Raw genomic sequence first — 72089 nt, 5'->3', positions numbered from 1 at the left:
CAAGAAGAAATATTTCATCTTTTCATCTGCATACTTCAAGATTAAATTTCTAGATTGTAAAGTTAAATCCAATCCACTAGAAATCTTTATCTTGCTCTTGTGTAACAATCTAGCGGATTAAAATCCCTAGAACTTAATCTCAAATCGCGTTTAGCATTTGATTCTTATTATTGCAAAAATAGAAAAAGTTCATGTCGAATTTATTCTAGATTTGTGATAATTGATTTGAGATTAATACCTTGTAATCGATACAGTTGTTGTAACACCTTTCAAGTTTAATAATATTTTTATTTAACTTGAATTTTGTTTCACATTTTTTATTCCGCATTTATTCGATTATTCGGTACTGTTTGTATTCAACCCCCCCTTCTACAAACACATTGGGACCTAACACCATGGGAGTGGATGCACTTGAACAATCTTGCATTCCAAATTTCTTCAGCAAATTTCTGGTGTACTTGGTTTGACAAATAAAAGTGCCTTCTTCATTCTGCTTAACTTGAAGGCCCAGAAAATAGCTAAGTTCCCCCATCATGCTCATTTGATATCTTGACTGCATTAGTTTGGAAAACTTCTTGCAAAGTCTGTCATTTGTAGAACCAAAGATGATATCATCAACATATATCTGAACCAAAAGTAAGTCCTTTCCATGGTTGAGGTAGAACGGAGTTTTGTCAATAGTTCCTCTGTTAAATCCACTTTCCAGAAGAAACTGAGCTAAAGTCTCATACAATGCTCTTGGAGCTTGCTTAAGGCCATAAAGTGCTTTATCAAGCCTATAGACATGATTTGGAAATTTGGAATCTACAAAGCCTGGAGGTTGTTCAACATATACTTCCTCTTCCAACTCTCCATTGAGAAAAACACTTTTCACATCCATTTGAAAGACAATAAACTTTTTGTGAGCAGCATAAGCCAAAAATATCCTCATGGCTTCCAATCTAGCAACTGGTGCAAATGTTTCATCATAATCAATTCCCTCCTGTTGAGAATATCCTTTTGCAACCAACCTTGCTTTATTCCTTGTAATTATGCCATCACTGTCAGTTTTGTTTCTGAACACCCATTTTGTACCAACAACAGATCTGTTATTTGGTCTTGGCACTAGGGTCCAGACTTTGTTTCTTTCAAATTTATTTAACTCTTCCTGCATTGCTTGCACCCAATCAACATCTTGAAGAGCTTCTTCCACTTTCTTTGGTTCAGTCTGAGAAAGAAAAGAATTATAGAGATATTCACTTGAAGTAGCTGTTCTAGTTCTGACACCTGCATCAGGATTTCCAATAATTAAGTCATATGTATGTGATTTAGTCCACTTCCTTGCAGATGGAAGGTTTTCTCTAGAACTGGATGCTCCCCCATGATCCATGCTATCTTCATCAACATTTTTAATGCTCCCCCTGAAACTATGCTCTCTGAGTTGGATTCTTCAGATTTTGAGTTTTCAGAATTATCAGAACTTGGCTTATCGAAACTTGATGAATCAGAACTTGAAGAGCCAGTTGTATGTTCTGATACTTCTTGAGATGTGATTGTATCTTCAGTATGCTCCCCCTGCACAGGTGCATCTTCCTTTGACGTAGTCACCACAGTTTCAATAGCATTAGAGTTTAATCCATCAAGTTTGCAGTATCAGGATTTAAACTATCAGGATTTTCAGTATCAGAATTTAAGTCTTCATTTTCAAATCTCAGCTGATCATGATCATTGAAATCTTCAAGTCCAGTAATATTCTTATCATCAAAGGAGACATTGATAGATTCCATGAAAACCCTTGTTCTTAAATTGTAGACTCTGAAGGCTTTTGGGGAAAGTGGATATCCAACAAAAATTCCTTCATCAGCTTTTAAATCAAATTTGGATAGATGTTCAGGGTGAGTCTTAAGAACAAAACACTTGAATCCAAATACATGAAAATACTTCAGATTTGGCTTCTTTTTCTTAACCATCTCATATGATGTCTTTCCATGCTTGTTGATGAGTGTTGCATTCTGAGTAAAACAAGCAGTCTGCACAGCTTCAGCCCAAAAATAGGTTGGTAGCTTTGCTTCATCAAGCATAGTTCGTGCAGCTTCAATAAGAGTTCTATTCTTTCTTTCAACAACTCTATTTTGCTGTGGAGTTCTAGGAGCAGAAAATTCCTGCTTGATTCCATGGTCTTTGCAGAACTCTTCCATAATCAAATTCTTGAACTCAGTGCCATTATCACTTCTTATTATCTTCACATAATCTTTGACCATTTTATCCAGTTGCTTGACATGATCAATCAAGATAGATGCAGTTTCACTTTTTGTGTGCAAGAAATACACCCATGTGTATCTGGTGAACTCATCCACTATGACCATAGAATATTTTTTCTTTGCAATAGACATGACATTCACTGGACCAAATAGATCAACATGTAGTAGGTGATAAGGCTCAAGAATTGATGATTCAGTCTTGCTCTTGAATGAAGATTTTCTTTGTTTAGCCTTCTGACATGAATCACAAAGGCCATCAGAAGCAAATACTGATTTTGGCAGTCCTCTCACAAGATCTTTCTTGACTAGTTCATATATATTGTTGAAATTTAAATAAGAGAGTTTCTTGTGCCAATCCCAGCTTTCTTCAATTGATGCTCTACTCACCAGACAGATTGCAGAACCATCAGTACTTATTGAAAGCTTGGCTTCATAAATGTTACCATGCCTGTATCCTTTCAGAATAACTTTACCTGTAGATTTGTTTAGAACTTCACAGTGTTCTTAAAGAAATCCATATGATAACCTCTGTCACAGATTTGACTAACACTCAGCAGATTGTGTTTAAGTCTTGAGACCAGAGCTACTTCTTTAATGATGACATTCCCAAGATTGATATTGCCATATCCCAATGTTTTTCCAATGTTGCCATCTCCATAAGAAACACTTGGGCCAGCTTTCTCCACAAAGTCTGATATCAGGGCTTTATTTCCAGTCATATGTCCTGAGCATCCACTGTCCAGAACTAGGATATTTTTCCTGTTGCCCTGCAATCACAAAGACCACTAATGATTAGTTTTAACGACCCAGACTTGCTTGGATCCTTTGGACTTATTAGGTTTATTAACATTTACAGCGGATTTAGCATCAGAGTTTATGTTAACATTTTTCTTATCAGCATTTACACTATTAGACTTTGTATCAGAACTTACACTAGAAGGAACAATGCTAACTTTCTTTAAAGAAGGTTTTATTTGATAATAATCATAGTACAAACTATGATATTCCTTACAAGTATAAATGGAATGCCATAAACTACCACAATGAAAACAAGGATTTTGTGGCCTATATGTAACAGACTGACTCTTAACTCCTGACTTTGAAGGTAAGGAGTTTATATTCTTATTCTTCCTGCAAAAAGAAGCCAGATGGTTAGAACTTCCACAGTTATGACATGTTTTTCTAGGAGCATTAGGAACAGGCTTATAATCATTGCTTTTATTTACACCTTCCTTTCCATTCCTATTTTTCCTTGGTGACTTTACCTTGTTTACATTCTTAACTTCTTTCAGCTTATACTTAAGCATACATTTACTTCAGTTGTCTTTTCCTGTTTTAGTTTGTCAGAAGTTAATTCCTCTTTAACTTCTGATTTCTCAGTTTCAGACTTTACAGCTACAAACTTAACAGGTTTTAACTTTGGCTTTTGTTTAACAACTATAGGCTTAATTTCTACAGTTCCTTTATCATTCTTATCATCTCCATAACCTAAGCCCTCTTTCCAGTTTCCACTACTTAACAAATTCTGAGTTGTTCTGCCAGAGTTAATCCAAGTCCTGATAATCTCTCTTTCCTTTTCTAACTCAGTTTTTAGAGATTCATTTATTTTAATTACTTCATCCCTAACATAGAAAGCATCATCTGTATCTTTCTGAGTTTGATGGAACATGATTAACTCTTTTTCTAAATAATCATTCCTCTTTTTACAAGCAAGATTTTCAGAAGTTAATCTTTCACATGTTAAAGTTTGATCTCTATAACTAATGAACATGGTTTTAAGATATCTTCTCAACTCATTAATATCATCAGTATGAAAAGCATAAGTAGTTTGAGGTACCTTTAACTCAGCAGCTTCAGAACTGCTATCAGCATTTGCCATATCAATATTTGCCATCAAGGCATAGTTCTCCTCACTTTCAGAATCTGAAGTGTCTGTCCAGCTTTTCTTCTTTGTGACAAGAGCCTTGCCTTTGTCACTCTTCACTTTCTTGCAATCAGGAGATATGTGGCCTTTCTCACCACAGTTGTAGCATTTGACATTTATGTAATCTCCTCTGTCAGACTTCCCTCCTTTGCTTTCAGATTTTCTGAAATTCTTCTTATCAGAACTTGCACCTTTCCCGGAAAACTTCTTTCCCTTCCTGAAATTTAGGTATGCAATCCTTCAGATTCCTTTCACCATAATACCATACAGCTTCATCATCTCTTCATCAGCATCCATCTCAGGCAAGCTTTCAGTTTCTGAGTCATCATCACTATCAGAATTTGATGACTCAGTATCAGACTTTGTGATGAGCGCTTTTCCTTTGCATTTCCTTGAGGTAGCTGCCTTGGGGGATTCTTCTTCAGCCTTAAGAGCAACTGTCCTTGACTTTCCTCTTTTCCTCTTGCTTCTTTATTCCATCTCAAGTTCATGAGTCTTGAGCATCCCATAAATTTCATCAAGAGTTGTTTCATCAAGATTATAGTTGTCTCTTATAATTGTTGCCTTCAAATCCCAACTTTCAGGAAGAGCTAACAGGAATTTAAGGTTTGAATCTTCGATATCATACTCCTTATCAACTAGTGACAAATCATTCAAGAGTTTGACAAATCTGTCGTATAAATCAGTTAATGACTCATTAGGCTTTGAGTCAAAGTGTTCATACTCTTGAGTGAGTATTGTCTTCCTGTTCTTCTTAATCGAATCAGTTCCCTGGCACCTTGTCTCCAAGGCATCCCATATCTCCTTTGCAGTCTTGCAGTTAATTACCCTGTTTGACATTACATTATCAATGGCACTATGCAGCAAGTGTCGTACCTTAGCATCCTTAGCAATTGATGCGATATCTTCAGCAGTGTAATCACTCTTCTCCTTTGGCACAGACTTTGCTGCTTCACCTGCAACTACAACATCGAGCTTTATTGGCTTGTGAGGTCCTTCATTGATTCTGTCAAGATATTCTGGATCTGTAGCTTCCAGAAACATAGTCATCCTCACCTTCCATATGGAATATTCAGATGGTTTTAGTATGGGAACTCTAATAGCCTCATATCGACTATGGATTTGAGTCTTTGGGGGTTCTTCAGTTTTGGTGGGCTTGGTAGGAGTTTCTGCTTCAGACATGATTGTTTTTGGATCTTAAGCTATTTATGTGTTAACAGATGGGCTCTGATACCACTTGCTTGGTCACACACACTGTAGAAGGGGGTTGAATACAGTGTTTATCACAATAAAATCGAATTAAAGAACTCAAGTAACAGAAAACAGACTTTATTTAATATAATAAACTCTGTTACAATATGGAACTGTCCTCTCTCAGTGATGGACAAATATCACTAGAGCTTCTAGGGTTACAATGAATAATATTCTCGATAATGATAACACATATAGTGTAAACCCTATGTCTGTGTTTATATATCACACAGTACAAGATAATCGCTAATTGATATGGAATATAATTCTGCTTCCTAAAATATATCAATCAGTTATCTTTTCTTCCAAGTATTCCATTCTTCACATAATTCCTTCTTCATGCATATCTCTTCTTACGTTTGTCTTGATCTTCTTTCCTTTTAATCAGCCGCCTTACTTATCTGAAAGTTTCCTTTAAGTCCTGATATTATCTCCTGATAAATATCTCCAGAATCTTAAGTACTGATAACTTAAGTTCTGACTTCAGTATAAGTGCTGATTTCAGTTAAATACTGATTTGTCCTGTTTAAGTAAGATCTGAAAACTAAACATAAATCATATTAGACATGACATTATCAAATATATCTAACATCAAATCCAAACCTTTTCTCAAAATTATACTCACAAAAATTGAATTAATATAAATAATAATAATATCTAAATTATACTCACAAAAATTGAATTAATATAAATAATAATAATATCTACATTTTCCTTCATTTATGCAAATCCGACATCTCAATATATTACAAACCCTGATACAAACCTCAACCAATATTGCTATATCAACTCTACATCATTCAACATATTTTCACCCAAGATACTTATTCCCGAGTTCATCATATTCTAGAAATATCGTTTAAGATTTAGTGATGTAACGTCTGAGAAATATTATGTAATTATTTTTTTATCCATAAATAATTATTATGTGATTATTATGTGAATTTTGGTGAATTATTTGATGATTGATATTAATATTTGGGTGTTGATATTTGATAAAATTAGGATATTTTAATTTCTAATTATCCAGAATTAAATATAGACAATTTTGGTATTTTATAGTAATTTTTGGATTATTATATAATTTTATAAGGATTTATCAAATTAATAATGATTATTTTTACATAATTATGAAATTACTTTTTAGAATCAGAAATCGTCCCACTTCAACTACAACCTAATCTGATAATTCTGAACACTTTTCTTTTTTTGACTTTTTCGATCCGGGGTACGGTTTGACCCGTACGAGTCCCGGCGTGAAATTTTCGATACGCTAATCATTTTATAGATTGATAAAAATCCGTATTCTCAAAAAGAGAGATATTATTACCTTATTTCCCTATAAAGTGTTTTATAGGAAGCTCTGTTTTGATAATTATCCAGATCTGATATTAAAATTGTATCGTCATATAGTTACTTAGCGGCTAAATAACCTATTTTCGGATCCGATATGTAAATGTAATTATCAAATTATTAAATAAATAAAATATGTGATGAGTTTGTTAGATGCGTGTCATCTTATTGTTAATTTTGGGTAATTGTTAAATACAAACCTTATTTATGTAATTAATTATTAAACTGTATAGCATTATTTTGTTTTAAAGTGATTTTATTGAATATTTATTCTTATAAATGCTACAATTTTTTCTAAAATTATTTTTATTGCTTCATAATTTTATTTATTATTTTTAAGGAGTTTTTAAAATTTTGAAATCAATATTTTATTGATTATTTATCTTTAAATGATTTTCTGATTTCATTTAATTGTAAAATCAATATTTAATTCCAAAATGCTTCAAAAATCATGAAAATTTTATTTTATTCAGTTTGGAATATTTCAAGAATTTTAAATTATTTCAGAAATTTTCTGACTTTTATTTAACCGCACGTTGGTTCGTTAAAATTGTAAAATACGGGTCTGAATGCGCGTTCCAAAAATGATTTTAAAATTATTAAATATTTATAAAAATTAGTTTTAATTATCTCGGGAATTTTAAATAAGTTATGATAAAATTCTGGATGAATGTTACCGTAAACTATTTATTAAAGACGTTAGTTGCAGTAGGAAACAGGAAATATCGGGGATAAAATGAAATACAGAAAACGAAGAAATTTTTATTATTATTAACAAACCCCCACTCCCCCCCCCCCCGTTGTCACGGCCGCCTCTTTCACCCCTTTTAATCTCTTTCTCCCTCAATCTCTCTCTACAGTCTCTCTTCCTCTCATCTTCGATTCTCTCTCTATTTCTTCCTTCCCTCTTTCTCCTCTAATTTCCTCCCTGTTTTGGGTCCAAGACAGAAAACCCGAGTATCGACATCGGACTAGGAATGATCTAGTGATTAGATGTCGAGATCAACGAAGTTCCAATCGAAGGGCCTGAGTGTGGGATCATATCCAAGATAGGGTAGTGGTTGGACGATAAAGCCGAACATTCAAGGCAATCCAAAAGTCAACCGATAATAGTAGTTAAAGCTTTTCAAGGCAAGTATTCCTGAACTTTATTTTAAAATACGGTAATTATTTCTTCGTTCATATTCTAAGTTCAGAATAGTTAAATGTTTTATATTTCGCTGCAATTACTCTTGTTATGCATGTTCCATTCATTATTGTTCCTATGTTATCGATTGCTCTCTCGAGCAAATACCCATTTTTTCGGGTTATTTGCAAACCCTAAATTGGGATGTTTTGAAATCAAAATGATTTGACATCAAAATACTCCACGGGCTGGATAGTGATGTGTGGGATTAAGTGCTTTTAATCTTAAGGACCGGGATATAACCGGATCCTTGAGATGGGCCATAGAGCTTGGGTACCCGAATGGATCTATATAGGGAGATATAGATCTACACTATATCTTGACTTATCATCAGGGTATGAGTGTGAACTAGTGTCCAGTCTAATTTGTTGTTGATCACCATTAACGTCATTCTCTCTCGAAAGTTTTATGATTCCAAAAACCGGACAAAACCCTGATTCAGGAGATGAATCTGGTAATCGCTTGTCACTTTTGGATTTACAATTAAAGGCTAGTAACAGCCAATGTTTATTCGCTCAACTCCTTCAAATAAATAGAATTATTTTAAAAAATTATTTAAAGATTTTTTCCAGAAATTTTCCTTTGATATTAATGCTTGAAACTCGAATTATATACTTGCTGGGCATTTTTGGCTCACTCTTGCTTTGTAAATTCTTATTTCTTCCAGAAACATAAAGGATAAAAGTAAATAGCTTTGATAGACAGCAAAAGTTAGAGAAATCTCCACTGCGTGAGGTCGAAAATGTTAGAACAATATGACAAGAGCATTAGTACTGAGGTATTTAAACTTGTATTCTAGTTGTTGTGAGTTGTAGAAGATTAGATTCTTGTTTCATACCATAACATGTAAACGATCCGGATTCAAAGGGGTTAATGTAATATTATTTTATTTTATGTAGAGATTGTTCAGTGACACCAAATCTTGACCTCGGATTTGGGTTGTTACATGTTGGCATCAGAGCTACTGGTTATTGGTCACTGAAATAAGAATAGGTGAGGGTAAAATATGAGTGGTAGGCTGTACAAGATAGGAAAGACCCTAGGTATACTTATATTAAGTTGAGTTGAGTGTGAATTAGGGTTAGCAGATCCGATATGGAAGTGGTAAGATAGGATTGTTGAGAAAGTGTAAGGCGAATATCACAACGCTATAGGTATATTGAGTTCTCAGATCTTACAGTAATGAGGAATCGCAGATCGATGGAGACTGGGTATGTTACCCTACTTTTCATGTGGTTTTGAAGATAATGCGATTCATTCTTGTGAGAACTTGTGTAAGGGAAGCTAGGTGAGTATTAGTACGATTTAACTTAGAATTAGGTATTAGGACGAGCTTCACGCTGGAGGCAATGAGTTGATGGAAGCTGATGAAGGACCAAAGTTGCAAGCTGTAAATGCACCACCGTTGCGAGAAGATTTTTATCACTTATCGGGAGTTGCGCGAGGAATGATATTTACCTTATTAGATATAGGTAAGATTAGCAAGAAGATGCGACCTTCGTTACAAGCAGAACGTCGAATTACATGTGTGGTTGTAAGTATAACATCCAGGACGACAACGAGAATATCAAAGACAGTACCAGATGTCAGCATTGTGGTAGAATGGCGAATAAAATGATATACAACGGTACCTCAAAGTTTCGTCGACTAATAAATATGAACAGAATTCAAGGATAAATAGAGGATATTCCAAAGTGGAGAGACTCGTACATGGGCATTCCTTTAATTAGATATCTCATTATTGAATCATAAAAATAGCAAGTAACTTATATAGTAATGACAACCAAATATTTGATTTCCAAAACTTTAAAATGAGAATTCGAAAAAGATTTCCTTAATCAACTTCTAGAAGATTTTTGCATAAAATGAGTTTCACAATTTGGTTGTCGAATTACTACTTAAGTTCTTGTTATTATAAACAGAAAGTGATCTAAAACGAGGAATGGATTTGGACTCAGTATTGCTAATTTGGAGGACTAAGTAGAACCACTAGTAAGAAGAAAGTTTAAAGTTTTCCGTGAAAGACGAACATAAATTTTGTTTAAGCATATCAATAATAGAATCAACATGTTAAAATATTGTTTACCCAATTTATAAAATTATTAAAATTTAACAAGATTCGTGATTTGAATGGGCGGAGGATGATTGAAGGAAATGAAAGGATCTTCCAGATGATTGGAGAAGAATCGTCTTCCTATCGATAAAGTTGAGGCGTTGCGTGATCAATAATTATTCTATGTGGCATAGATGAAATTGGAAGCAGTTGTTATAAATTTCGCAAGGACGCAATTATGATCAAATCATTAAAGCATTTAATGTGGAGGCATTTCCAGACGACATTCTGAAGTTATAATGTGACCTAAATTGTGAATCTTTCATTTGAATAATTCCGGAAGGCATACGTAGGTGAAGCGTGGAAGGTGATCAACACTGACATTCTTTCCTCTAATATGATGACATATGTTCTTCTTGATTCTTGAATACGTATGAGCTTCTTCTGTTGATAAATCATATGAGGCGAAAACAATTTTTTTTTATTATATTCCTTCTGAATTGTTTCTCTTCTCAAATTATTGATTCCTGATTGAGACAAACAGTGTTGTGGTATGACGCTTTGTCGAAATGATGAAGAGTTGGGTGGGACGCCACATAATCATGTGTTGTATGCCATATAGTATGAAAGACTGGCCATCTTAAGTACAAATATGGTTGTCTCATTCACATATAAATCTTCACTCATTCTTCTTCCTTCAATTTACTGATTTATAGATTCTCCCAATCGTTTTTTACATTGTTATTCCTTATTCAAGTTTTCAATCAAAATCATATTCACAAACTCTCCTCTTACATAGAGTCTGTTCTTTGATGATTACAAAAGAAATGGAATAGTCCCGTGTGACAGATAGAATTACGTGTCGAAGGTGGATATAATTTCAAGGCGATAAATGATGGACATTTGCAAGAAAGGAAGAATGGATACACCGACAACGCGGTTGTGGCAAAGACATCAAATCAGACAGTTGTTCGTGTTACGAGGATCTCATCAGTATGGTAGATTATGTTAACGAGCACTTCAAATCAGAGGATTTCGATGTGTAATGAATGTTTAGCGAACCGTAACAAATAAATTAGTTATAAAATAAGAAAGTAAAAATGTGTGCGTCAGACAAAGCGAACGAGTGTTGGGACGAAAATTGAAGATCAAAGGAATTCTGAACAATGACTCAGACAGGCAATTAATTCGTGAAGCATCCCTTCGTCGCAGGAAGATATTTGTCGTGAAGATTTAAGATAGAAGAAATCTTAATTGCAACCAAATTTCGAAAGTGTTCTTCAAGAAATTGTAAGGTTCTCTAACTTGCGTATATAAGTAATGGTGATTCGAATGCGAGACCTTTTAAGAAATAACGAACTAATGATGGAGTTTTCACCCGATTGTGATGATGATAATTAAGACCATGCGTGGTTATTAAAAGATAAATAAGCTCACTAATGAAATTGAGTGTGTATCGTCAAAGAAGGAGGATTGGTGTGGTTCGTTGAAGGATGCGGCATAATTTTTAAAAGTAACTACACACAACTAGTAATGGCAAGAAATAAGTTAAAGAGAATCGCGAAATAAAGTCCTTAAAAAATGACAGGATACGGGAACATAAGTGGAGATGAAGCAATGGTGACTCGACTGTGAAACCTTTTAAGAAATAATGATATAATGATTGAGTTTCCACCAAGTTGTGACGATAATAATAAAGACCATGCGCAGTTATTAAAAGATAAACCGATTAATAATGGTCAGAAATAAATTAAAAGAATCACGAAATCAAATTTTTGAGGAAACAACGAGATAAATTTTAAGTTCATTAATAACAATTTGTAATATTCTGAAAGAACTGAGAAAGGTATGGTTATATTAATCATTGTTGGTTTAAGACCCAATTCCAATTTAAAAGATATATGTTATGCCAGTCAGATGCTGATCAAAATGATATAATGTGAATTGTGGTGAATTGATGATTTTGGTTAATGAAAGTGGGTGCATATGATTGTGGATGCGTTGGTTAATTCATGGTGTCGGCTTGAGCCCGACTGGTAGTTGATGGTATAGGGGAAGTGCTGCCCAAATTTTCAGAAATTACCCTACTTTTAAGAATGAAGAGGTATACTTTCATATGTTATTCAGATTCTCGATGGTACTCCAAATGATTGCGATTTCGTTTTTTTTAAAAGGTTGTTATAACCAAACCGAATTTATGTAATTGGTCTTTGATTTCTTTTAGCTAGCCATCACTTAGTTTAATTGCTCAGTTAAAAGAGTTAATTGATTAACTTTACCAACTAATGGTTAGTTAAATGGAGATCGATTCCAATTAGGTTAAGTCAAATTCTAACATGATTTTCATAACCGAAATCAAAGCAATTAGGAATGTAGAGGAAGTGATGGTATTAGCAGAAATCGAAAGTTTAGTAGAATTAGCATGATGTTACTGTAGACATGTGCGGGATTTTATCTAGATAAATGGGCCTTTGCAATAAACAAGAAGAGTATTTTCAAGAACTCAAGAGGTAAGACAAAACAAGGAGATTTTCATCATCTGTAATAGTGTTCCAGGAAGGACTTGGATGTATACCCATATCGAATGACGATTTAATGGAAGCTACTATAAATTAGTGGAGAGAACGTTTGCAAGAACTGAAGATCCAAGATAGAGCAAAAAAATGTTACCATCTGTAATAATACTCCATGAAGGACGTGAATGTACATCCATATCGAATTACGATTTAAGGGAAGATGCTGTGAAATACTGGGAAACTCGCAAATCCAAGTATTCGATGTAAGATAGAGACTAATGAAGTCTGCATGTGAACTCAGGAAAAAGGAATGTTGATCAAATGGGGAAAAGCCAAATATGCGATCAATGATGATTTAAGCCAAGCTAAGAAAAATAGATACCGATCAATTTTAATAAGTCTGTTAGTAAGAATTTAAATATTATAAATAAAAGCCTTTATTCCAGTGTTAACTCCAGAACTGACCTATCTAATAATGAACAAATTAGTATTATCAAGAAAAAGAAATTCCTTATGTTTAAAAGAGATAATGAATAATGGAAATGGAGAAATAAATAAGAAAAGAAGTGGAATCAAAAGAATGATAAAGAAATTTTATAAAATAATCCAGGATAAATGCAAGTTGTGAACGTCAGTTGTGCTAGAACTGATAGGAGAATGAAGTGAAGCACCGATAATGGGAGATAGGAATTCGTTCCAAGAATGCGTGTAAACAGGAAAGATTAAACAAAGGTATTAGTGGCGAACTACTAGAGAAGAACGTTACAATGAATCTCATGTCGGAATTCTTTAAAATTAAAGTGAAGTCCCGGAGGTTCGAACGAATGATTTACCAAGGTTAGCTCAGGGAATGAGGTAAGAATTTCTCGACGGTTACTGCACAGAGTCGAGATGGTGTCAAAAGCCCCATATCATATGACCCAGTAGGGATGAAGTAATGAGTGAAGGAAAATTCAAGAGTGTGGAATGAAAGAATAATGAAATAAAGAGTGTTTCGCGCTTAGCACAAAAAAGGTCAAGGGGAAAAAGAGAATGGAGGTATGACGTTATGCATCGATTAACAGAAGTTCTAAGTCTGAGGATTAAAAGAACATAATGTGTCAGGAGTATTTGGATAGTGTAATTGTATTTATTGATAAAATCCTCGCCCATTCATGGACTAAGGAAGACCAAGCTGAACACCTAGAGATATTCCTGCAAAGGGTGAAAGGTAGCAACTTCGTTTTAAGCTTCGAAGAGATGAATTCTAGTTATAATTGATTATGAGCTACGGTTGTTTGGTTAACTACCAATCAGACCAGGTCCATTTAGGGACAGATATCTTAAATAAGAAGGAAAGAGTGAATACCATTAAGATTGTTGGGAAGTGGTTAAAGGAATTGGAAAAGTTAGAAACTAAAGATCAGGTTTTGACTCAGTTTCTGGTTTATACTTACTTTGTTATTAGATATAAAAGGTGGTATTAATATGAATGATTGATGTTGACTTCAGTATGGAATGTTGTGAGCATCAAAGTTCATATTAATATCTAATTTGATATGACAACAAAATGAGTATTAGTACCAAGAGACCGGGTTTTGAATAAAGTTATGATTCATTCCGTTTCAAATTAATATATTTCCTTTCAGATAGTATGAAATTCTCGCTCGATGAATATACTTGATAGTGATTGAAAAGAAATTGGAGTATACTACAAAGTGGTGAGTTAAATGCAATTGCCGAGAGATTTTCGAAGCATCAGACGCCATGAGCTCAGTATATCGGATGCAGACAGATGGGAAGTACAAAAGATCGATTAAAGATTCTCGAATATGATTGAAAACGATCATAGGCCAGGCTAACCGAACATAAAAAGACATGGAAAGTAAGGTAGAACAACCATTTAAAATGGGAGGCATTCATGAGTACAAATTATTAGAATTAGAGAGAAAAGCAGATTAGTATAAATTAAGTTAGTCCTTTGAGACAATAAGATAGATAGAACGATTGCGAATGAGTTGGCCTTGTTGTCAAAGGTATAAAATAGAGGTTTGAGTCAAGTTGCATGGACAACAGATAGAATTGATATCGATAGGAAACTGTTGAGTAATGGTTAAACTGACGAGTTCTGAGAAATTTTTAAGTAAGATACTCGAGAAATAGCGTGGTCTGTTCCTTAGCATGATTCTGAGGACAGAATACTTTTAAGGGGGGAAGGATGTAACATCTGAGAAATATTATGTAATTATTTTTTTATCCATAAATAATTACTATGTGATTATTCTGTGAATTTTGGTGAATTATTTGATGATTGATATTAATATTTGGGTGTTGGTATTTGATAAAATTATGATATTTTAATTTCTAATTATCCAGAATTAAATAGAGACAATTTTGGTATTTTTCAGGTAATTTTTGGATTATTATATAATTTTATAAGGATTTATCGAATTAATAATGATTATTTTTACGTAATTATAAATTTACTTTTTAAAATCAGAAATCGTCCCACTTCAACCGTTTTTGCGTTTTTACGACCCGAAACTCTTCCGAAAAATCCTTACTAACCTAATCTGATAATTCTGAACACTTTTCATGTTTTGAATTTTTCGATCTGGTGTACGGTTTGACCTGTACGAGTCCCGACGTGAAATTTTCGATACGCTAATCATTTTATAGGTCGATAAAAATCCGTATTCTAAAAAAGCGAGATATTATTACCTTATTTTCGTATAAAGTGTTTTATAGGAAGCTCTGTTTTGATAATTATCCAGATCTGGTATTACAATTTTATCCTCATATAGTTACTTAGCGGCTAAGTAACCTATTTTCGGATCCAATATGTAAATGTAATTATCAAATTATTAAATAAATAATTTATGTGATGATTTTGTAAGATGTGTGTCATCTTATTGTTAATTTTGGGATATTGTTGAATACGAACCTTATTTATGTAATTAATTATTAAACTGTATGGCATTATTTTGTTTTTAAAGTGATTTTATTGAATATTTATTCTTATAAATGCCAAAATTGTTTCTAAAATTATTTTTGTTGCTTTATAATTGTATTTATTATTTTCAGGAGTTTATAAAATTTTGAAATCAATGTTTTATTGATTACTTACCTTTAAATGATTTTTTGATTTTATTTAATTGTAAAATCAGTATTTAATTCCAAAATGTTTCAAAAATCATGAAAATTTTATTTTATTTAGTTTGGAATATTTCAAGAATTTTACATTATTTCGGAAATTTTCTGACTTTTATTTAACCGCACGTTGGTTCATTAAAATTGTAAAATACGGGTCTGAATGCGCGTTCCAAAAATGATTTTAAAATTACAAAATTTTTATAAAAATTAGTTTTAATTATCTCGGGAATTTTAAATAAGTTCTGATCAATTTCTGGACGGGTGTTACCGTAAACTATTTATTAAAGACGTTAGTTGCGGTACGAAACATGAAATATCGGGGATAAAATGAAATAAAGAAAACGAAGAATTTTTTTTTATTATTAACAAACCCCCACCCCAACCCCAACCCCCGTTGTCACGACCGCCTCTTTCACCCCTGTTAATCTCTTTCTCCCTCAATCTCTCTCTGCAATCTCTCTTCCTCTCATCTTGGATTCTCTCTCTATTTCTTCCTTCCCTCTTCCTCCTCTAATTTCCTCCCCGTTTTGGGTCCTAGACGAAAAACCTGAGTATCGACATCGGACTAGGAATGATCTAGTGATTAGATGTCGAGATCAACGAAGTTCCAATCGAAGGACCTGAGTGTGGGATCGTATCCAAGATAGGGTAGTGGTTGGATGATAAAGCCGAACGTTCAAGGCAATCCAAAAGTCAACCGATAATAGTAGTTAAAGCTTATCAAGGCAAGTATTCCTGAACTTTCTTTTAAAAGACGACAATTATTTCTTCGTTCCTATTCTAAGTTCAGAATAGTTAAATGTTTTATATTTCGCTGCAATTACTCTTGTTATGCATGTTCCTTTCATTATTGTTCCTATGTTATCGATTGCTCTCTCGAGCAAATACCCATTCTTTCGGGTTATTTGTGAACCCTGAATTGGGATGTTTTGAAATCAAAATGATTTGACATCAAAATACTCCACGGGCTGGATAGTGATGTGTGGGATTAAGTGTTTTTAATCCTAAGGACCAGGATATAACCGGATCCTTGAGATGGGCCGTAGAGCCTGAGTACCCGAATGGATCTATATAGGGAGATATAGATCTACACTATATCCTGACTGATCAGCAGGGTATGAGTGTGAACTAGTGTTCAGTCTAATTTGTTGTTGATCACCATTAACGGCATTCTCTCTCGAAAGTTTTATGATTCCAAAAACCGGACAAAACCCTAATTCAGGAGATAAATCTGTGAATCGCTTGTCACTTTTGGATTTACTATTAAAGCCTGGTAACAGCCAATGTTTATTCACTCAACTTCTTCAAATAAATAGAATAGTTTAAAAATTTATTTAAAGATTTTGTCCAGAAATTTTCCTTTGATATTAATGCTTGAAACTCGAATTATATACTTGCTGGGCATTTTTGGCTCACTCTTGATTTGTAAATTCTTATTTCTTCTAGAAACAGATAAGGATAAAAGTGAATAGCTTTGATAGACAGCAGAAGTTAGAGAAATCTCCGCTGCGTGAGGTCGAAGATGTTAGAAGAATATGACAATAGCATTAGTACCGAGGTATTTAAACTTGTATTCTAGTTGTTGTGAGTTGTAGAAGATTAGATTCTTTTTTCATACCATACACTGTAAACGATCCGGAATCAAAGGGGTTAATGTAATATTATTTTATTTTATGTAGAGATTATTTAGTGACACCAAATCTTGACCCCAGATTTGGGTTGTTACAAGTAAAATATAGGGGTGAGCTACACAACTCAGTTAGCATATACTGTACAATTTAACCGAGGCTTATTTAATAAAACAAAGTTCTTCGGTTCACCAGAAATACCAAAATTTTGAGAAAAATTAATAACTCATCAAGAGTCACGTATGCATCATCACAAGATATCAAAATCATCAAGAATTCATCAAAATAGTTCTCACAAGATTGAAACGGAGTATTCAAGCGCGATAGGTTCATCAATTCATCAAGTTCGGATCCCGGCCAGCTAAACAATTGGTTTAGCTTACTTCCGACAAGGAAGCATCATCATCAGTTCATAGCTTAATGAGAGAGAGGAAGTGATGTGATAAGGTTGTTCTTGGCTAGCTTATTTGAGAAGCTTTGGGGGGGGTTTTTCCTTCATATTTATCTCCTCCCTTTTTTTTCTTTTTTCTTTTCTTTCCTCATGATTATCCACTAATGAACGAAAGAAAGATCTAGAGATCCTTATAGATGATTATAATGATTTCTATAAATTGGGCTTGATTATAAAGGCTTGAATTTGGGCTTTCTCAATTTGAAAATTAACCAAAAAGTTTCATAAATCTCATGGGCTTTCTTGATAGTACTTTTGGCCCACTACCTATTTAAATTCTTAAATATATTTTACACCTTAAAACCCCAAAATTATATGATCAAATTTTTTTCTTCTAATGATTCACAATATATACACCAATTCAGAAATCTTTCACTCCGCTTGAAATGTTACGCTATTTACCCGATTTACGTGTCGCCTCTAAAATTCCCATAACTAATCTTATAAAATTTATTAAATCTTTATATCATCTCTAATCATCCAACAAATATTTTTACTCAAATATAAATTTTCTCTAAGGTCTCCAAGGCCTCTAAATGTTTTTCTTTCATTTCCCAATCCATACATATAATCCTTCTCCTTAAAGTATATTAAGATTATATTAAAATAATTTTTCCTCCAACACAATCCCGTAGAGTATTAAATTAATAATTTTCCAGATAGTCTTTACTTGAAATAATATATTATATTTAAACATTATGTAAGTTGGGGTATTACATTCCCCCTTTTGATCTTGGCTTGACTCCTACTCCCCAGCCTTGTACTGAGTAGCCTCCTACCAAGGAGCCTTCCACTAAGCCGCGTCTTACTTATTCAGCATTCCACTGAGCATCCTCCTCCTCTGCTTCTTCTCACCGGCCTATTGAGCGGCTAGTGTTGAGAATTAGCTAAGTCGAGAATCAGAATCTGTCTAACAAATAGGATATGATCAACTGTTGTGATATGATTATCTGTTGGAAGCTTCATTATCATCCGTTGACAATCTTTAGTCATCCGTTGATATATACAAATGATTATCCGTTAAAACTACAGCATATATCCGTTGATCAGGTTATCCGTTGATAATTACTTGGAGGATAAGTTAGGACTGTGAGATAAATCAGAAGGTGCTGATTTATTGGATCGTAGTTGATTTACATATGTTTAGAAAGTGTTAGAATTATATTATAACATATCTTGTAATTGATAGAGGACTGATTGTAGCTGTGTAGTATATAAACACAGAATAGGTTATTAATTTGTAAGAGCTGAACTCGAGTATTCGCATAACCTAGAACCTCTTAAAAATATTGTTCTTGGGAGAATTTTGTAACAGTTTATTAAAAGATCAATATAAACTGTTATTTGATTCATCTGTTCTTGCTGTACTTTTATAATACATCATTTTGTTTAGTAATTGTATCCAACCCCCCCCCCCTAAACAATTACTTTACTGGAAAATAAGTGGTATCAGAGCAGTCAAATTAACTATTAATTTACAAAGGTCAAGATGTCTGGAAGTAAGTATGAAAATATGAAAATTCTTATCCTGAAGAAAGCGGATTACTCTACATAGAGAGTAAAGATGTTGATATTCCTTAAAGCTATTGATGATACATATATTAATATCATCAAAACAGGACCTCCATACCCTATGGAAACTGTAGCTATGACTACAGATGCTTCTGAACACTATGTTAGGAAGGAAAGATCAAAGTGGTCAAATCCTAAAAAAGCTGTAATGCTTAAGGATGCTAAAGTCAGGAATATTCTGCATAATAGTTTGGACAATGTGATGTCAAACAGAGTGAATTCCTGCAAGACTGCAAAGGATTCATAGGATGCCTTGGAGACATAGTGCCAAGGTATAATGGCAATAAAGAAGAACAGAAGAACTGTTCTTGTGCAAGAATATGAGCAATTTGATGCCAAGGTTGATGAGTCAATTACTGATATATATGATAAATTTCTGATAATGTTGAATGATCTATCATTGGTTGGAAAAGAATATGAAAGAGAAGACTCAAACACGAAATTTCTGAGAGCTCTTCCAGAAGATTGAGATAATCAGGCGTTAATAATCAGGAATCAAAATGATCTTGATTCTTTGAATCTAGATGAAGTGTTTAGGATGCTAAAAACTCATGACTTGGAGATCCAGCAAAAAAAATAGAAAAGGCCAGAGGATGAAAACTGTGGCTCTTAATGCTAAGACTAATAAGGGCAAGGAAATGATGAGTGAGAGGTCTAGGAGAAGGAACATTCTGAAAGAGTCAGATACTGATGATGTATCAGATCCTGACACAGATACTGACGAGGATTCTGAGATTGATCTGCATGATCCTCAAGTTGTTGAAATGGCTGCAATGCTTGTGAAAGGCTTTAGAAGGATGAGGTTTGCAAAACCACAGAGAAAAGGTAATTTCAACAGAAGGTTCTATGGTGATGGTAAAGGCAGGTTCAGAAAGAGTGATGGTCAGTACACCAAGGGAAGGAAGTTTGACAAGACCAAGGTGACATGTTACAACTGTAATGAAAGGGGAAAATCTGGCTACTGAGTGCCCCAAGACAACTGGAAAGGATTTGGTCACAACAAACTCCAATATAGACTGGATGAACTCATCAGGAACTGACAATGATGATGAATGCTATGCACTCATGGAAACTCATGGAGAGGATGCCTCAAGAACTGATAATGTACCTTCAATTATATTTCCTGTTGATACTGATAATTTATCTGAACTGAAAACTTTCTTATACTCTATGCATGTTACTTTTAAAAGTAAGACTATTGAATGTGATAGTTTGATTGCTGATAATAAGAGGCTTAGAGAAAGAAATGATTTTTTAGAAGCTGAGTTAGTTTGTATGCATGAGAATGAAAAAGCATGTAAGAAGGCACAACATAAAGAAACTCAGATAAACATCAAATATATGCCAGACTAGAGAATGTTCTAGAAAAAGAAAGAGAGGTGCTTAAAACATGGATGACTTCAGGAATGAAATTTCATAACTTCATCAGTGATAAAATCTGGAAAGAATGTCTAGGTTATAATAAATTTACAGATAGGAATATGAATAAAGCCATTAATAACACTACTCCAGTTAAGTTTGTTAGAACTGATGAAAGAGGAGTAGAGTCTGTCTATGAAGTTGGTTCTACCTCTAAGAATTTTGTTAAAGAGAAAGCTGAACCTAGAGTCCCTGCTAAAAATAAAGAAGATCCTAAAATGCATGAAAAGAAAAGCAAAAATATAGGATTTCTCTCTAAGAGTCAGCTAAACAAGAAAATTTATGAGGTAATTGCTAAGACTCCCAAACCTAGGTTGAAGAGAGGTAGAAATGGAAAACAAGGCATAAACAAGGCAAACAACTATAAGTACATTCTTGATGCTCCTAGGAAAGCTTGTTTTAACTGTGGTAATACTAATCATATTGCTATTGATTAAAGGAATCCTAAAAAGAAAGTGTCTAAGATTCCTGAGTCTGATATTAGTGGTAGATCAGTACTATACAAACCACAAAATCCTTGTTCTAATTGTAGTAGCATTTGGCATTTTATTTACACTTGTAAAGATTATCATAGTTTGTATCACAATAATTATGGCCCTTTACCAAAATTCAATAAAATTGTTATTTTAAATAGAACTGCTAAACTGAATGTGCATACATCTTATAGAGTCAAAAATGTCAAGACAAGTCCTGATGGAGTAATTCCTGATGGATCAAATCCTGACAAGAAGTCTTTTAATATAAAAATACATAATATGTCTAAAAGGACCCAACAAGTGTGGGTTCTTAAAAATTCTGACTGATTTCCATATTTCTGATTACAGGGAAATAAGAAGAATGTGCTTGTCTTGGATAGTGGTTGTTCAACACATATGACTGGAACTAAATCCATGTTATCAGAATATGAGGAGAAGGTTGGCCCAATAGTTTCCTATGGAGATGGTAATGTAGGAAAACTAGTGAAATATGGCGATATAATCATTGGAAATGTCATCATCTCAAACGTAGCTCTGGTAGATGGACTGAAGCATAACTTGTTGAGCATTAGTCAAATTACTGACAGAGGTTTCTATGTCATGTTCTATGTCACAAAGAAAATTGTCTTCAAAGCTTATAGACATGGGAACATTTACGAAGCCAAACTTTATGCAAATACAGATGGTCCTGAAACTTTTCTGGTAACCAAGGCATCAGTAGAAGAAAGTTGGAATTAGCACAAGAAGCTTTCTCATCTCAAATTCAATAATCTCAATGACTTGGTGAGAGAAGAATAAAATCATGAAAATGTTGCACTTGTGGATAAAAATCTTAAATCAATATAATGCACAAGTTGAGGGAAAGAAACGTAAAACTATCAGGAACTGACAACACAATTACAGGGGGAGCTTCGCATGGAACTAATCCTGTAATTCACATTACTAATGATTTGTCAATTTCTGACAGATTGGTCAGTGGAGAAGAGATTCTTGATTTTGCTAATAAATTCATTAATGCAAATGTTGAGGGGGAGAAATCATGATTAAATTCTTGATTTTGGATTACAAATTTTATCTCAGTAAGTGATGGACAAGACATGATTCTTCTTTAAAAGGATGGTAACATTATTTCTTTCGTGATTTTTAATTGTTACAAATTTATTTTATTCTATTTGAGTAATCATGATAAACTTGTCATCACTATTTATTTTATATTGGGAATATGAGCATGTAAAGAGACTTTGCTTTATTTTCCTAGATACGCGTAAAATCATTCATGCAATATTCATTATTACATGGTTAATCAAAGGTGTCTCTTTAGATTTCCAGTAGGATTTAGCTATAAAATCAATCTTCCTATCTCTTAGAAATCTAACATGTTAGGAGCAATTGATGATATCAAACAGAAACTATCAGAAGTTCACTTCAGAACTTATATATCAACGGATGCTGATGACATCAACGGATGATGAGATATCAGCGGATGATAAGATATCAACGGATGATCATTTCGACGGATGATGAAGTCAACGGATAATGAAATCAGTATTTGTCACATCAGTTGATCTTCGAGGAGGAAAAGGAAACATGAACCCAAGGCGGTGAAGGACTTTATCTCAGAAGCAATTGTATAGGTTTCCTTGTTGTTAATAGAATAGGATTCCTTATACATTGGTAGTTGTGCTCTATATAAAGTGTTGTGCAAGACATGCATGTACTTCAACAAGATTATGCCAAATTGACAACCCTAAGTAAGTTGTATTGTAATCTTAGTTTGCATTTTGTATTATAACATTTAAAGTCTGTAGAAATGTCAAAGAGCATACTAGAGTCTTTTTGTTTAAACAGTATCAAGCCTAAGAATTCTATCTGGAATAAGATCAAGAAGATCATGCCTCAAAAGAATTATGAAAAAGCTTGGAGTTGAATAAATCTGTTTTGATAAAAATATTCTAAATAAAGATCTCTACAAGTCACAGATTTAGTGTTATAGAGAAGTCATTCGATAACTCCAAATGACTTATCGAGAAGTCAGGAAAGCTACTAGAGAACTCAGAAATATCGACAAGCCTATTGATGACATGAAGATTGAAGATATCGACAAGTCATTTCTTCACTAGAGAACTCAGAGTTATCGACAAATCAAAAATCACTAGAGAACTCTGAGTTATCGACAAGCCAATTATCACTAGAGAACTCTAGGTTGTCGACAAGTCAATTAGTCACTAGAGAACTCAAGGTGTCTACAAGTCAAAGTGAATACATGAAGTGGAGAGATCTCGAAAAGCTAAATTCTCTTATAGAGAACTCAGAGACTTCTACAAGTCAAATCTATTATGGAGAATTAGAGATCTCGATAAGTCAATATACTTATCGAGATGTCAAGATCTCTATATGCCTAATTGGAGATCTAGAGGTAAAATCACAAAGTACAAATTGCAGACCAGTTCAATATCCAAGATTTACGATCAACAAACAATCCAACCAGCTGGATTGACAAGTCTATAAAAAGCAACTTGAAGGATGTGTAAGATCAATGGTGAATATTAACTAACAAAGGAAGATCAAAGTTAACACAGTATGCAAAGATATGCTAAGCCAGAAATGGAAGATATACTTTTCCCAAAATGGAAATGATTAGTGACAGCTTACTAAAGTGAATAACATGTCTTATTTATTATACACTGTGTAAACCAATAGTTAACTGAAATATAAAATTAACACCGGTCCTTTATTAGTCGTAACAATTTAGATAAGAAATTCTTGTATTTTTCTTAAGAAGAAGCTAAGCTCTTTATCAACAAAGAGCCTAGAAATTTTGTAGCAAAACATTCTTAATTTTAATATAAAATTAAGTGAGTTTTGGAAGATCTGTGTTCACTGTTATTGTTTGTTTAAATTTCAGTATTAACACATATCACAACAAGATTTACATTTACTTTGTTTAAACCAGAATACTTCAAGAAAAGCACAAAAACACCAAAAACACATTCACCCCCCTAACAAGTGGTATTAGAGCAAAATCTGAAAGTAAACAGATTCAAGATCTTGGAAGAATGAATACATAAAAAATCAGTAGCATCAAAATACCTACTTTTGACAAAGCTAACTATACTCTATGGAAGAAGAAAATGATGTTGTTTATCAGAATGGCCAATCAACTATATATTCATATTCTAAAAAATGTGCCCTTATTCCTATGGTTACAGTTGATAAATCTACAGATGGAGACATGGTTATCCCAGCCCAATATTCTCCCAAGGACCCTGTAGAATACACTAAGCCTGAGAAAGAAAAAGTCTCCCTGGATAGTGGCTTGTAGTTAATCTTAATAGAGTCACTTGACAATGTAATGTATAACAACATTGTCAACTATGACACTACAAAGCAGATCTGGGAAAAGATAGAGATACTGTGTGAGGGAACTGAGGAAGTTAGGTCAAATTAAAGAAGAATACTGATTTCACAGTATGAGGGTTTTATGGCTAAGCCAAAGGAAAACATTATTGACGTGTTTGAAAGGTTTAACAAGTTGTTTAATGACTTGCAGCTTCATGATAAATATTATGAAGCTGAAGAAGTGAACTTGAAATTTTTTCTTACTTTCCCTGATCATTTTGAACAGAAAATCTCAGCAATAAGAGAATGAGAGACTTGAGAAGAATAACTTTGGAAGTCCTGTATGGAATCTTGAAAACATATGAACTAGAAATGATTCAAAGGAAATCATTAAGTTTTGGTCAATGGCATGTTGTAGATGGTTCAAGTTCCCTAATTGTCAATGAAATCCAGACCTTTAATGATAAGCCAAGATCCCAGACTTCAGCTGCCTCAACAAGTGAGCAAAGAATCAATGATTCACAGGAACAAGTTATACTGGAACTGGAAGAAGATGAGTTCTACACCCTGGATAAACTTGATGAGCTAGATCAATCAATGGCCTATCTAGCAAGAAAGTTCTCTAACATTAGAGTAAAGAAGCCAAGATTCTTCAAGGGTAAAGGACAATAATTCAACAAAGATAGCAGCTGGAAAGGAAAAGGGAAGTACACATATGATCGCAAAAATGGCTACAAAACTGGATCCGTGGATAGATCAAAGATAAGGCTCTTTAACTGTGATGAGTTAGGCCATTTTTCTACAGAATGCAGGAAACCCAAAAAAGTAAAAAAAGACGAAGCTTGTCTTGAATTGGAAGCAAAATATGAAGCTCTTCTAAAGAAACAGCAAAGCAAAATCTATATTACAGAGGGTTAAAGTTGGGATGACTCTAACAATTGGAATCCCATTCTAACTAAGGATTCTTGTGGTTCCGGATGCACTAATGGCCTTGGAGCAAGGAGAGTCATCTTCATAAAAAACACAGGTACCAACTCTTACCACCATTGATTTAAATGTGAATCAATATAAGGAAACTGTTGGAAAGATGAGCACATAAATGTTTCACATTCATACAAGTATGGTGGCTGCTAATGAAGAAGTTAACAGACTGACAAAGATAAATGAGAAGCTTGAAAATGAGAAACAGGAAACTAAATTATTGATAGTGGAGCTTGAAGCTGTAAAACAAGAAAATGTATATCTGAAGAACAAGCTCAAGTGTGCAAATGAGATTGAAGCTGTGCTGAGAGAAAAGCTAGACGAAAAATGAAGTGAAGTTGAAGTGCTTCGGGAATGCATCTGAGTTGGTTGGACAATACATGAGAAAAATAAGTCATGTGCGAATATTGCTATTGGTCTTGATTATGATGCCTTAAACAGTAAGAAGAAAAACATAGGTGACAAAGGAAAAGCAACAGAAAATGAAAATGTTCCAGCAATGCTGAAAAAGGTTGGTTCACCTATGTTCAAGGCATGTGAAGTTAACTTCAGTGAAGAAGAGTTGATTATCAAGCAAGAAATTGCAGATGAGGACAATAAAAAGAAAATTGCAAATGCAACTCAATCTTCCAAAGCTGAAGAAAATCTTATGGACAACAAAAGCACCAAGACACCTGTCAAAAAAATCAAAACTGAAGATGCAAGAAAGAAGAAGAAAATAGAAATAGGAAAATTAGGATAAATAAAAGTAACAATTTTGCTTATGTTGCAGATGCTCCAAGAAAGAAATGTGAGAAATGTGGCTCTGTGAATCACCCAACTCACCTTTATAAAAAGGATGTTAGCAAGCTAGTTGAAGGAGCCTGCAAATATAATGAAGCAAATATAATGAAGCAAATACAAATGATCCATACTCATTATGTGACAAGTTTAATTGCATTTCCTGCAACTTGAAAGTGAAGAGAAGCTGTCACAAGTTGAGAGTAGACCTCAAAGAAATAATAATTGGGTCTACAGCAAATAGGGAAAATGCACAACACTCACTGAATTCTATTTTATCTAAAACAACTCATTCTACTTCTGCTAAATCAATTAACAAGAAGAAAGTTCCCAACACTGCTTAGGTTGCTAAACACACTTAAAACTCATTGTGTGCAGGGAAAAATGAAGAAGGTCATATGGATCATTGACAGTGGATGTTCCAGATATATGACAGATGATAAAGCCCTGTTATCACAATTTGAGGAGAAGGCTGGCCTTTTGGTGACCTTTGGAGACAACAACAAAGGATTCACAATGGGATATGGAAAGATTGTTACTGGAAATGTTGTCATTGATGATGTAGCACTGGTAGCTGGTCTTGAAGTGAATCTTCTCAGTGTTAGCCAATTTGCAGACAAAGGTTTTGAAGTTTTATTCAACAAAGAAGAATGCACTTTTGTGAGTAAGAAAACTTGTGAAATTGCTCTGAAAGGAGCAAGGAAAGGAAGCTTGTTTGTTGCAGACCTGGACTCAACAAATGAGGGTGGAAATTGTTGCTTCTACACCAAGGCATCCATAGAGCAAAACAAACTCTGGCACAAGAGACTCTCACATCTGAACTACAAGGCAATCAACACTCTAGTCAAGAAGTGAGAGACATGCCAAAGCTGGAGTTTGCTCAAATTGAAGTTTGTGAAGCCTGTCAGAAAGGAAAAATGAAAAGATCAAGTCACAATTCAAAAACTGTGAATTCCATAAATGCACCTTTGCAACTTATTCACATGGACTTATTTGGGACAGTAAATATCTTATCAATTTCAAGGAACAAATATGCACTTATGATGGTGAATGATTTCTCAAGATACACCTGGGTAGAGTTTATGCATTCTAAGGATGAAACTCGACACATCATAATTGAGTACATAAAGAAGATAGAAAAACAGGCTGAAGATCATAACTGTGTGAAAAGATTGAGAAGTGATAATGGTACAGAATTTAGGAATGCAACATTGAGTGAATTCTGCAAAGACAAAAGCATTGTTCAAGAATTTTCTGCAGCTATAACACCTCAATAAAATGGTTTAGTTGAAAGAAAGAATAGAATATTAGTAGAAGCTGCAAGGACAATGCTGCAAGATGCCAACTAGTTTTTGGGAAGAAGCTGTTAAGACTGCATACTACACTCAAAATAGATATCTCATCAACAAAATGCATGGCAAATCACCCTACTCAATCATGTCTAAAAGAAAGCCTACACTATAGCATCTTCATATGTTTGGAAGCAAGTGTTATATTCTAAAAGACAACTCTGAATATGTGGGAAAATTTGACTCAAAGGTTTTTGAAGCAATTTTTCTGGGATATTCATAGGAGAGAATTGCCTATAAGGTTCATGTGGTTGATCAAAAGAAAATCATGGAAAACACAGATGTGACTTTTGATGATGACAAATGTCCAGACTTGGAATGACTTGATGAGAATGAAGCTGAAGCCCTTGTATTTGAAAATCTTAACATCAACAGTGATTCTGATGAAGAAGGTGAAGACAATGCACAATAAATAATGAATGAAGAATCTAAATGATAGGAGAATCATGAAAATGGAAGCTCACTCAAACACCTTATTTTGATAGCACAAACTCAGGGGGAGAAAGAGAAGAAAAATCTACAAATCATACCAATAATGGAGAAAATGATGAAGGCACCCGTCAACAAACTCACACCAGAAAATGGGATAGAAGTCACAACCCAAATACAATAATTAGTGATCCAAATGCTGGTGTAAGTACTAGAAGTGTACCTGCTAATTAGTGCCCACATGCATGCTTTATATCTCAAGTTGAGCCTAAGAAAACTGAAAAAGCTCTAATGGTCCCTGATTGGATATCTGCTATGCAAGAGGAGCTTAATCAGTTTGAAAGAAACAAAGTTTGGGAGTTGGTTCTTGCACCAAAGAATAGATGTGTAATTGGAATAAAGTGGGTGTTCAGGAACAATATGGATGAAAATGGTATAGTTACCAAAAACAAAGCAAGGTTGGTTGCAAAAGGCTACTCACAGGAAGAAGAAATTGATTATGATGAAACTTTTGCTCCAGTTGCAAGACTTGAAGCAATAAGAATTTTTCTAGCATTTGCTGCACATTCAAATTTCAAAGTGTATCAAATGGATGTTAAGAGTGCATTCCTAAATGGTGAGTTAGAAGAAGAAGTGTATGTGCAGCAGCCACCTGGCTTTGAAGATCCAGAATGTTCAAATTTTGTGTACGAGTTACTCAAGGTCCTATATGGATTAAAGCAGGCACCGAGAGCTTGGTATGATACATTGTTAGAATTCTTGCTTAAACATGGTTTTACTAGAGGTACCATAGACAAGACTCTCTTCTACAAAAACCATGGTGATGACATGATTCTAGTCCAGATCTATGTGGATGACATTATCTTTGTATCTACAAAAAAAAGCTTTGCCAAAGATTTTCTAAGCTTATGCAGAGTGAATATGAAATAAGCATGATGGGGGAATTAAGTTACTTTCTTGGACTTCAAGTTAGTCAAAGAAATGATGGAATCTTCATCAGCCAAACTAAGTATGTCAAGGATTTATTAAAGAAGTTTGGTATGGTTGATTGTTCACCTGCTTCTACACCTATGTCTACAGCAACAAAGTTGGATGAAGATAAAAAAGGCAAAAGTGTAGATATTTCAAGCTATAAAGGAATGATTGGATCATTGCTTTACTTGACTACAAGTAGACCAGACATAATGTTTACAACATGTCTTTGTGCAAGATTTCAATCGAATCCAAAAGAATCACATTTGATGGCTGTTAAAAGAATTTTCAGATAATTGAAGGAAACTTCTAACTTGGGATTATGGTATCCTAAGGGAACTGGTTTTGAAGCTGTTGGATACACAGATGCAGCTTTTGCTAGATGCAGGGTGGACAGAAAGAGTACAAGTGGGAGTTGTCAGTTTCTTGGACAAAGACTTGTATCCTAGAATAGCAAGAAACAACAATCTATGTCAACTTCCACAGCTGAAGCAGAATACATAGCTGCTAGAAGTTGTTGTGCTCAAGTGTTTTAGATTAGAAATCAGCTAATGGATTATGGCCTAGTGTTACACAAAATTCCAATTATATGTGACAATACTAGTGCTATATCTATTGTGGCTAATCCTGTTAATCACTCAAGGACAAAGCACATTGATGTAAGGTACCATTTTATTAGAGAACATGCTGCAAATGGTACCATTGAGCTCATTTTTGTTCCAACAGAAAAATTATTAGCTGACATTTTTACTAAACCTTTGGATGATGCTACTTTCACTAGACTTATAGGTAAAATTGGAATGCTAAATTCTTCATCCTAAGGCAAGAACTCAGCTAATATGTTGCAGCAGATTAATTTCCAGTAAATCAAAATTAATTTGATTTTATTAGAAATTAACTGAAATATGAATTATAAATATTTCAGAAATATCTGCATATTTATTCTTCAAAAATAAAAATTCAGCTTGGAATTTTTTAATTCTAAGAAAACTGTCAAATGTTAATTTATATCTTTAATATGTAAAATAAACACAAGACAGAATCAAAGTAATCAAGAGTATATAGAGAACTGAGTTCTCGATAAGTCTAAATTGACATATCGACAAGTCATTTTAAGACTTCTCGAATAAGTTCTCGATAAGTCAATTTACTGACTTCTCGAGTGACTTCTCGATAAGCTTTATTATGACTTATCGATAAGTCATTGTAGAGTTCTCTACAAGTGTTAACTTACATAGTTCTCTACAAGTATTATTTTTAGACTTATTAATAACTCAAAACTGAAATAATTTAATCTAATAAATTATTTTGGTAACATACTCTTGGCAGATTTATTCTGATTTTATTTTGAATTTATTTAAATAGAAATTAGAAACAATTTAGTCCACTTTGGACAAACTGTGTATTTATTTAATATCTCAATAAGTCAATATTTTATTTATTCTCTATAAAAATAAATAAAATGACTTATCGAGATGTCTCTCATTTTAGAATGACTTCTCGATAGTATATGTCAAATGTCTATTTTTTACTTCTCGACAAGTCATTAGCTTTTACTATAAATACCCAGACTTCTCGATACATATACATACTTACAATTTTCAAGAACTCAAGTGACCTAGCTTTTCAATTCAAACTGATTTCTCTCTCATTTCTACTCCTTTCTCACTAATTTTTCTTACCCATTCACTCTCACCAATCAACAATGGCACTCAATGTTGTTAGAGCTACTATTCTAGAGAAAGGAACACATTACCTAGCTTTTACTGATGCTAACCAAGCTCCTGATAGTTTCAAGGGGTTTGTGAAACTTTTATCTGAATCTTACCTTGCAGGAGCTTTGACTGCTAACCCAGTTTTGTATCGGATGTTCTGCATGAGTTTTGGACAACAGCAGTAGTAGGGACTGATATGAATGATAACTCTCTCTCTATGGTGGTAACTTACACAATTGGAGGCCAACAAATAGAGTTCAATGAGCAAGATGTGAATAAAGCTATTTAGAAAAAAAAGATGTGAATAGAGCTTTGGGGCTGCCAACTGCAAACCTGGTGGAGGTGCCAACTCTTGATGAGCTGACTGAGTTTATGGACTTCATCAACTATGGTGGAAGAATTAACTTGTCAAGCTTGAACAAGACTAACTTAAGGAATGAATGGTCCTTTGTGTTTTATTCTGTGGTGAGGGCCTTAACATGTACGAAGACAGGGTATGACAACATTTCAAGTGTGGTGCAGAAGCTGGTGTACTCAATAGCCCACAACAGACACTTGAATGTTGGTCTATTGATCCTGGAAGAACTTGCAACCAGGCTGGAAATGCCCCTATCTGCTAGAGGTAAGGAAATATTATTTCCTAGATTCATTATGTCTACTTTAAATCATAAAGTAACAGACATACACTTGTTAAATGGTATAGATGGAACTAAAATTGGCAACTGTAAGCAAGTGTCCAAAATAATATTTGGTTCACTTACTACAAAGAACAAGGTAAATATGAGTCTGAAAATCACTCCATATATGATGGAGAGATTTAAGACTTACACTTACCCAATTCCAGACATGAGATCTAATGCACAGCCTAGCACAGTTATGGTCCCTGAACATGTGGAAGTACAAACACAGGAACACCCAAAGGGACCTTCCCAAGCTGAAACCATTTCTTCAAAACCTTTAGCAGCTAGGAAGCCAACCACCTCGTCTTCTCAGAAAGATGAGGTGAGTAAAAGGAAGAGAAAGGAGGTGAACCTAATAGTTATGAATGAGAGTGGTGAGGATCAAACATAAGCTAAGTCACCCTTGGTCAAGAGAACAAAGAAGAGTAAGAAATATGAGCTGACCACTCACACCACCTCTGTGTCCTCCCAAAAGGATGCAGTTGTAAATATGGTGATTAAACAGACTCTGGATACATCCTCTCAATAGGGTGTGTCTATTGAAATGAGCATTCACCCAAATATATCCTGTATAGAGTCTGCACAACCTGTACTCTATCAAATTCAAGTGTATGGTAGAAGAAATAAGGATGGCACACACAGTGAGAGCACATTTTTTGAAGCTCCCACATCCATTTAGGGGGAGCTGCCAACACTCACTACTGAACAATAACTTCTAATCTCACAAATTTCTTCTCTACCTACAGCACTTGAATCCAATTCTCAAGTACTATCTAACTCGAGTGACTTAGTTTAAACAACCTTGATCACCACCCAGACACTACATTCAGATGGTGAGAGGCTACTAGCTGGGGTAGACCTTGATGACACCATCAAAATCATGGGGGATTCATCAGTTTTTTCAGAAGACCCCATGGATGTTATAAATGCACCTTCATGTGCAAATCAGCCTTCACAGGCTGTTAGGTTTAAGGGTAGTACTCCTGAGGGGAAGCTATCTAAATCCTCTCCAATTTAATTGGAGGTTCCTTATGAAGAGACAACTCCCCTCAAAACCCTGGCTGAGATTGCCTTGATAATTAAAGCTGCGAGTAAAATTTCCAATGACCCTACTATGGGAGAGGCAAGTCTATCACATTTATGTGACAGTACTTTGCAAGAAGCACAAGGGTTTGAGATTGGTGCACATGACAGTAACCCCATCAAATCCCCTCCAATTCAATTGGAGGTTCCCACTACATGTGAGGAACAACAATTTGTCAAAACCACAAAGCAATCTGTGAGTAAAACTGTGACTTCAGTTACAAGTGGTTCTGATTCATAACCCTCCACATCTAAATCACACATAATCTCCCAATGGCTCCATGACACTGAAAATCAACCTTCAACAATTAAACATCACAGAGTTGATCAACTTGGAGGCCTTGCACAAATCTTACAATAGCTACTCACATCCAACATGTCAAATCAGGACTACCAAGCTATCATGCTCTCCTACCAGGATGATGTTGAAGATAATGAAGCAAAAATTGTTGATAAAGCTGGTCAAGATGATAATTGTGATGCTTGTGAAAGAGATGTGTCCTAAGCCCAATCATGTATGATGATTTAGGAATAACTTTTATATAATCTGTTTTGATTTCATTGATATTAATAAAAGACTTGTTTTGGTTTTATTGCGGGCTTTATCTATTTAAGTGTTTAAATAAGATATACCATAGTTTAGAGTAAAGCTTTTTATGGATTATGATGAGATCATAATAATGAGACCTAAAAGATGATAACTCTAAACTTAAATATTTCCTGGTCGTAGGATTACTAACTGGTAATTAGTAATCCGCAAAGATCGGTACATACTATGCTTGCATCATTATGAAGGATGTATGTTCTCATAGACATTTGTGTGGTGACACTATAGCTAGTATGTAGGTGCTTATTATAGAATAAGTTCACTGAACATGACTCACACAGCTGAACAACTGATAGAGTTCACTCACGTGTCAGCAGTTGTTCATATAGTGATAGTTGTACAAGTATCCTTAGACTTGAGGTCATCATAGTCATCTTGTGTACACTGAACTATGCTTTGGTTTAGTTCTTAGTCTCCAGGGACAATTATAAGGGCTCTACTGGGTATAGGAATTTGTACACGAAGATAGTGTATGATCAATAAAGGATCTACCCCTTCCAGTGAAGGAAGAGAATGTTCAATGCTGATCCACTTATGTTAGTTCAGGAATCTCTGGCCAGAGTGAATGAAATTAGAAAGGAGTTTCTAATTTACATTAAATAGAACTAAGCATAGTGAATGGGAAAGCAAATGATTAAATAAGATAGGCTTGACATAAGTTCCATGCCTTGTATTTAATCGTGACATTGCAGGGTAGAAGGAATTGATTGTACGGTAACTACTCACTGAATAGGTTCTTGGTATTCTAAGCAGTAAATTCTTATTATCCGGATAGTCGCGATATGCTGAGAAGTATCCCTCACGATGTAGAATAAATATGATTAATTTATTAATTAATCATATTTAATGAATTAGAGAATTTATATAAATAATGATAAAATAGTTTTATTATTATTTATTTCTACTACCGGCTTAATATTGAACCTACAGGGTCACACCATAAAAGAGAATGATTTAATGGTGGAGAAATTAATTAATAATGGCTGGTAATTATTTATTTGTGAAATAAATAATTAATTAGCATATTTAATAATTGATTAGATGAGATTTAATTAATTCTTAATATTATTAATTAAGAATTTAATTTTGGAAATTAAATCAAGTGAGAGAATTATTTTTCTAAAGTGTTTAGAAAAGGGATTAATGATTAAAATGTGTTTTAATTATTAGTTAATTGGTTAATAAGAATAATCAATTAAAGGGTTAATAATAATAGTATTTTATGGAAAATTTTCAGCGGAAAATTTTGCCTATAAATATACTATTATAAACCCTATTTGCCTCAACCCAAATAATTAACCCTAATTCTAAAGTAGAACAAGAGGGAGGCAACTAATTCTCTCAACCTCTTACTCCTCCATCATATTGTACTCTTGGTGGATACCGGTGGAGTGCTTCACACTTGAGGAGCAGCTGCTAGGAATTTCCGTTCATCGTTCTTGGATCCCTATTAAAGACCTTCATCTTTCCATTAACGTAAAGCTTCTTAAGGTAAACATACTAGACTACGAATTAAATATTATTTTTCGCATGGATCCTGCGGAGGGTTTCAGTTTTTTTAAGATTTAAATTTACGTTTTCGTTGCGTTTATGTGCTAAAAACCCTTCAATGGCATCAGAGCTACTTGCGAAAAGTTTTTAATTCGTTTATGTGTTTAACTGTTTTCGATATATGAGCATGTACGTGATTCGCCATGATTTGATGTTGATATAATATGCTTATATATGTATGGTTTTGAATATATGATATTCATTTGAGTTGTATAATCATAAGATGATTATGTAATCTGTATATATACTGATATATACATGATTTATATTTGTTATAATTATGAGAATCATATTAGATACGGATTCTGAATTGGCTGCTGCAGATTTGCTAAAATCTTGGTCTGGTGTCCGATTTACGCAAACGAATACCCTATTCCATAGGTAAACGAGCGTCTGAACAAAACTGATAGTTAAAGCTATCAACCACCCATCTGTAAGGCGTTTGACGTCGTTTACTGCCCGTAAACAGTGATTTTTTTTTCTGATTTGATTCTGATTTTTCTGATTATTGTCATATTTTTTTATGATTAGATCATGGATAATATGATATGTTAAGATCAGATTATGTGTTTTAACATGCTTTTATGTGTTGTATGAGCATGGTGGATGGTTATGGCCTTTCGACCTTAGTGTAATGGTTTTGGTTTTGGTTTTAAATACGACTTGCATGTCGTCAATCTTTGTCATCATAAATCTCGATTGTAACTCGAGTTATTCTTGTAAGTTCATTAGATTAGTTTTACTTTCAATCTATGTAATGTAATTGAAGACTCAAGAAGGCTATCCAATGGAGGTGATACAAAGAAGAAGACGAGGCATACAAGAAGTCTAAACAAAGAAGAAGACTTATGTAATAAGTAGTTGTATTTATTTCCATCACCAAATTAGATTGACCTTGATCTTTATCATGAGCTTGATAAAGATCACATAGGATGGGGCCATAACCAAACACATTTACTTTATTGCACTTTACATTTACTTGTTTATTTAATTTTATATATGAGATATATGCCTATGTTTACCATGCGATGATAGATTTAGGTGAACTTAAATCAATATAAGGCGTGCTCTAGAAAATCTAGAATAGGAATCGTTTCTTGCCTTAACAATAATATTATGAATACAATCATGAGATTCTTGTGTTTATGAAACATGTAATTAAATATGAATTTTTAATATTGAGAGAAAGGATGATTCTGTCAAAAGCAGATTTCTATCTGTAAGAAAGGGGTATTAAGTGACGCCTCTTGACAATGCTCCCCCCAATCTGGGAATCATCGGATTATCGATTATTGATTTGAAATATTTAATTTAAAAGGAAAAATCTCTTTATAATATGATTATGATTGTAATATAATATAATCCCTCTAAAATTAAATAATATCAAGTAGTAATTGGCCAATGACACAATGGGCTTGTGTCGGTCATAGCCTTCCAACATGGTAGAAAGTGGTTCTTATTTTTAAATCATTGTCATTTCGTGCTACAGCCGAGGGCTTTGATTTCGAAATAAGAAATACTTGTCTATTACATAGAGATGTGTACATTGAATTAGAATCTAAAGGTCGTTACGTGCTACAGTCGTGGGCCGTTGAAGACTGATTCAATTGTACGAAATGTTGGGTTAGACTTGACTTAGAATATTGAGTTTGTCGTGCTACAACCGTGACTCAATTATTCAAGAGGCTAAAGTTTTATTAGGGAATAACATAAGATGTAACTGACAAGAGTTGTCTGCCTATTGAACATCACATGACGTTTTGTGCTACAGCCGAGGTTGTGTGATGGAATGTAGGATCCCTATTCCCACTAGCATTATAAATGCTTAATTTTCACTTAGGGGTTGTATAAATTAGATAAACTAGTGGGAGCCACTTATGAATAAAGACCCGATTCATATAGTGTTTTTGAAATAAAATTGAATATTTTCTAAGTGTTGTTATTTGTTCATCATTTACAGATTTACTATATTCGTTATGTCTTCTGCACTATCACTCCGGAGTATACTAGATGCTCACATGTTAACTGGTCCTAATTTTGCTGACTGGCTTCGAAACTTGAGAATTGTTCTCAGGGTTGAGAAGCTGGAATATGTGCTTGACTCACCTAAGCCTACGGAACCTGCTAGCGATGCACATAATGATGAACATGTTGTATATCGTAAGTGGATAGATGATGCAAATGTTGCTCAATGCATCATGCTAGCTTCCATGAACATTGAGCTACAGAAGCAACATGAGCATATGGATGCTCACACTATCCTTATGCATCTACAAGAGTTGTATGATGTGGCAGGGAGGACAGCTCGATATGAGATATCGAAGGAACTGTTCGGTTGTAGGATGTCTGAGGGATCATCTGTGAATGACCATGTACTTAAGATGATCAATTTGATTGAACGTCTTGGACAACTTGGTTTTGCCATGGATCGGGAGCTGAGCCAAGACTTGGTCTTGCAATCACTTCCGAGTTCGTTCTCGCAGTTTGTTGTGAACTTTCACATGAATAAGCTGGATGTTAGCCTGCCTGAACTCCACAACATGTTGAAGACTGCGGAATCAAATTTTCCCCCTAAGAAGAGTTCTGTTCTTCTAATTGGTGAAGGTTCCAATCCTAAGAAAAGGAAGAAGAACCCTTCCAAGAAGAAGAAAGTAGGTGAGAAAAAGCCGGTTCCACCAAAAGCTGAAGACCCCAAGAGCAAAGCTGTTTGCTTTCACTGTAACAAGGTGGGGCACTGGAAGAGGAACTGCAAGGTTTACCTTGCAGAATTGAAGAAGAAGAAGAAGGGTAGTGAGACTACCGCTTCTGATTCAGGTATGTTCATGATCGAAGTTAATATGTCACTAAGTCAAATTTCTACTTGGGTATTAGATACCGCCTGTGGTTCTCATATTTGCAATTCGTTGCAGGGACTAAGGAGAAGTAGGACTCTTAAAGAAGAGGAGGTGATTCTAGGGATGAGAAATAGAGCAAGAGTTGTTGCTGAAGCTGTAGGATCATTTCATTTACATATGCCTACGGGCAAGACTATTGTTCTAAATAATTGTTATTTTGTTCCCTTGATTGTGAGGAATATTATTTCTATTCCATGTTAGACTTGGCTGGATTTTCATTTGTTATTCAGAATAATAAATGTTCAATTCTTAGAGATAACGTTCTTTATGGAAGTGGTATTTTAAACAATGGTCTGTATGCATGTGACGTAGAGCATAATTTACTACAAATTGAACATACTAATAAAAGAAAAAGGGATGATGAAAATCTCACTTTCTTGTGGCACTGCGGACTTGGTCAGATTAGTGAAAATAGACTGCCGACATTGCATAAGGAAGGGTTACTTGACCCCTTTGATTTTGAATCATATCCTACGTGCGAGTCTTGTCTATTGGGTGAAATGACCAAATCTCCATTTAGTGGACATGGAGAGAGGGCTGCAGATTTGCTAGGATTGGTACACACAGATGTATGTGGACCAATGTCTACGCAAGCCATGGGTGGATTTTCATACTTCATTGCTTTCATAGATGATCGATCTAGATTCAGATATGTGTATTTGATGAAACACAAGTCTGAAGCCTTTGAAGTGGAGAAACAAACCAAACATAGTATTATAACTCTTCGATCAGATCGAGGTGGTGAATACTTGAATGGAGAGTTTCTAGCTTATCTCAAAGAAAATGGTATAGTCTCCCAGTGGACTCCTCCATATACTCCACAGTTGAATGGTGTATCTGAAAGGAGAAATCGAACTTTGTTAGACATGGTTCGGTCCATGATGAGCTATGTGAATCTTCCAGTATTCCTGTGGGGTATATTGGAAACCTCAGCATATTTACTGAATAAGGTGACTTCCAAATATGTTCCTCAAACTCCATATGAGATATGGAAAGAAAGGAAACCGAGTCTTAAACACGTTAAGATTTGGGGATGTCCAGCTTATGTCAAGAAAGTTGACCCAGATAAGCTGGAATCTTGATCTGTAAAATGTAATTTTGTGGGATATCCTAAAGAGACATTAGGGTATTACTTTTACACCAATCATCGGGTGTTTGTCTCTAGACATGCTACCTTCTTGGAAAAGCAGTTTATCCTTGAAGGAAACAGTGGGAGCAAAATTGAACTTGATGAAGTTCAAGAAGCACAAACTACTACGGATCAAGTGGAAACACCTGTTCAGACTGAACAACCTTCTATGGAACAGCCCATTCGTAGGTCAGGGAGAGTGTCTCGCCAACCTGAGAGGTATTATGGCCTTGTCATTGAGAATGACAATGAGTTGTCAATCATTGATGATGACGACCCTGTGACCTATAATGAGGCTATGAGTAGTGTTGACTCAGAGAAATGGCATAGTGCCATGAAATCCAAAATGGAATCTATGTATACCAACCAAGTATGGACTCTGGTTGAGGCTCCTGAAGGTGTTAAGCCTATTGGGTGCAAGTGGGTATACAAAAGAAAGATTGGAGCAGATGGGCAGGTGGAGACCTATAAGGCCAGGCTCGTGGCAAAAGGATTCAGACAAAGGCAAGGGATTGACTTTGATGAAACTTTTTTGCCTATAGCCCTGTTAAAATCAATTCGGATTTTGCTTGTGATTGCTGCTTACTACGATTATGAGATCTGGAAAATGGACGTAAAAACGGCCTTCCTCAATGGGAAACTTGAAGAGGAAGTGTATATGACACAGCCAGAGGGTTTTCTTTCCAAGGGAAATGAACACCTAGTGTGTAAGTTGCTGCGAACCATATATGGTTTAAAGAAAGCTTCTCGTAGATGGAACATCCGTTTTGATGAGACAATCAAAGAGTTTGGTTTTATCAAAACATAGATGAACCATGTGTCTACAAAAGGGTTAGTGGGAGCGCGGTAACATTTCTTGTATTGTATTGAAGGAGGAGACGTCAAGAGAGTTGACACACATAACAACATAGCGGACCCACTCACAAAGCCACTTTCTCAAAGTCACTTTGATCGTCATAAAGACAAGATGGGTATTAGATACAAGAGTGATTGGCTTTAGTACAAGTGGGAGATTGAAAGAGATGTGTCCTAAGCCCAATCATGTATGATGATTTAGGAATAACTTTTATGTAATCTGTTTTGATTTCATTCATATTAATAAAAGACTTGTTTTGGTTTTGTTGCGGGATTTATCTATTTAAGTGTTTAAATAAGATATACCATAGTTTAGAGTAAAGCTTTTTATGGATTATGATGAGATCATAATAATGAGACCTAAAAGATGATAACTCTAAACTTAAATATTTCCTGGTCGTAGGATTACTAACTTGTAATTATTAATCCGCAAAGATCGGTACATACTATGCTTGATTCATTATGAAGGATGTTTGTTCTCATAGACATTTGAGTGGTGACACTATAACTAGTATGTAGGTGCTTATTATAGAATAAGTTCACTGAACATGACTCACACAGCTGAACAACTGATGGAGTTCACTCACATGTCAGCAATTGTTCACATAGTGATAGTTGTACAAGTATCCTTAGACTTGAGGTCATCATAGTCATCTTGTGTACACTGAACTATGCTTTGGTTTAGTTCTTAGTCTCCAGGGACAATTATAAGGGCTCTACTGGGTATAGGAATTTGTACACGAAGATAGTGTATGATCAATAAAGGATCTACCCCTTCCAGTGAAGGAAGAGAATGTTCAATGCTGATCCACTTATGTTAGTTCAGGAATCTCTGGCCAGAGTGAATGAAATTAGAAAGGAGTTTCTAATTTACATTAAATAGAACTAAGCATAGTGAATGGGAAAGCAAATGATTAAATAAGATAGGCTTGACATAAGTTCCATGCCTTGTATTTAATCGTGACATTGCAGGGTAGAAGGAATTGATTGTACGGTAACTACTCACTGAATAGGTTCTTGGTATTCTAAGCAGTGAATTCGTATTATCCGGATAGTCGCGATATGCTGAGAAGTATCCCTCACGATGTAGAATAAATATGATTAATTTATTAATTAATCATATTTAATGAATTAGAGAATTTATATAAATAATGATAAAATAGTTTTATTATTATTTATTTCTACTACCGGCTTAATATTGAACCTACAGGATCACACCATAAAAGAGAATGATTTAATGGTGGAGAAATTAATTAATAATGGCTGGTAATTATTTATTTGTGAAATAAATAATTAATTAGCATATTTAATAATTGATTAGATGAGATTTAATTAATTCTTAATATTATTAATTAAGAATTTAATTTTGGAAATTAAATCAAGTGAGAGAATTATTTTTCTAAAGTGTTTAGAAAAGGGATTAATGATTAAAAGGTGTTTTAATTATTAGTTAATTGGTTAATAAGAATAATCAATTAAAGGGTTAATAATAATAATATTTTATGGAAAATTTTCAGCTGAAAATTTTGCCTATAAATATACTATTATAAACCCTATTTGCCTCAACCCAAATAATTAACCCTAATTCTAAAGTAGAACAAGAGGGAGGCAACTAATTGTCACAACCTCTTCCTCCTCCATCACATTGTACTCTTGGTGGATACCGGTGGAGTGCTTCACACTTGAGGAGCAGCTGCTAGGGATTTCCGTTCATCGTTCTTGGATCGCTATTAAGGACCTTCATCTTTCCATTAACGTAAAGCTTCTTAAGGTAAACATACTGGACTATGAATTAAATATTATTTTTCGCATGGATCCTGCGGAGGGTTTCAGTTTTTTTAAGATTTAAATTTACGTTTTCGTTGTGTTTATGTGCTAAAAACCCTTCAGCTTGGTTGGACAAGAAATTCACAATTGAAATGGATGTTGTGTTAGCTAAGTTCAGGGAAGAATACATCACAATTCTGGGAAGCAATGCCAGATTCCTAACTCCACAAGAGGTGTATGATGCCATCAATGAGGTCTATAAAGCTCAAATCAAGGCTTTCCACAACGTTGGTAAAGCACTTCAAATCACATTGAATAGACATCAAGACAAGATTATGAAGATGGTCAGGGAAAAGATGGATCAAATCATCCCCTCTCAAACTGAGATCAAAAACCAATTCAAAACCTTCTCTGAACAAATGTAAATGTATGATCTCAGTGGGATTGATAAGAGTGTGAATCATCTGAAAGACTCTTTTATAGCCTTGCACAAGTTAGTTCAAGATCACATCACTAAATCCAATGACACAAGGTGGAAGTTGGATCAAATGCACACTGCAAGATACACTCCTTCATCTTTGGTCATGGATGAAATTCAGAAACATGTGCAAGCTACATTTGGACCATCTACTGTTCTCTCTACTACAAGCTCCTCTCCACAATACCTTCAAGAACTTAAGACACAGGTAGCTTCTCTGGAAATCTCCAATGAATCTCTCAATGTTCAAGTTCATGCTTTGACTTCTCTAGTCAAGAGTCAACAAACAAACATCAAGAGCCTAGTGGACTCTCACAAGCATCTCCAAATGCAAAACTCTGTTGCTTTGGGAGCCATCATGGGGAAGCTCAATATTCCTCTACCATCACTTCCTGAACAGATAAGGCCTGAAATTCCTACTCCCCTTCTCATGCCTGCCAACAAGACTAAGGGGGAGATAGAGGCTAGGCTAGCAAGATCAATATCATCTACTCAACATGTTCAGATTGCTGAACAGAGCTTAAGTCAAGAAGTAGATATTGATATGGAGAGGCTTATTAGGGCTGTTCAAGGACCAAGTCTGAGCAGAGAATTTGATGAATTGCTCAAGGCTCTAAAGGCTTCTCTCAACAATAACCACTTCACCTACAAAAAGGCCCTAGACAAGACAATAAACTTCTTAAGGGTGATCATGGTGACTAAAGACAATTTTCAGGAAAAGAGGATAGTGGTCAATACAAATGACTCTGGGATAGATAGGTGTATGCAGGTGTCCCAAAATTATCTCGTATAAAGGAGGGCATCTGAGTTGGACATTCTAATAAACAAAGTCAGAGTCGTGACTCATGAAAACAATCTATTGCTAGCTGAACTGAAAAATGCTCAAGTGGCTGCTTATCCTGAAGCATGCCAACAGCCAAGAAAGGGAGCGGCATACATCTGTCCTACCACCAAACACTTCAAACACTTCCAAATTCCTAACCAATGTGTCATGGCCAACAAGAAGTTTATCATGATTCTGGAAACTGGTTTCAAAGCAAAGAAGAATAAGAATTTTAAAGATGTAGAGATGATTAAGTTGTTGGGGAGATATCTAAGGGATGCTGAAGCCAACTTGGCCAAAACTCAAATGAACAAGGATAATTTGGATGATGATAAGCAGAAGAAAGTTGATCAAAATCCTTCTGGATTAAATCCAAGTCAATCCACTAAGCTAGCTGGAAGTAAGGGTGGAGAGAAGAAGAAGAAGGATGAAAAGAAGAATGATGAGAAGAAGAGAGCAAGTGAGAGAAGAAGCAAGAAGAGACATGATGGCTCAGAACCACAACACACCCTAAAAATCCAAAAAACTCTAGCTCAACCTCTAGCACAATCTTCTATGCCAACAACCTCAATCATCAAACCACCCCTAACCTCTAAGCTAAAATTTATATACAAACAAACAGGAAACAAATTCCTGAAAACACCAATCACCTCAAACCAAACATCTCTAAAGAAAATCACAAACTTACCTTTAGCCAAGCCTTTACTAAAAGTCAAATACAAATCTGTTGGGAGGAAGCCTAAGAAAGCCAAGCCTACAGAAAAAGTAGAAGTCACTGAAAGGGCCATCTGGAATTGTTTCAAGCAAACTGACTATCTACCTTTGAATTGGTGCATCTCAGATGAAGATTATTTTCAACAACATGCTGAGGAAATAGTTAGAGTCTAGGTTGTATCTCTAAGGGAAGTTAGAATTTACTATAAAGATGGGTCCTTCACCTTCCTTGGCTGCACTTTAATGGATTCTCTCTCTCCCATAGAAATCAAAAGAGTGATAAGCTTGCTAAAGGATAAGGATACTGCTACATGAGCATGGATATCAATTTTGGATGACTGGCTGATTGTAAGAGAGGAAAGAAGAAAAAAAATGAAGCTGAGTATGAGGAAAGATTAGAAAGTATGATGAGGAAATTGAAATGTTCATAAAAAGGTCATAAGAATCGAAAGCAAAGGGAATGAGCAGAATATCTAAGGATGGGAAGTTTCTAAACATCAAAGCTGGCCAATTCTCTAAATTTAGAATTAATTAACTAAATAGTGGTTATCCAAAAGCAGACAGAATCAAACTTGTAGAAGCTCTAAGTGGGAGACCTATTGTAGAAGAACTTGAAATTCTTGTTCACTTAAAGGATCTCCTTATATAAGAAACAGAAGCAAAAACAGTCTTTACCTGATGCTTGTAACTACTTAAACTTTGTAAATCTTTCAATGTATAAAATTTGTAATTGTGTCAATTTTCATGTAATTACTTTATTTTCCATCATAACTTGGGGTTAGTCATGTTAACAGGCATGAATTTGTGTTAAGCAATCTTCTCACAAATTGGGGGAGATTGTTGTGCAAGACATGCCTGTACTTCAACAAGACTATGTCAAACTGACAACCATAAGTAAGTTGTATTGTAATCTTAGTTTGCATTTTGTATTGTGACATTTAAAGTCTGTAAAAATGTCAAAGAGAAGACTAGAGTCTTTTTGTTTAAACAATATCAAGCCTAAAAATTCTATCTAGAAGAAGATCAAGAAGATCATACCTCAGAAGAATTATGAAGAAGCTTGGAGTTGAATAAATCTGTTTTGATAAAAAATATTCTAAGTCAAGATCATTACAAATCACAGATTTAGTGTTATAGAGAAGTCATTCGAGAACTCCAAATGACTTATCGAGAAGTCAGGAAAGCTACTAGAGAACTCATAGATATCGACAAGCCAATTGAAGACATGAAGATTGGAGATATCGATAAGTCATTTCTTCACTAAAGAACTCAGAGTTATCGACAAGTCAAAAATCACTAGAGAACTCTGAGTTATCGACAAGCCAGTTATCACTAGAGAACTCTGGGTTATTGATAAGTCAATTAGTCACTAGAGAACTCAGAGTTGTCTACAAGTCAAAGTGAAGACATGAAGTGGAGAGATCTCGACAAGCTAAATTCTCTTATAAAAAACTCAGAGACCTCTACAAGTCAAATCTATTATGGAGAATTTGAGATCTCGATAATTCAATATACTTATCGAGATGTCAAGATCTCTGTTAGGTCACACAACACTGTAAAAGGGGGTTGAATACAGTGTAGAATACAATCAAATCGATTTAAAGCACAAGTAACAGAAAATAGATGTATTCGATATAATAAACTCTGTTACAATGGAACTGTTCTCTCTCAGTGATGAACATATATCACGAGAGCTGCTAGGTTACAATATATGATTTTCTCGATGATCATAACTCTTATAGAGTAAACCTATGTATGTGTTTATATAGACACACAGTTACAAGATAACTTTTAATTGATATGGAATATAATTATGTCTCCTAAAATATATCAATTAGATATCTTATATAATTCTTCTAGTCCTCTAACTCTTTCCATGCATATCTTTTTTTTGTATTAATCTAGATCTTCTTTCCTATAAATCAGCTTCCTTCCTTAACTGTTAGTCCTTCAGTATTTAAGTTCTGATATCCATCTTCTGATATTATCTTCTGATAATCTAAGTCCTGATATCCTTAAGTCCTGACTTCCAGTAAATCCTGATTCCAGTAAGAAATGATATTTCCTGTTGGTTAAGATCTGAAAACTAAACATGAAACATATTAGACATGACATCTCAAATATATCCAACAATATCCCCCAACTTGTAAATTATGCAAGAATGTACAAATTAATAGATTTGATGATGTTAAAAACATTTAAGTTCAAATGCAATAAGAGTTTAATAAGACTATTAATTACAACTTACAAAACTTCCAGCTTTACCAACATTACTGAATCAATCTGAATCCATAATGATTCTTAAATAAATCATTTATCAGATTATCTTCAGCTTTTTTCAGAACTTCAGCTAACTGTGCTTTGACCTGCATCAATTATTCTTCTTTACTATAACCAATTTGATAAATGGCTATTCTGAGAGCTTGAATGGATGTTCTTTCAAGTCCATCACCAATTCTGATAACCTTAGGATGTGAAGAGTTTTCATTATAACATAAGCATCTTCCTTTCAGAATAACTTCCACCTTAGCAGAATTCTTCAGCATAGGAATTTCTCTTCCATCACCTTCAGTAATCATTGGACTGTAATGAGAAGTCTTTGTACCAGAGATTCTGAATAGATCTCTTATAGCCTTCAAAATGTATTCTGACCATCTTCTTGTAACATCATATTTTACTTCCAGAAGATAGTGAATATGTCGAAGTTCTCTGATAGACTTCTTTAATACATCAGTATCAGCTAATCTATAAGTCCTTCCATCATTGAGAAATAAGATCAATTTCTCTTTTGGATTCTCCTTATCATGAGATTCTATCACAACTTGAGCAGACAACACCTTGTCAAGGTGCCTTTGTTTGATTTGTTCATATGGTTTGTCTGTTGTCACACCCCCAACTTAAACAGCAAAATAAATATAGCTATTACATAACCAAATCCAAGATCTTACAGTTTAGGGTTTGGAACAGCCCAACACTACCAACTATTACATCTGATTACAAATACCGAGTCCTCACATAACTAGTATTACTTATTCTACCTGAGCTCGAACATAAGCATCAGCATCACAGGTCTTACGGGCAGTCTGCTTGAATCTAACCATAGCTGCTAGCTGTAATATCAGGGTAAAGCAAGGAGTGAGCCAAATGCTCAACAAGTGCTAACAGTACGATACAAAACATAAATCGAGATATACATTAGAGAATGACAAAGGAAAGACATAACCACTGATAATGAGGGATAAAACTTTGGGTGATGGCATCATTTTGTTTGTATCAAAACAATTTCAAAATCATACTGTTTAATCAAAATCATTTTATGACGCTACGGATTACAGCCGGTGATCAGCCGCGAAGTAATCCCGAACCTCGCTGGGTTCTAAAACATTAACGGGAATCCCTAGGCAACTTTTAAGCCTAATATAAGTGTGGAAAGGACTCGCGTCTCAGTCCAGATCCACTATTCAAGAAAACATTTATCCCCCTTTGGGACTGAAAACCCATATTTTATTTATTTCAAAAACTGATGCCGAATTATGACAAAATCTCTTTTTACAGTAAACAACTTTATCAAAGGATTATAGATCAACTCGAAACACGGGGAATTGGTGCTAACTCTCAGAGCCATGAATCACAAAACTAAACTCTGTGAGGGTAACTGAAAGGTTTTCATGTATCAATGTTTGGACAAGGGAATTTAGTGAGGCTATTGGATATCATGAAAGGAAGTGCCAAACTGGGCTTAAAGCAATGGTTTCTCATCAAGGTTCAAGTGCTGGATCATCAAGAATGTAAGCTTCATGAATACTAAGGGTGTTAAGGTATGAAGAAATGATTTTTAGCTCAGGATATAACATAATTGACAAGCTTTAGGATAAGAAAGAGGGGTATCAATCAATTAGGGACAACTTTGATAAATATCTGGCTTTCAGGTATCAAGGTAAGGTTCTATATGGGTTCAAGTATCAGAATGAGATATCATTACGTAGGAATCATCAGCATGTTAATCAAGAGGATCAATCAAGTAATATAACATCTCTTTATTTTATCATGGCATTCAACTATCATGAAAAGACTTTTGAACTACTTGCAATACGTTCTCGAGGGTTCATGGCATCTCTATATAACTCAAAGATGAACATAAGATACGCTTGATTTAATATATCAAATGACACAGGATAGTTGTAGCAATGTATAAACTATTAGCAGTAAATACGAAGGTCAAGTTGAATCACTTGCCTTGAGAAAGGCTGGTTTGGTCTGACTGGTAGGAGCAACTGGAGCTTCACTCGACTTTTATGGTAAGTTTTCCCTCATCTCGAGATCCTACATAAATAATAATAATCCTCATTATAATATATTCTCACCAACTTAACCTATTTACAACTCAAAATTAAACACGGATGGCACTTAGGCCTATACACACTTAATTTACATTCACTTTTAAATTACAATTGCACACACATAGCCACATATTCACATATCATATATTAACACCAAATAACACCATATATACACCATAATGCAATACTAGGCTTGGATGATCTCGACTCACCACTTAAGTCACTTGGTCGCTAAACTAGACAAAGTCTTCAAATGGCTTCCTAACTCGATGTGCCTTTTCTAAATTATCCAAAACCTATTGACCCTCACTTGTGCCTTTTGCTCTACTGACCTTATACTATCTTACAACTATGGTGGTCGACCTAATACTCACTTCTAAGTGTTCTAAAACTATGTGATAAGTGATAGTGCTCACTGGTGCAAATTTCAGAATGACAACTATAGTTTCTTGAGTACATTAGGCACTCTTAAACTATAAGTTTTCCTTCAAAACTTTTACACAAGACTCTCCTGACCTAAGGGCATCTCACAAGCTTGATGTGGCTCAAGGGCCTGGCTTGGGCCTTCTTGGGCCTAAGTTAAAAGTCCAAGGTTCCCCTGTTTTTCTGGGCAGAAAATGCCCTGACTTGAATTAACTTGTGACACATGGTTCTAACTCATATCCTATGAACTATGGTTGGAAAAACTTCTCTGACACTCCCTCTAACTAAGGCCCAATTGGGCCTAATGAGAGCCTACCCATGACATGGTCAAATCTTCCTATTTCTAAGTTGCAACAAAACTGTCCCCTGCTGGACAGATTTTGTGATTCTACTTGTGCACCTAACCAAATGACATGCAAACCTCCAACCAACTCCTAAAACCTTTTATATACTCCCAATACTAACTTCTGGTAGCTTGGGCCTCAAAGTGCACATCAATGACATGGTCAAAACTTACTCTAAACCTCAGGGTGCTAAACTGATTTTTCTGCAGAAACTATCACTCTCATTTTCCAAGGTTTTGACTTGACAAACTCAACTAACAACAACTCAATACTTAAACCAAGACTTATACATGGTAATCTACTGAACTAACTCCCTTATTCTCAAAATAACCTTGGGTGAGATCATCCTTACCTAAGGTACAATTATGGCAAAACAAGAGAATCTACACTTCACAAATCACAAATCTTCATGCTTTTGAAACAACAAGGTATGCATTTTTATAAAAGATAATCACAGATTATTACCATGCAACAAGAAGCATAAATCAATATTAACATATTATACCTACTGAAATTAAGGCTCACTAACAAAATCTTTCCAAATGATCAAAATCTTACAACATTCTAAAAGAAATCCTCATGCATGCATGCCTTCGGGTTTTTCAAACCAAAACAACACATTTTCTACATATATTCCATCTTAAAATTGACATGCAAGCCTAGAATAAGGTATACCTAGATGATCACTTAGCATGCAAGGAGTTTTATCAAATTTTTTTACCATAAAATTCAAGTCATTATCACATAAACATGCAAAAATTGATCAAAACAACAAGAATAATTTCAAGGACCATTCATTCGGCTCCCATATGGTCATGGCCGAATGAAATGGATGGAAATGGCCATTAAATCATCAAGAGTTTCCTTCTCATGACTAGGCACTTATCCATTCATTGTAGTCCTCTCAAAAACAACCTTAAATCCATAAGAATCAAGATTGTATTTTGAGTTTCACTAAAACCCTTACATGCAACCCTTAAACTTAAACTTTATACTCAAAACTCTTTGAAATATGAATGATCATGGTATGGGAGATAACATTTACTTGTATAAAGAGTAGAAGCTTGGTGGAGAAATGAAGAAAAATGGGGAGGGGGGTTGGCTCTCGGCTAAACCCGAGAGTGAGAGAGAAGGGCCGAGAGTGAGGGAGAAGGGGAGGGAGGAGAGAGTGAGGTGTGGGTGATGAGTGAAAATGATCATGTCTTTGCTTGTTTTTATGGTATTTGATTTGACAAAATGTGAGTGGAAAGGAGAATTGACAAGTCTATCCCTCCACTTATACTTGGTGCATTTTGCATGCAAGGGTAAAGAAGGAAATTGGCTAGAGAAATAAGAGTTAGTGGGGTTGGAATTGTCCTCTTTGTCCTTGAAAAGAATGAGAGGGTGGTTTGCATGCAAGGGCTTTCTTGTAATTTGCTAAATATGACAACTAGAATTTATAATGATTTATTTTTATAAAATAAAATACGAGTTCAAAAATTATAAAATTTATACCATAAAATAACTTGGATTTTTAGAGACTTTTTAAAATCATTTTCAAAATTTGTGAAAAAAATACCTTTTAAAAGAAAATTTTTCCAAAGCTTAGAATATTCCTTATAAATCAAAAATAAAGAAATTAAATAAACTCTTTCTTTGAAAAATCATATACTACACAAAGCAAATTTATAATGCAGAAATTTTCACTCATACTAGCGTACAATCATTGAATATATTTTCATTTGACTTTAATATTATACCAAACCCACAAATAATATTACACAAAAATACCGGTTGTAACATCTGTCAATATGAAAGGATCTCTTAGAGTAACCTCTACTCCTATTTGAATCTTCTCTTCGTCAAAACCTAATCCAGCTCTATCTCTAGGTTGCTTGGATTTTAACCCAAATGTAGCAAGTTGATTAATCATGAGATTGGATTTTGGTTCAACTGGAGTAGCTTTCTTCCATAACAGCTTCTTCATATCAGCAATTGTCATTTTATCCAAATCAACTTGAGCACTATCAATAGTTGATGTCTTGATAGCTTGATCAGAATTTGTTGTTTCTTCTGTACCTTCCTGTCCTTTATTCTGAATAACAACTTGAGCAGTGTCAGAGATTGTTTTAGAATCTTCATTTATCTTTCTTTTTTTCAGAATTTAAATAGTTTCATCTTCAATAAGATTATCATCAGTTACTTGAACCATTTTACACACTGGTTTCATCAGATCTTGAGAAGTTTTCAAGTCCAGTGACTTGGTTGGTAAATAAATTTTTCCTTTCCCTTTGTCTTTGGGATCACTCACAATCTGTGATCTAGGCTTGAACTTTGAAGTTTCAGAATTTGACTTTTCCTTGATCACAATGCCTTTTTCCTTAGGCCTTGGAGGTTTCTTTGCATCAGAAGCTTTAGACTTAGGATTTGTCTTCTCAGCAGCAAATCTAGCTTCTTCCTCCTTGAGAGTTTCTAAATCCATTCCTGGATTGTGTTTCATAAATTATCTTCTTGCTATCTCCTCATCAAATGTCTGGATTTTAGGATCTTTGTAATAAACAGTAGTCTGCTTCCCCTTTAACTTCAGAGTTTGCAAAAACTTCTGAGAGTCTTCAGATCCAGACTGAATCAGAATATCAGAACTTGACATCAGACTTTGCTTATCACCACTTGACTTCAGTCTTTGAGCATTCACAACATCAGAACTTGACTTGTTTTGAATAGAAGATTTTCCTTGAACTTTTCTTTGACCTCTGCTCTTTTCAGAGTTTCCCTGGTCATCACCTTTATCATCCTTTTTCTTCAGTTCTTAAGTAGGTGAGCATTTGGACTTAACTACCTTATCCCCCTTTTTGGCATCTGTTAGGAATATGTGTATTAGTTTGATGATAAGTTAAACAAAACACTTAAGTAGAAATCTAGTGTTTGTAGCCTCAACGGATAAGACCATTCTGGCTATCCGTTGATGGAGTAGCTTTACTTAGAAATAAGTTTAGTATTGTAGCACATTTCAGTTTCTGTATTTAAGTTATAATTCTTAGATGTTGTGGGAAATTATAAGTCATGTTGACTACTAGTGGATATGCAAATAGGAGGGCTAATTGTAAATATTTCATGCATTGTAATTTTGTATAAATGAAGTAGTATCAACTGATAGATTAAAGGCCTTCAACGGATGAGAAACAAAGCTTCAACGGATGTCTCTAAAGCTTCAACGGATAACATCCATCAACGGATGAGTGCATCAACGGATAAAGCTTCAACTGCTAATGCATCAACGGATAAAGCTTCAACTGATAAAGCATCGACGGATAAAGCCATCAACGGATGAAAGCTTCAACGGATGCTAAGTTCAATAGCAATTGACAGTGATAATTCATAAGCTGACAGAGGCACATGGGTTGACAGAGACAATTGGAATGTGGTAGCCTCTTGGAGGAATCAAGAAAATGCAGCATTTCCATTCTGGTGCAAACAAGGAAGTACTCAAAGATTCACAAATTATCCTAGATTGCATTGGATAGAGAAATGAAGAAGAAACATGTGAAGAATCTTTTTAATTGTATTTGTGCTTTTGTCTTCACTTGTAATCTTGGTGATATATAAACCAAGTTGCAGCTAGTAATTAGATGGTGAATTTTCCAGAGCTGTTTAGAAAAATATAGAGAGAAAATCATCTAGTTTGTACTAGGACGCAGCTGTGATCAATTCTTTTGAATCACAGATTTTCTGAAATACACATCTCTGGTGGAACAACAAATCCACCAGAAAAGTTTTTAAAGCCTTTGTGTTCTTTACATTTGTGTCTTGAATATATATATGTCTTCATCTGCTCAAAGCAATTCACACAAAACTGCTCATCAAAATACTTAGCCTTTGAAACTGCTCAAAACTTGAAAAAGTTTTGAGATTTACATTCAACCCCCCTTCTGTAAATCTCATTGTTAGTTCCTTGGGAATAACAATTGGTATCAGAGCAAGCTCTTAACTTACAAAGAGTTTAAAGATCTATTCTACTAACATCATGAGTAAGAAGGATATTGGTGTAAAGATTCCAATCCTGGAAAGAGATAATTCTCATCACTGGAAAGTGAAGATGCATCTATATCTTCTCTCTCAAGATGAAAGCTACATCAACTGCATTAAAAATGGTCCTCACATCCCTCACAAGGTGGCCACAGTTACAACTGCCACAGTTGCTGTTGGACAGTCTATTGCCAAGCCAAAAGCAGAATGGACTGATGAAGATATTGAAGAGGTTCATAAGGACAAGAAAGCCATGAACATTCTGTTTAATGGCCTAGATCAAGACATGTTTGATAATGTCATTAACAGCCAAACTGTTAAGGAAATTTGGGATACTGTGCAACTTATATGTGAAGGTACTGAACAAGTTAGAGATAACAAAATGCAGCTTCTCATTCAACAGTATGAATACTTTCATTTTGAAGAAGGAGAATCACTAAATGACATCTTCAATAGTTTCAGAAACTGTTGAATGGATTGAAGCTGTATGGCAGAGTGTACCAAGTCAAGGATTCCAACTTAAAATTTCTGAGGTTTCTACCAAAGGAATGGAAACCTATGACTGTTTCACTAAGGAATTCTCAAGATTATAAGGACTTCACACTTGAGAGATTATATGGAATTTTGAAGACCTATGAACTTGAGATGGAGCAAGATGAGCTGTTGGAAAAGGGAAAGAGAAAAGGTGGATCAGTTATACTTGTAGCTGACAATGAGAAGACTGAAGCCAGGAATGAAGAAAAGACAATGCCAAGTCTCAAAATTGGCACAAGCAAATCAGAATCAAGCAAGGGAAAGGAGCAAGTAGCTGAGGTTGAAGATAGTTCCAGTCAAGATGACTCTGATGATGTTGACGAACATCTGGCTTTTCTGTCCAGGAGGTTTGCAAAGATGAAATTCAAGAAAAATGCTAGATTCACTAAGCCAAACAAGAACATGATGGACAAATCTAAGTTCAAATGTTATAACTGTGGCATAAGTGGGCACTTTGCAAATGAGTGCAGAAAGCCAACTTCTGAAAAGAAGAAATTTGAGCAAGTGGATTACAAAAAGAAATATTTCGATCTGCTCAAACAAAAGGAAAGAGCTTTTCTGACTCAGGATGACTGGGCAGCTGATGGAGCAAATGAAGATGATGATATGGAATATGTCAACCTAGCACTGATGGCTAATTCTGATGAAAATGAAACTAGTTCATCAAGCAACCAGGTAATTACTACTGATCTCTCTCAGCTTTCTAAAATTGAATGTAATAAAGCTATAAATGATATGTCCAATGAATTATATCATTTGCGTGTTTCTCTTAAATCACTAGCTAAAGAAAACACAAGAATTAAAGAGAATAATTTGTTTTTATGTGATAGGAATGATGTGTTAGAGGGTAAGGTAATTGAGCTTGAAAAGATTAAAATCAAATGCTTATCTGTTGAGAGTGAACTAGAAGAATCTGTTAAGAAAATAGAAATTCTTTCTAAATAATTAGAACGTGAGCAAGATGTAATCAAGGCCTGGAAAACATCTAGGGATGTTAGTGCTCAGATTGTCAAGGTTCAGGGAATTGAATCACTCTGTGAGAATGCCTGGAAGAAAAACAAAAAGGAAGTAGAATTAATTGATGGATTGTCAATGGATGTGGAATCAACGGATAATGAAAGTTATCCGTTGAAGGAAGAAAAGGAGCATCCATTGAAGGCTCATCAATTAAAACAGGCAAATGATTCTAAAAAGAACAATTTGAAAAATCTCAATAAGAAGTTTGGTTCAACTTCCAAGAACTTTGTCAAAGAAGAAGCTAGCACATCCAAAGATGCCAGTAAGGTGAATATAGGACACATGACTTTAGATCAGTTGAAAAATAGGCTTAAGTTGGTTGAGGATAAAAAGGAAACCAAAAGGAAATCTAATAGAAATGGGAAGGTAGGGATTAACGAACACAACAATTACACACCTGATAAGTATGCTCCTAGAAAAAGTTGTGTGCATTGTAAAAGTGTTAATCATCTATCTGCTAACTGCAAATCTGTTAAGAATGCTCCCATGCCTTTAACTCCTTCCATGCCTAACATGTCTATGTCACCTCTGCATGCTATGCCTGTTATGTCTCAACAGAATCCTCATGCACATTTTGCAAACATGCCATATGTTAATAATCCTTATTTTGCTGCATTCAGTATGCCTCAAATGCCATACAACATGCCTATGTGGAATAATATGTTTGCACAATCTATGCCTTATCAAATTCAACCAAATGTGCTAAATGATTCTGTGACTAACCCTACACTTCAACCAACTACATCTGAGACCAAGGTTGACCCAAAGTTACCTAAGTCAAAAGATGCAGGAAGTATGAAGTCTAGGAAAAAGACTAACAAGGCTGGACCCAAGGAAACTTGGGTACCAAAATCAACTTGATTTGGTTTGTTGTGTGCAGGGAAAAAGAAAGAATCTATGGTACTTGGACAGTGGCTGTTCAAGGCATATGACAGGAGATTCCACCCTGCTCACAGAGTTCAAGGAGAGAGCTGGCCCTAGCATAACCTTTGGAGATGACAGCAAAGGGTTCACTATAGGATATGGCTTGATTTCAAAAGAAAATGTCATCATTGATGAAGTTGCATTAGTTGATGGTCTCAAACACAATCTATTGGGCATCAGTCAACTATGTGACAGAGGGAATACTGTTTCCTTCAATTTTGAAGCCTGTGTTGTCACAAGTAAGAAGGACAACAAAGTGGTTCTAACTGGAGTTAGAAAAGGGAATGTGTACTTGGCTGACTTCAACTCTACAGATGCAGAATCAATTACCTGTCTTTTCAGCAAAGCAAGTCCAGACAAAAGTTGGCTATGGCACAAGAAGCTGTCCCATTTGAATTTCAAGACAATGAATGATCTCGTCAAAAAGGACTTAGTTAGAGGTATGCCTCTAGTGGAATTCTCAAGGGATGGACTGTGTGAAGCTTGTCAGAAAAGAAAGCAAACGAGAGCATCATTCAGTAAGAAGCTTGAATCAGCAATTGATGAACCATTACAACTGCTACACATGGATCTTTTTGGACCAGTCAATGTATTGTCAATCTCAAGGAAAAGATATTGCCTAGTGATTGTAGATGATTTCTCAAAGTTTTCATGGACCTACTTTCTTGGATCAAAGGATGAAGCTAGTGAAATCATTATCAATCACATCAAGCAAGTCAACAATCATCCAGATTTCAAAGTAAGGAATATCAGGAGTGACAATGGAACTGAGTTCAAGAATTCTACCATGAGGTTGTTCTGTGAAGAAAATTGGATCATGCATGAGTTCTCAGCTCCAAGGACTCCACAACAGAATGGTGTGGTGGAAAGGAAGAACGTATCACTCATTGAAGTTGCAAGAACAATGCTTGAAGAGTCAAAACTCCCAAAATATTTTTGGGCTGAGGCTGTTAACTGTGCATGTTACACTCAGAATATTTCTCTAATCAATCAGGCAAAAGGCATGACCCCTATCAATTGTTCAAGAGAAGAAAACCAACCTTTTACTTTCTTCATGTCTTTGGTTGCAAATGCTACATTCTAAGGAATCAACCTGATCACAAAGGAAAGTTTGATGCAAAGGCTGATGAAGGGATATTTGTTGGTTATTCTACTGAAAAATCATATAGGGTCTACAATCTAAGAACCAACATTGTTATGGAATCTGTGTATGTTGTGTTTGATGATAAAAAGATTGATGGACTAACAGATGAGGGACATCATGAAGGACTCAAATTTGACAATATTGAGATATATTGTGATGATAGTGAAGATGAGAATGATGGAGAAGGCACCTCGAAAAGGATTCAAAATTTGCCTTTGGATAATGCACAAAATACTGCATCAGTTGAAAGTCTTAATTCAGCATCCGTTGAAAGACAAAGTGCATCATCCGTTGAAGTACATAATGAAGCATCCGTTGATCATAGTCTATCAATGGATAATCAATGTACTTCATCAGTTGATAGAACTCCCAGTTCCTTTCAAAGGATCAGTAACTCAGGGGGAGTTTCAACCAATCAACACTCTATCTCACATCATGACAATACTAAGGCAACCTCATATAGAGCTAATCTACCACCTCAAAGGAAATGGACCAAGAATCATCCTTTTGAATTGATCATTGGTGATGCAACATCTAAGGTGTAGACTAAAAGGGATACTCAAGATGAATGTCTATACAGCAGTTTTCTATCACAGGAGGAACCTAAGAGAGTGGAAGAAGCTCTATTGGATCCATATTGGATTTTAGAAATGCAAGAGGAGGTAAACCAATCTGAGAGGAATAAGGTATGGAAGCTGGTACCCAAGCCAAAGAACAAGAGCTCTATTAACACAAAATGGGTATTCAGAAACAAGATGGATGAAAATCGCATTGTAATAAGGAATAAAGCTAGATTGGTTGCCGAGAGCTATTCTCAACAAGAGGGAATAGATTTTGATGAGACATTTGCTCTAGTTGCAAGACTTGAAGCCATCAGAATCTTTCTAGCCAATGCAGCCCATGCCAATTTCAAAGTCTATCAAATGGATGTCAAGAGTGCATTTCTGAATGGAGAATTGGAGGAAGAAGTTTATGTAAGCCAACCTCCAGGATTTGAAGATCCAAATTTTCCAGACTATGTGTATTATCTGTTGAAAGCTCTCTATGGACTAAAGCAAGCACCTAGAGCCTGGTATGAGACTTTGTCAAAATTTCTTCTAGATAATTACTTCACAAGAGGTACTATTGACAAAACTCTTTTCTTTAGAAATGTTAATGGCTCTACAATACTTGTTCAAATCTATGTAGATGATATTATATTTGGTTCTACAGATGATAAGCTTTGTAAAAAGTTTGCTAAGTTAATGCAAAGTAAATATGAAATGAGCATGATGGGAGAGCTAACTTATTTTCTTGGTTTACAAGTTAAACAAGTTAGTGGTGGAATTTTCATTAGTCAAACTAAATATATCTATGATCTTTTAAAGAAGTTTGACTTAATGGATTGTTCATCTGCAAAAACTCCCATGGCCACTGCCACCAAGCTTGAATTAAACAAGGCTGAAAAGTCTGTGGACATTACAAGTTATAGAGGCATGGTTGGCTCACTTCTATATTTAACTGCTAGTAGACCTGATATAATGTTTTCTACATGTCTCTGTGCTAGATTTCAAGCTGACCCTAAAGAATCTCACTTAGTGGCTATTAAAAGAATTTTCAGATATCTCAAAGGGACTCCAAATCTAGGAATTTGGTACCCTAGAGAGTCTGGTTTTGATCTAATTGGCTACTCAGATGCAGATTATGCAGGTTGCAAAATAGACAGGAAAAGTATAACTGGCACCTGTCAATTTCTAGGGAATAAGCTTGTGTCATGGTTCAGCAAGAAGCAAAATTTTGTTTCTACATCAACAGCTGAAGCTGAATACATTGCTGCTGGTAGTTGTTGTGCACAGATACTGTGGATGAGGAATCAATTGTTTGACTATGGGTTAAATGTTGACAAAATTCCAATATTCTGTGACAACACAAGTGCCATTGCCATTACTGAAAATCCAGTACAGCACTCAAGAACCAAGCACATTGACATCAAGTACCATTTCATAAGGGAACATGTGATGAATGGTACAGTGGAACTCCATTTTGTTCCAAGTGAAAAGCAGATTGCAGACATATTTACCAAGCCACTTGATGAATCAACATTCACAAGATTAGTAAGTGAGCTAGGTATGCTTAATTATTCATAAATTCATATCCTTATTATAATCTGTTTTGAAGCTTGAAATGAATTTGTTGCAAGAACAAAGTTGGCTTTAAGTAAAGATTATTCTATCAATGGATATTCCCTATCCGTTGAAAGCCAAAATTGTTCTATCAACAGATGTTCATTATCCGTTGAAAGACAAATACATTTCTGGTAATTTTATCCTTCAACGGATAAAACTGTGTTAATCTTCAACGGATAACTGTTTACCTTATCCATTGAAGTGTCACATCAGTTGTTTTAAGTAAGGCACAGCCATTGATTCTTTTACTTAACCGTTGATACATATATATATACACAGTTGTATGTATTTGTATTAAACGTAGTTTTTAGAATTCATACGGTTTTCTTTATTCTCAAACGGCTGTAGTTTACTTAAAAATAGTGTTTAATCATTTTCTTTGTGTTTTAATCTGAGAAAGTATAAAAGCTCTTTGAATTCTTATTTTCACTTTACGCTTTCTTGCAATTTTTCAAAAGCTTTTACTCTCTTTCTCTCCCAAAACTCTCAACTTTTCTCTGCAACCTCTACCCACTACAATGGCACCAGTAGTAAAGATAATGTCCCAGTATGGATTTGTCTATGAGAAAAACAATTGTGTAGCTTTGGTGGAAAAGAATGAAGACCACTCAGATTATCACAAGATGATGGACTTCATCAGGAACTGTAAACTAAGCTATGCAATACTGAAAGCCCCAACTATTTACTGTGAGGTAATTGAGTAAATTTGGACAACTTCAGAGTTCAACCCCACTGATATGACCATCTCTTTCACACAGGGAAAGAGGGTCAAAACCTTAGTTTCCACACAGGGTGCACACACTGCATAGATACATTCACATATATCTATGCTTTCTCAAATTCAGCTTGATGTGACTCCAACAAATGTGGAGTCACAGCCCCATTCTCTCAAAATTGACACACATCTATCACCAAATTCTCCATCACCATCTCTGGATGTGGACATGATATTCACATCAATTCCTGATTCTCCCTCTTTACAACTCAAGGAGGAGCCCCACTCAAATGCTGGTGATCATCATCTGTTGGATGATTTGTTGGATCATCAGCCAATTCTTTCAGACTTAGTTGAAGAATCTGTGTCACCTAAATTAAAATCAATCCACACAAATTCAACAATTATGTCACTTTCAATTTCTACTTCTTTTTCTTCTTCAACGGATATTCCTCATCCGTTGACAAGTGGTTGTTCTTCGACGGATAAGCTTAACAGCAGTTATCCGTTGATACCATCAGTTTCTACTTCAACGGATACTCCCTATCCGTTGATAGTCTCTACACAAACAACTGACTCAATTTCAAGTGTAGAAGACATGGATACTGTTCAATCACTTCTAGGATTGAGGGAAGGGAGTGAAAATTTGAGTGAGAGGCTGGGTTGCTCCCAGGCAAAAGGAGAGGTTGAGAGTCTAAATATGCATGCTATTTCTTCCAGTATGGCAAAAGAAAGTGAGAGGAGTGCCACCTTAGTAGGTGAAGGTGAGGGTGTGAGGAGTGTGAGCCAGGGGGAGCCCCTAATGCAAGAAAAGAGAGAAATTGAGAGAAAAGCAGGTACAGAAGGTATAAGGGTGGATCCAGCCATTGCTAATGAGTCAATGATTGTGGATGATACTGAAAAGGAAAGACAATTTCAGCAACATTAAAAAGCTGTAATTGATAACATTTCCTTGGATGCTGACACTTTTACTCATCCTGTGTCAGCCTATCAATTGTTGGCTACTCAGGGCAATGAGGAGGCAGAAAAGACTTTAAATCTAGTACATACTTCAGAATCTCTTCAAAGGGATAAAGCTGCTGTCAACTTGATGCCTTCTACAGCTGGTGAGCCATCTGAAGAATTTAGAGTAAATTCTAATGATGATGACTCTGTTTTATTTGATGGAAGCATAAACTTAGGGGGAGATGAAGGCCCAAGTTATATTCCAGATTTACCTGAATGGGCATTGACAAAGGAGTCAACACCAGGACAATTCAATGTATCCTTAGTTAAACAAATCATGTCTATCCAAAAAGCCATTCAGAACACCTCCAATGCTGGTACCAAGGCTCTTCTTCAAGCCCACCTAGATTCTCTACATCTCATGAAGCTACAGCAATTAAGACAGAATCTGAGTGTGGATGAACTCAAGAAGGATATAGTTAACTTGAAGTCCTACAAATCTAAGAAGTTGGATTCAGGCATGCCCTATGGTACCATGCAAGACTTGTTACTGAGACTGAGAAGAGAATCAGATGTTGAAAAGAGGCTGGCCAAGTTGGAGGACAGAGTTCAAGTCATTGAAAATTCTGTGATCACCATTCTTCAAAATCAACAGTCTCAAACAAGTCTTCTAATGCAACTGGCTAAAGCACAAGGCTTGACTCCTCTCCTTGATGATAACAAAAAGGGGGAGAATAAAGTGGAAGGGGGAGGGGAGCCATCTTCAAACATTTAAATATCAAAAGTGCTAGTTCCTGCCATCACTACTTCTCCAACACTTCAAATCAAAGGAAATCTTGATGGAATTGATCTAATCCAGCTAGCAGCAGCTGAGATGAAAGTGAAGGAGCAAAGGAGAAAAATTGATGAAAGGATGCAACAGATGTTTGGCTCTACAACTTCAAAATCATTATCTGTGAAACATAGAACAAAGATTGAGCCAATCATTATGGAGCACAAGCCAGTAAGGAGGAATAAGGTTGGAGAAACTTCCTTCAGGAATTTGAAACCCATGGTACTCAAGCCATCCACTAGATTCAACAGGGACTCTACAAAGAACCCTCTAAACTTTGGTCAATCAAAAGAAGTGGATTTTCCTCTTCCAAAACCTGATGAAGACAAAGTTTTGGGTGGTAGCATCATAAAGCACAAAGAGACAAATGATGTAGTGGAAAGAATGAATATGGCTATCATTTATAGAGAGGGAAATAGTATTTGTGTGATGCAAGAACATCCCTATTTCTCAAAAGTTAAGAGGGAAGAAACCATGAGGTTAAAGGAAGAAGCTAAAAAGCTGAAGGCTGACAAAAGAGCACAAGCAAAGCTTGAAAAATAGCTAAAGTCAAGTCAGGATGAAGAAAATAAGAAGAGTGAAGAAGACAAGATTGAAAGCAGAAATATGGATATGGGGAATATGGTTGGTGAGAGTGTGGAGGAAAGAAAGGAATGGCAGAAAGGGAACAGAAAGAAGGCCAATGCAAAAAGAAAGAGTGAAGATGACACTGTAGAAACCCAATCAAAATCTAAACCGCTACCTTCCATTCCTGAGCCTTTTGTTGCTGATCCTAGTATAAATGTCCATGGTGAACCAATCATCCCTAAAGAGGAACCTATTGATTGGGACACCATCAACTTGCCTACCTTCCTAACTACCTCTCCACCACCAAAGATACTGAAAAGAAAATCCAAATCTACACCTCCCCTAACCTCAAGTAAATTCACTCAGAAATATAAACCTAAGCCCAAGCCACAAGCCTCAAAGGATGATTATGTTCACATTTGTGACATAAAAGAGTTTACAGATATTGAACTCTGTCTGGATGAGCTGGAGGAAGTAAGGGGAATAAGTGCATACAAATAGCTCCCAAAAAGGCTAGTGTTCAAATATAAAGGAAGTGAGGAAAGGACTTGGCCTCTTCAAAGAATTCTGAATGAAGTCTATTCTACCTTGGTTAGAGTCTACTCAGCTATCAAAAGGGATTCTGGATTTACCAGGACTGCCAAAACTGAGATTTTCAACAAGATTGCCAGCATAAGGAAAACTTGGTGGGAGTCTAATTCCTTGCCTAGAATATTACTCATCCCTGAGCATAGAATTGTAGTTCATAAATCACCTCATTGGTTGATGGAGTTCAGAGACAATAAAGGAGTCAGAAGATTTTTCAGACTTGAAGACCAGCTTAAAATTGCTAGTAATGAAACTCTCAAGGACATGCAATCTAAGATGGATATCAGTGAAGAAGATGAAGCTGAATTCTACAGACAACTCCAACTCCAAGTAGAGGAAAATGACAGGAGGCTAGGGAAGAAAACAAGGGATCAAAGGAAAAGAAAAGAATTTGCTCAGCCTAAAGGAGCATCCTTGAAAACAATGTAATTCTTCAATTCTATCTCAGTACATACACTTTTGCAGCACTTTTGAATTTCTACTTGATTTCAGTTCATATATTTGTTAAGTGTTTTGTTATCATCAAGTTAAACCTAAATTTATGCCTACAATTCTAGTTGATATAAATAGTGGGAGATTGTTAGGAATATGTGTATTAGTTTGATGATAAGTTAAACAAAACACTTAAGTAGAAATCTAGTGTTTGTAGCCTCAACGGATAAGACCATTCTGGCTATCCGTTGATGGAGTAGCTTTACTAAGAAATAAGTTTAGTATTGTAGCATATTTCAGTTTCTGTATTTAAGTTATAATTCTTAGATGTTGTGGGAAATTATAAGTCATGTTGACTACTAGTGGATATGCAAATAGGAGGGCTAATTGTAAATATTTCATGTCTTGTAATTTTGTATAAATGAAGTAGTATCAACTGATAGATTAAAGGCCTTTAACGGATGAGAAACAAAGCTTCAATGGATGTCTCTAAAGCTTCAACGGATAACATCCATCAACGGATGAGTGCATCAATGGATAAAGCTTCAACTGCTAATGCATCAACGGATAAAGCTTCAACTGCTAATGCATCAACGGATAAAGCCATCAACGGATGAAAGCTTCAACGGATGCTAAGTTCAATAGCAGCTGACAGTGATAATTCATAAGCTGACAGAGGCACATGGGTTGACAGAGACAATTGGAATGTGGTAGCCTCTTGGAGGAATCAAGAAAATGCAGCGTTTCCATTCTGGTGCAAACAAGGAAGTACTCAAAGATTCACAAATTATCCTAGATTGCATTGGATAGAGAAATGAAGAAGAAACATGTGAAGAATCTTTTTAATTGTATTTGTGCTTTTGTCTTCACTTGTAATCTTGGTGATATATAAACCAAGTTGCAGCTAGTAATTAGATGGTGAATTTTCCAGAGCTGTTCAGAAAAACATAGAGAGAAAATCATCTAGTTTGTACTAGGACGCAGCTGTGATCAATTCTTTTGAATCACAGATTTTCTGAAATACACATCTTTGGTGGAACAATAAATCCACCAGAAAAGTTTTTAAAGCCTTTGTGTTCTTTATATTTGTGTATTGAATATATATCTGTCTTCATCTGCTCAAAGCAATTCATACACAACTGCTCATCAAAACACTTAGCCTTTGAAACTGCTCAAAACTTGAAAAAGTTTTAAGATTTACATTCAACCCCCTTCTGTAAATCTCATTGTTAGTTCTTTGGGAATAACAACATCATCAGGAAGTAAGAGAGAAAGAAGAAGTTCAACTGAAGATTGGATTTCATCCAATTGAGCTTTCTGAGAAGCTTGATTAGCCAGAACCTTAGCAATTTGGGCCTGTTGCTTCTCTTAAATTTTCTCAATGGCTGCAACTTTTTCAGAAATAGATCTGATATACCTGTTCTTGTCAAGCTTCATCTGTAGATTGAAATTATCAGCTTTTTCTCTGAGTGTATCAACCTTTTCATGAGTAGAAGTATGTAGACCTTGAAGATGTTTTGTAGACAGATATGTGATCTTGAGTTGTGTCTTGAAATCAGCATTTGTGAGCAACTCATCAGCTTTTGCAATATGCTCTGTCAGAACTTTAGAACATGGAATAAAATCTGATTCATTCCACTTCTTGGTCCACTCAATACCTCTATGAGTATCCTCCCAAGGAATAGGTTCTTCCTTTTCAACAAATTTCTTCACCAATTCTTCCTTGCCCAGAGTAGGTACTAGAGTCTCAACAGAAACAAAGTCATCAGAACTTGAGGAAGACTCATTTTGTTCTGATAGCTCAACAGTGTGTAAAGCAACTGGAGATTCAGGATTAACATCATCTAAATTCTGATCAGCAGAATTTATCTCCAGAGCTGGTGTCTTTAATGTAGATGGAGCTTCCAGGTAAAGGACTTCAGGTATATTTAAATTATGAATATCTATTTCAGAATTATCAGTTTGTTCTTTAGCATCATCTGTAGCTTTAATAGGAGAGACAGAAGGGGTAACACCTGTGTCATTAGCAGTGTCTTTTGTAACACCCCCAAATCCGGGGTCGGGGATCCGGGTTGTCATGAGTTCCATTTCCCTTATCAATACTTAATCTTAACAGTCAACCAACTACTGCGTACTGTGACCCCACAATATACTCACACACACCACAAGTTATAGTCTCAGAGATGAATACCAAAAATAACACAAGTCATTTTATTCCACAATTATAAACCATTTCACCTTAAAAAGAGTTTCTGAATAATTTACATATTCCTTGCCATTATTACAATTCATAAATATACATAAGTCTCGTACATCAAAAGTTGAAAACCTAGCCTATTGGTAGCTCCTACCTCAGCTACAACGGCATCAACGCCTATAGGAAACTGCGGAATGTTTCCTAACCGCTCACGAATTGGGAGCTTGATCCTGTTCATCTTGTCTATTTGTTGTTGTGTGATGAAAGAAGAAAGCAAGGGTGAGCAACAAGCCCACCAAAATAATATGTATAATATTTTACAATATATGAGCATACTCATAGCACTCATGAAAGTCTTGGTTAAAAAGAAATGAACCAAGTTTGATCTCTTAACGCGACCAAGTCGCAAAATATTCAGTATATATGTACATATACTTTTCAAAATCTTGGAAGTCCTCTTCCATGCATAATAAAAACAGAGTTCCAGTTTATAACTGTATAAAAATATCGTTGCAAGGTGATCTCATATATCTAACCTTGTCTCAACGTTTTTGTGAAAATCTTTGTCATGCATAAGATAATCATTAACCAGATATAAGTTGAAAAGGTGAAGTTACGAGATACTCCAATATACTTATATCTTTTCCGAATATTGCTTGAACTACCACCGTTCAAGGTATAATCAGTTTCAAAAGTTCATCACATAGATGAGACTACAAGAAAAGACTTGAATAGATTCAATCTTTGAAATATCATTATAAATAATGAAGTTACGAGATACTTCATTAAGTCCCGATATATATATACCCCTATATATATACATTTCATACACTCCTTGAAAACCTCTGTTATGAAAATTATAAACAGAGTTGCAATATCCAATGAATTTGGAAAGGAGAAAACCTTGGCATAAACCTGATATCTTGCTGATCAGGCAAAGATACCAATAAGTAACCTTTTCTACTAGTAGATGGACGAATTCCCCACTGGTCATCACCCTGGCCGCAATAGGACCTTATGTTGGACTGCCACTCAGCCACTTACGCATTTGATGGACTCCCACTGAGCCACTTACACTTTCATGGACGCCCACTGAGCTCATGTTGCTTATCCCGACTCAAATAGATGAACTTACTTCTCGAATGATGGGCAAGTAATCAAGATGTTTTCTCAAAATAGCAACCTCGTTGCGAATGTAAAATATACCCTTGAGCCGGATCCCCCCCAGGTTTTGAGCGAGTATTTAAATCCCCTTCGAAAGGAAGATCTTAAATATAAAAATGAGTTTTGGGATCCGCTCTAATCTTTTAAAAATCATTTTGAAGACTCGAAAACATTTTTAAAAATGTTTGGAGTAATGCTGATTTAATGAAATAAATCAGTCCCGATATATTAGAAAATATCTGAATATTATTATTTAAATAATATTCCCATAAGGATAATCTTTATAAAAATAATTGAAGTAGAAGTTTAAAAAAAAACTCATACTTGAAATGAATAATAAATAACCAAAGATATACTTATACGAAAGCACGATCTTTATTTGAATAATCGAAAATAAGTTTGATTATCGAAATATTATTTTTTAATAAAATAAAGAATATTATTTAATAAAATAAGCGGAGTCATAAGTCCTCAAATGAATATTCAAAATAATATTCATTAAATAAAATAAACGGAGTCTTAAGTCCTCGAATGAATATTCAAAATAATATTCATTAAATAAAATAAAAGGAGTCATGAGTCCTCGAATGAATATTCAAGATAATATTCATTAATACAAATAAAGTTATCGAATAAACCTTATTCGATTAATAGTTTTGAAAACTATATCTATATATATATAAATATATATATATATATATATATATATATATATATATATTATACTCGGGAACATCGACTCCCAGTTTAGAAATATGTTCACCTTTGGGTCCTCTATACTAAGGGTATACGCAACTACTGCTTATCTCTAGCATAGGTATTATGCAACTTATAAGCAATTGAATCAACAATTAGATATCAAGATTACGAAACAGACATGCATATATACCATATCACATGCTCCAATATATCGCAAGATTTGCTAATAACAATCATGCACTTATCACAAGATAATGCATATACATATATTTACATCACAACAACAGTATAACGGGTAGAAAACTTGCCTGAGTGCTCCCGGATAGACTTAAGCTTAGAGTGGGTCCGATAACCTATGAACAACAACATAAGTCGGAATTAAACCCCGGTCGCTTAAGAAACTAGACTTTAACCAATTGAACCCTAACGTTCGCTTTAGCGCTTAACGATTCACTTAAGTCGCTCGTGTACCCTCGGCTCCACCATTTTTAATAAATTAACCATTAAGAGTTTTAAGGCGATTCTTTCGCGAGCATCTTACCAACTGCCTAATCCACTTTACATAAATGTTTTATACTCCAATTAGTCATTTAAGGGCCTTAACCAAGGTTTCAAAGTAAGGCGAGGGGTAATGGTTCGGTCGCGAAATGCCGTTACTTAAAACGGTCGTTTCTCCTAAACCGTACATCGGATTCAAACGAACCATATATCAAAACGAAGCTTGAAACATAACCTATATAAGCATGGAAGTGGTTAGTTTATAGAAGTGGGTGTTCGGGTCCAACAGTTAAACACAAAACAGTTTATAGAAAATCGGGCATTACGACGGCTATAATCTAACGATTTCCAAAGTTTAAACTATACCAAATCATCACCAATTCAACAAAAATTCAACATCCATCAACATCAAACTAAACCCATTCATCTAAGCACCATTATCATCCAAACAAACCAAACTTAAAACTAAGGGTTCAAGAATTTATACCTTCCTTGGAGAGTGGGTAGTCACTAACAAGCCTCTAGGAACCTTGATCTATGCTTAATCAACCTTAAGCTTTCATGAAAATCAAGAAAATCAAAGTAAGTTAATATTCACTACTATTCATCATCATCTTTGATGAGTGGATTAGCTAAGAAAACCGTGGAATCTTGATCTTAAACTCATGGTATAACTAAGTTATGAAATATAGGATCCAAGGAAACAAACCTTGTAATTTTCCATGGCCTAGAACTTGAGTTTTGAAAATCTATTTCTTCATTTCTTGAAAAGGCCGAATGGAATAAGAAAGAAATGGGGGAGAGCTTTTGCTTGCTTGTTTTTCCTTGGGAAATGAGAAAGAAATGCTTGGTGGAGGAGATTTTTGAACAAATATCTTGATAAAGTGATGACATCACTCACACATGTCATTGCTTGCATCATTCCTTTACCACATGTCCTTCCCTTATGGTTTGACGATGTCATCCTCCTCTAATCTCTTTGATTAGTGCTTAATTATTTGGTTAATCCTTTTGTTACTTATATAAGCTTGATCCTTGGTCGCTTATTTGTTTTACGGTTCGCTTCACTCTCGTTCTCGGTGATCGTTCGAGGGATCATATCTGGGATCTTATTACTTGGGTTCCCCTAAACCTTTCTCAATATTTTATATTCCTTTTATGATCCTCTCTTAAAATCCTTGAATTTAAATCCGTTTAATCATGTTACCTTATACTCAATTCTTTCGGTATCTGGTGGATTTTCGGGAAAAATCAAAGTGTTCGAATTTGGATTCTGACGATCTTTACATACACTTATATCCCATATAAAGTACTAATAAGATCTTAGAATTTCTATAACAGTACTCCTATATAGTGTGGCATGAAAAATTTCCTTAATCAGCAAAATCACTATTCATAAGGGTTACAAAAAGTCCAAAATTTTTTGGGGTTATTACATCTTTGGCTTGAGCTGGAAGGGCTTCAATGATAATTGGTTCTTGTGAGATCCGAGATTCCTGATCCCCTTCTTCGGCTTCTTCAGTATCTTATAATATAGCCTTAGCCAAATACCTCCTAGCCTTCATTTTCTTCAATCTCCTTACCAATGAAGGAGTTGCTTCAACAGCATCAGAATTTACAGATTTCCTTTTCAAAGTATCAGAACTTTGAGCTGCTTTCTCTTTCTGAGAAGTAACATTCTCAGCTTCAACTATCACAGGTTCAGATGCATGAACTCGTGCTTCAATTATTTCCTCTTCACTCTCAGACTCATCTCTGAGAATCATCTTCCTTCTCTTTTGTGGAGGTTGAGGAACAGACTTTGTCCTCTTAGAAGGTTTGGAAGATGAAGGTCTGGTTGTTTGTGCTGATGGTTGAGAAGTCTGAGGTGTTTGTGTAGAGGTGGTAGGTGATGATGGTTGAGGTTCTGGTGGTTGGACATCAGGATATAGTGCAGTGTATTTAACTGGATCATAGGTCATTAAGGCTTGTTTGACTAGAATAAAGGAATTCGGAGGGGTCTTAACACAGCCTTCTTATTATCAGTAGATAATAAGTCATTAAAAGCACTTTTAGCTAGTCTAAATGGTGAAAGTGATTCACTAGCTAATTGGGGATTATCACAACAACAAGTACTATAGATAAGCTAACAGAATCTAGCAAAATATACAGTATTCCTATCTTCTGTTATCCTGTCCCCAATAAAGCCTAAAACAACACTTGCATAATCAAAATCAGCTTGATTAATGAGAGCATACCCGATTTGTTGACTGAATATGGGGATTGCATCAAAGTTAGAACATTTGCTTGCGAAAGCCTTGATAATGTAGTCAAAGAAGAAACTTCATTCCCTCCTTATGTAAGGTCTCTTCAATTGACCCAGCTTAGCCAATGTCTTTTCATACCCCAGACTGACCATCATATTTTGAAGAACTGGCTCCTCAACAGAAGAGTAAATGCAGTTCTCAGGCAGCTGCAGTGCTTGTCGAACCGTGGCCAATGTCACAACATGCTCATCATCCCCTGATGAAAAGATAATACTTGGGGACCCTTGAGCACCACCATCATCATATACTCCACTTCTCCAAAACTCCAGCACTTGGGTTCCAGAGATTACTTCAGGTTGGGTTAAAGCATACCGAATATCCGAATTAGCGAGAAAATCCTGAATGAAGTGAAGTTCCGATGGAGCTTCAGCCTTGCTAAGAATGGAGGAGTAGTTGTTAGGAACAAACTTAGCTCCATTGAAAATTACGTCTTTTGGTGCCATCTCTGTAAGAAATTAAGTGAGAAAAGAGTGTTTGCAAAGTGTTTGTTAAAAGTCCTAAAAGAAAACGCTTCAGAGAATATTAGAGAGAGAGAGAGAATAAGAGAGATAAAAAATAGAAAAGTAAGTAAAAGATTAGAAAATCTGTTAACTCCCATATATATACTCTCTCCACTCAACAGTTATATTTTTGAAGCATGATATACATTTTACACCTGGCACCGTGTGAACAGTCAATAAACGGTTAGAGCAGGAGTTAATGGGCACGTAAAATAAGCAATAATTATCATGCACATGCAGTTTTTCAGGACATACACGTTAACCACTAACCCATAATGATTATGACTGCTTTTATCTTACCCAAATTTATTCTGATTTAAATATGATTGTTTCAGATTTTGCAACAAATATGTCAAGTAAAGAAAAATGTCACGTAAGCATCAAAGATTCCATCAGGATTTAATATCAGAACTTAACTTATATCATATTTTAACAGTCATCAGAACATGGCTTCTGTACTCAAAAAAGTGAATATCTTTTTCTGTGATTCTTCATACAAATACTGACTTATTTTCGTCAGAGTTTAATCATCAGAACTTCCATCAGAACTTGTCCTCAGAATTTATGCAAATGACACTTAACTGTTTGTCAAAAACAACTTAATCACCACAGTAGTTTTCATCATTCAAATGGAGTGAAAGTGTGTGCATTCAACAAAATATCAGATAAAGATTAAAGTATAACGACTCGTGTATTTTTGAATTATTTGATATGTAATTGTGGAAATAATAATTAAATAAAATATGTGTATTGGTTTTGACCACTATGTGTTATTTAATTATTATATATATGTGTGATTTATGGTGTACGGGGTTGTCCGCGTGGTTAATTATGGAGTCGTATTGAATTGTTTTCACTTTTAAAAATGGATTTAGTACAAATTTATTTGCATAAATATTTGAAATGTCTTTAAAATTGTTTTTATGGTTTTATAATTATATTAATTATTTTTATTTTTAGGATATTATAAAATTGAGAAATCAATATTTTATTGATTATTTATCTTTAAATGATTTTCTGATTACTTTTATTTGTAAAATCCATAGTTAATTCCAGAATTCTTCAAAAATTATGAAACTCACATTTATTTAAGTTTGGAATATTTTGAGAATTTTAAAATGTATTTTAGAAATTTTTGGGATTAATTTTACCCGCGCGTTGATCCGTTTAATTGATAAAAGCGGGTACAAATTGCATTTCAAAAATTGTTTAAAAATTTCAAAATTTATGTTTTTATAAACTTCGGGATATCTGTAGCATTTGAAGACTATATTCGTGACTTTCTGAATTTGCTTTAAGCGCAGCTAGGCTCGTTAATCGTTAAATACGGATATAAGTTGCACTCCAAAAATGGTTAAAAAATTATGAAATTTTATTTTTGTTAGTTTTGAATTACTCCGGGAATTTTAAGAGTATTTTGAAATTATTTTGATGTATTTTTATTCGCAAATATATCGCTTAAAAATGGAAATTCGGGGCAAAAATTGGATTTGGAGGACGAAACATGACACGTGTTAAATTCTCATATCCTCGGCAGATACGTGTCATTCAGCTGTTGTTTTGATTGCAAAAATAATAATAGTAACAGGGCACCCCCCCCCTGTTTTCCTGCTCTCTCGATCTCGATTATCTCTATGTTACCCCAAATTAATCTTCGCTCTCTCTCCCACATCCCTTCTCTGCTCCCCACTTCTTCTCTCCACGTTTTCTTCTCCTTGCTTCCTGAATTATGTAAATACGGGAACGTATCCAATGATTATCGGGACGTCGAGTGACTATATGTAAATGTGTATGTTTTATATACGAAACTTGGTTGTACGATGTAATGAAATATTTTGCCAAATCGATAACCCTAATTTCGTAAAATAAAGAGTATATATATATTTTCCGAAAACGAACACCGAACCAATTTTTGAGATTGTGAACCTTACTTGTTGCGTGTGTTATTATAATATACATAATTACGAGTCAGGTTTGAATATCGTTGGGTAAAATTGGTATTGAGGATATGTCAAGCATACCTAGACATCTAACGTAGGGTATTTCGACCCTGTAGGTTATAGTCGGGAACCTGAAAGTGGATGATGGACTAAAGATAACCTAGCGGTCAGTCGACGAGCTCAGTAGAGTTTCAACAGAAAAACCTGAGTGTCTAAGTCGAATCCAATGGGATCTAGTGGTTGGACGTTAAAGCCTGAGCGACAGAGTCGGCTCAGAGTTGATCAGCAATAGTTATAAAGCCCTGTAAGGCAAGTATTTCTGAACTTTTCTTCAAGATATATTACAAATGTTGTCGAACTGTTTCATAACATGTCACTATTATTCAAAATAACTCATGTTTTATATTGCAAGTGTTTTAAACTACTTAACCTTGAACCCTGATTTTCTTGATCTTGAGCCATA

Source organism: Apium graveolens, chromosome 3 (assembly GCF_009905375.1).
Source record: "Apium graveolens cultivar Ventura chromosome 3, ASM990537v1, whole genome shotgun sequence".
Lineage (NCBI taxonomy): Eukaryota > Viridiplantae > Streptophyta > Magnoliopsida > Apiales > Apiaceae > Apium > Apium graveolens.
Note: the sequence above shows the minus strand (reverse complement) of the source record.